The sequence below is a fragment of the Vicia villosa genome, linkage group LG7 (genome assembly GCF_029867415.1).
Source record: "Vicia villosa cultivar HV-30 ecotype Madison, WI linkage group LG7, Vvil1.0, whole genome shotgun sequence".
In the NCBI taxonomy this organism is placed as follows: domain Eukaryota; kingdom Viridiplantae; phylum Streptophyta; class Magnoliopsida; order Fabales; family Fabaceae; genus Vicia; species Vicia villosa.
The window spans coordinates 81555892-81627980 of NC_081186.1; the positions used below are offsets into that span (position 1 = coordinate 81555892).

The 72089-nt window shown below is 35.0% G+C and overlaps 2 protein-coding genes and 1 long non-coding RNA gene across 3 annotated transcripts; all 3 read right to left on the minus strand.

Annotated features, from left to right (window-relative positions):
* Positions 1–3030: 3030 nt before the first annotated feature.
* On the minus strand, positions 3031–17960 carry LOC131620966 (uncharacterized). Its single transcript, XM_058892173.1, has 2 exons — positions 17414–17960; positions 3031–3907 (listed from the first exon to the last, which is right to left on the minus strand). Exons 1-2 carry the CDS (start codon positions 17840–17842, stop codon positions 3881–3883), a joined length of 456 nt encoding a protein of 151 aa, XP_058748156.1. The 5' UTR covers positions 17843–17960; the 3' UTR covers positions 3031–3880.
* Positions 11222–12003, minus strand: LOC131620967 (uncharacterized). Its single transcript, XR_009289386.1, has 3 exons — positions 11781–12003; positions 11483–11580; positions 11222–11387 (listed from the first exon to the last, which is right to left on the minus strand). It is a non-coding gene; the product is annotated as an uncharacterized LOC131620967 (long non-coding RNA).
* An 18581-nt stretch (positions 17961–36541) lies between the features above and the next one.
* Positions 36542–38017, minus strand: LOC131619475 (uncharacterized). The gene is made up of 2 exons (XM_058890564.1): positions 37195–38017; positions 36542–37077 (listed from the first exon to the last, which is right to left on the minus strand). Exons 1-2 carry the CDS (start codon positions 38015–38017, stop codon positions 36542–36544), a joined length of 1359 nt encoding a protein of 452 aa, XP_058746547.1.
* Positions 38018–72089: the final 34072 nt, after the last annotated feature.

A 72089-nucleotide genomic window follows, 5' to 3' on the forward strand; every position in this document is an offset into this window, starting at 1 on the left:
AACCTAAACATTCAGTTAACAAATTCTCCTCCCATCCTAACTAATTCTTTACCATTTCTAACTGATTTTTGTAACCTCATCCAAACTGCTAACTGACTTCCTGATTAACCATATAACTAACTCAACCACCAATTGAGTTCATAACTAACTGAATCCTAACTAAACTTCTCAACCCATAACCAACCACAACTGAATCATAACTGACAAATAACTGAATCAGAAAAGAGAAGGGAGGAGAAGAATCAAAAATTGAAAATATAACAGAGAAGAGAGGATTAACCAACCTATATATAAAAGCTTCTTCACCATTGCTCACGAACTCAGAACCTTTATCACTTCACTCTCGATTCATTCTTCTTCACTTCTTCGCAGCTTCAATCTTCACCACCATTCTCTCTTCATCTTAACCACACCATTCACCATAGCCTTCATCTTCCTCTAACCCTCATCCATAACCATCATCTTCATCTTTTCAATTCCCTCATCTGCATCCTGAGTCAAATCTTCAATCATCACTCCAAAGAAACAGAAATTCGCAAAGAAAAAGGACTATAACAGAATCAACACTCACCTAACAGAAAACTGACTTCGCTGAATTGAATTCCCTTTCTCTCGGTTCATCACTCTTCAATCTTCAAATTCTCAAAAAACCTTCAACTCAAGGATACGCAACAGAAAACAAGAGGAAAAAGCTCAGAGAAGAGGATTGATAAGAAGTTCGGAACAGAATCGGAAAACTCACCATGGAACAAACTCTCTTCAATCTTCAACAAAACTCCTCCATACCTTCATCAATCACCACCACGATTCGCAATCCATGACGCATCACGCAAGATCCTTCAATCTTCTTCATTGAATCCGCTCCGAGCCTCACATTCACCGTCCCAGCATCTTCAACGCGCATCAATATCTTTCATCATACCTGCGTCGTCCGCAACGATAACATCATCATCACCACGATCAAGAGGAGAAGAAGAAGGAGCTTCGGAGCAGAAAAGGATTCGAAGAATCGTACCATAAGCAAAGCTCTGGATTTCTTGCCCCATCGTTGATATTGAAGGTGCGCCGGACGACTCTCCGGTTGGTAAGCTCCCGTAAATCCTTTCATCTAATTGCGTTTGCTTTACGTTGTAATTGATTCGACTTCGTCGGAGAGGTGCGAGATAATAGGCGTCGGTTTTCCGTCGTTTGGCTCACGGTGCCACGCCGTTGAGGCCGTCGGAGATCGTCGCCGTTTTGTGAGAGGAAGGAAGTTGGATCGTCACATAACAAATAACCCTAATTCCCCTTCCATGAGTTCAATTATATTATTAATTTAATCTGTCTTAATCAGCAATAATTTGTGTAATTAAATGTGGTTAACTCAAAAATATTGATAAAAATCTGATAATTGAATGGTAAAAATCTGAGTTAGTTTGAATCTGGATCACCAATAAAACTCCTGGGCCATCACCGAAACCAACTCCCCATAGGCCCATGGCTTCCTTTAGGCAAAAACGAAATCTGAACAAAAAACTCTGCTGGGCCATTGCTATCTAGTACGCCTCTTAGCCCATGCACCTCCCTTTGCTTGACTGTAACAACAACAACCTTGGGCCAATCCGAGTGGGCCTGTACGCCCCTGCTACTCACAACCTCCATTTCATTTTTCACCCCCCTGACTCCATTAAAATGTGTAGATCTTAGTTCACTTTACAATAGTTTTTTACTTTTAGTTGATAAAAACATGATAAAACCTTTATTATTTTGTTAGATTTTTAGGTGATCATTGACATTAGAAAACTCATAAAAATACTAGTTTTTTAGTTTCATTTTGGTACTAATGCTTGAATCGTTTTGTAATATTTCCATGTTCATTTTTGTATGATGCGTGTGTGATGTTATTACTCGTATTCTTGGCCTTATTTTAGGCCTATTTTTGTTTGTACCATTTTAATGCTTCTTTTAGAATTTAGTCACCATGTTAACATTAGGATTTAGACTTGTATAGACTACTTAGATTAGAATTTAGGATTAGTTCCCTATTGCATTCTTTTTCCTTTCAACTCTTTAAAACATTAATAAACAGAAGATGCGAATCACATTAAGAAAGTGATAGAGAAATGAATGGGATTCATTCCCTAATCTGTTTCTCAATCACTTAGTGGCATAGAAACGAGTGGGATTCATTCCCTAATCTGTTTCTCAGTCACTACTTAATGGGAGAGAAACGAGTGGGATTCATTCCCTAATTTGTTTCTCAAACATTAATTAATGGGAGAGAAATGAGTGAGATTCATTCTCTAATCTGTTTCTCAAACATTACATAATGGGATGGAAGTGAGTGGGATTCATTCCCTAATCTGCTTCTCGATCATTATACATTTTATGTGATTCGAATCGCAAGTAAACTCCCTTAAAAAACACACAACCAAAAACGCTTAAAACATCTAAGAATGGTTCAGACTAAAGCAAAGTAGAGAAAGTGGTGAGTGGCCCGGTATTGGGAACTGTTCATCACTCATCTATCCTAAAAGACACAAACCAAGCATTTCTTTTTCTTTTGCCTCGTTGGCACCTAAGGGCAATGTCATTTCCGTTCGTACGCATCGTAGGTCGTCCCTTATGCAAGAACGTGAACGTTGACTCCGCCCAATTAAAAAACACAAAAACAAACAGAAAATCTTTAGCCGAGCTACGGTAACTCTGATTCCTGAAAAGGATACGTAGGCAGCGGGGTAGGGCCCGTGCGAGTACAATTCTTTATTTTCCCTACATTCTGCATTCATTTCGCATTTAGACATAGACATAGTACACACCCTTTAGATAGAAACAAACATAGGTGGATACCATCGAGTACGATGGGCGTGAGGGGTGCTAGCACCTTCCCCTCGCGTAACCGACTCCCGCACCTAGATTCTCTGGTCGCAAGACCCTGTTCCTTCCTTTGTTAGGTTTTCTGATATTCCTTTCCCTTATGGGATAAATATATTGGTGGCGACTCTGTTCATTTTTCGCGAGCGTGCGATACACTATATATTCTAAGACTGATAGGCTCACTGGGAAAACTAGCTGGCATCAACAGAATGCTGAGAGTATCCTGACTATGATGGCCCTAGGAATATCAGACCATACCCTTTTATGTCTGCAGAACTGTGTGCATGTGTAGAGGAAAAACATAAGTTTCGAATTTCCCAATAACTTGACAAAGACTGAAGGATTCCTTAAAGCTGTGGACGACAATTGGATTCAAGATATAAATGGAAGACCTATGTTCAGAGTGTGGAGGAAATTTCAGAAGTTGCAAAGAGTTATCAAGGAAGGATTCAAGCCTTTCCATATGATTAAAAAACAATTGGAAAGTGCTATGGATAATCTTTGTAAAGTCCAAGAGGAGCTGCTTAGTGACAGGATGTCTAACACCCTTCTAGCCACAAACATAAATTAGCAAGTAAATTTAGACAATTTATTTAAAAATACTGGCCCCATTAAGACTGTCACACATTCATAAGACATCATATAACAATTAATCCTACTCCGTAACACGGATTACAACAAATATAAGAAAACGAAATATAATTTGACCTTTTGGCATTTTGCCCTTTTTGGCATTTCAAAATCAACAAAGTTTCAACATCGTAGCGGAATAACATAATTATCAAAACTTCTTTATAACATAAATCAAATACCAAGAGATAATTCAACTTCAACAAAATCATCATAAAATATGTTAAGGCTTCCTAATTCAAATCCAAAAGGAAACAATGAAAACAAACAGGAAAGTCTCATAAAATTTCAAGGAGCACAAGGTTCTCAAAATCAAACGACCCCAACCCCGATGTTACATATCAAAGCAAGACTCTCTTTATTCTACCGAAAGCAAATACAACAAACACTGGAGCTATCTTCTAAGCTTCCTACAGTAATCCTGATCACATGCGTGTTACCCACATGGAAGCAACATTCAAATAGAAAGGGTGAGTAATTACAATCATTATAAAAAGTATACGGAATAGATACAGTAATTAGCAACAACAATATCAACATCAGATTATTCATTCACAACATCACAAAAAACATTCTTGACAGTTCATACATCATAAAAACATCATTTACGTCATTCAAAATGCAACAACGATCATGAAATGCAACATCACTGACTCATGCATGTGATACCAATTCATCATCACTGATGATAGTCATCTTCATCCAAAGATCACTAACATAGGATCGATTTCCACTTGAAGCTAGAACACAACACAAAACCCACTCAATCCGCACAATGGGATTGAGGCCAACACTGAACATCAATCCTAGCATCATTGGGCATCTACCCATACATCACTTGATACATGTCCTTCTTATGCCATGAATGCATTGTCATCCATAAAATCAAAACATAATAATTTCACATAACATATAGAAAATATCACACACACACACACTTCATCAACTTCATCCATCATAACATCATTTAAGACATCACAAAATCACGATAAATCATTACTATCAGTAGTAATAACCAGTACCAACAGAGCATTCAAAATTATTATTCATACGAGGCACAGGGTCGGCCCAACATATTTGGAGGCCTAAGGCGAAATTTAAATGTTTTATTTATTAAAAAAAAGCATAATATAGTCTATTTGAAAGTATAATATTTATGATTAATGTTAGTTTTTGTTGTATATAAACAATAATAAAGTTTTAATAATTTAAAAAAAAAATAAATGTATTAAAATTATATATAGTTTTTGATCTTACCGAGCGGATCAGATGACCAATAACAATGAAGGCTTGAAATTCGGAATGGTTGTGGAGAAAAAGGTGTTGTACCTGCAAGGCACTGCGATGCCAAAGTAAGTATGTATTCAACAAGGTACAACAAAGTAATAGAGTTTTGGGGGTGGAAAAGGTTACCCTGCCCTCTATGATGAGAGGGCTATTTATAGGATATCCTTGTGCGAAAAAGGCTCCTTCTTCTGAGGCGGAGATTTAAGTGACGCGCGAACTGGTTTTTGGCCGGGCACGAGGGTGTCTCATGGTCGGTTGTCTCGGGTGTTTCCCCGGAGTGGTCTGGGATAGGCAGCCACACGTGGTCTAAAGCGCCTTAGGCCGTAGGTTGGATTGGCCCAATTAGATTGATTGAGTCGGCCCAGAACAGTTTTAATAATTTATCATTTACATAATTATAATGATTATAGAAGCATTGATGCATATGTTTAGTCTTAGGTTGAATTAAAATCATACTATTTTTACTTTTGAAAATGTTCAATTGTTAATAAAAAACATACTTTTTTCTTAAAATTTAAAATAAAATAAATTTGAATTTTATTATAAATTAAATATATAATTTTCAAAATACTGTATATATTAAATTAAACAAAATAGGATATTAGTGTGAGGTATTACATAATTATAATGATTATAAAAGCATTGATGCATATGTTTAGTCTTAGGTTGAATTAGAATCATACTATTTTTACTTTTGAAAATGTTCAATTGTAAATAAAAAACATATTTTTTTTAATTAAAATTTAAAATAAAATAAATTTAAATTTTTTTAGAAATTAAATATATAATTTTCAAAACACTGTATATATTAAATTAACAAAATATGATTATTAGTGTGAGGTAGGGCAAGTATACACTTTGTAATGTGTAAAAATATATAGGATCTGTATCGAACCATAGAAATATTTAGGATCTGAAAAGTATTTCCTCATAGTATCAAACCATAGAAATATTTAGGATCTGAAAAGTATTTCCTCATAGTATCAAACCATAGAAATATCGCCCCATGAAAAATTACAATACCACTTCGCCAACTTGTATCTTAATACTTCTACAAGGATCATTTACAAATTATTTAAAAAATAGGCCTATTTTTTTTAGCATGTGAGGCCTAAATAAAAGTCCAAAATTATGAGGCCTAAGGCCATTGCCTTACTCGCCTAGGCCTTAAGCCGGGCTTGACGTGGCATCATCAAGTATTTACGAAAAAGAGACATAACCCGAATACGTCAAAACACCGTCACTGCGTTGAATAATTGGAATTTTGAAACTGAAATTTATTTTAAAATAAATTATGTTTAACTTTTCTTTCCAACGGTTCAAACGGCGCGTCAAACGGACACCCAAGTAACTGGTTTCCTCAAACTGAAAAACTAGTTTCTGCAATCCCAATAGTGCAAAAACCCCAATTTTCACTCAGGAAACCGGTTTCTCCTATGTAGAAGGAGCTTTCTGTAGAATTTTCAAAAGTGCAATTTTCATTCTTTTCGACCCGAAAACTCCAATTGGTATGGTTCAAAACACACAATTTGAATTCCCAAAACATCATATTTCACCATACATAAACCAACAATAAATCATACATCAAATTAATCGATTACACATCAAACAATTCACAATTTCACCATATTCATCATGTTCATCATAATCAATCCCGGCCCTAACAAAATCCCACTATATTCAAACCCTAGACCAATCATAATGAAAGGAATTACACCCCTTACCTTAGGTTTGTCTTAGCTTTGAATCCTTTCTTCGAGTTCCTAGTGAATCCCTTTGTTCCTTAATGCCTTCTTAGCTCTCCTCTCTTTCCTGTTCGTCTAAATTTTTACCATAGAATGAAAAACCTTCTTCCCTTTTTTCTCTTTTGTTTCTCTTAACTTCTTGAATAGACTATCTCGCTCTTATTATCTCTACACTACTATTTAGTCTAGTTTACTAATTAAAATAATTCCAACTAATTATTCTAATTACTATAAATTAAATAATTAAAACAATCCTAATAATATTATTAAATCTAAATAATTCCCTCTAAATTATTTAAATTATTACTACCCCTAACACATCATCTCAACGCATCATATTCAACAATACATCACTTTTTTTAAAATAAGCAATTGGATTACGAAATCGCACTAGAGGTACAACCCATACAACAAATTACACATTCGAAAAGCAACCAAGCGGTAATTTGTACCACTCATAAAAGCTTGAGAAAGAAGAGTTCAAAACTATTCTAGCTAACCAACTCCATGAAAAATACATAACATTATAGACCACTATGTCAAAACAAAAATGAACTTGGTCGAAAATAATGGAATTACGCAGGCTCCAAATCAAAGCCATCCCAATCGATACATCACTTAATTACCCATAAATCACAAATAATCACAAATACTCTTATATTCACAAACGCCTAACAAATAATCATCATAGAGAAATCGAATAATACTCTAATAATTTTGGGGTGTTACATGATGGATAGTAATAAAATCATGAAGGTGAAAGTGTGCTGACAAGAGTTTTTGACAACAACAATTCCTTCTTTTATGCTACCCTAAAGAATAAACTAAGACAAACCATCATTATCATGTTAAAGGATCAGGGAGGGAATATCCTTATCAGGAATGACCAAATTGGCAAAGAAGTGGTAAGATTCTATAAGTGGTTGGTTGGAACAACTGCAAAACATCTCTTAAGAAAATTGATATAGTGGCAATGAGAGAGGGAAGTCAACTGAGAACCGAGAAATTCAACTTGCTTATAGAAAATGTGATAGAAAAGGAGGTCCACCAGGAACTGATGAAGATTAGTGATATCACTGCATTAGGTGAGGATGTCTATGGGGCTAAGGATTTCAAGGCTACTTAGCATATCATAAAACATGATATAATGGAAATTGTTTAAGAATTCTTCAAGAAAGTTGTCAATAATACTTTGGTCACATTGATCCGTAAACATGATGCAGTTAATATGGTGAAAGATGTCAAGCCCATATAATGTTTCCCAACCCTACTAAATATCATTTCAAAGGTGATGGCTAATAGACTATGAAAGGTTCTAAGAAAAGTTGTGGAAATGAGTCAAGCTACATTTGCACCACGTCAACATCTACATGAAAATGTCCTGATTGGAATTGAACTTATAAGGGGATATAGTGCCAAAGGAGACCCTACTAGGTGTATGTTCCAAATGGACTTACAAAAATCTTATAATAGTATGGAGTGGCAAGCCCTAAAGGATATCATGGCTGAATTTAGCTTCCCAAACACAGTCATCAAATGGAAAATGAAGCTGGTGAGTACAGCCTCATACGGATACAAGATCAATAAGGTTATGATTGAACACATGCAAGCAATAAGAGGCCTTCGACAAGAGGATCCCATGTCACCTCTCTTGTTTATGTTGATTATGGAGTACTTGCATAGTCTCCTGCATAAAATGGGCAGAAATCCAAACTTCAACTATCATTCATGTGAGAGACTAAAGATTGTGGAGTTGTATTTTGTAAATGATCTGCATAAAATGGGCAGAAATCCAAACTTCAACTATCATTCATGTGAGAGACTAAAGATTGTGGAGTTGTATTTTGTAAATGATCTGCTTACCTTCATTAGAGGAGATGCAGGATCAATGAACCTAGCTATGCAATCCAGGAAGGACTTTTCTAATACAACAGGGCTAGTTGTTAATCCCTTCAAATGCAAAACTTTTTTAGGCAATGAGGAGGATAACACTAATACTCAGTTTGAAGAGGGCATGATGCCTTTCAAATACTTAGGCATTCCCCTCTCAATCAAGAAACAATTAGCAATTGCTTGGAGTTCCAGCCTCATTAGCTTTGTTGGCAGGACACAATTGATTCAAAGTGTTTTATTTGCAATGAGTAATTTATGGCTCTAGTGTATATCCTTGCCAAAAATAGATTCTGAAAATAATTGAATCTATGTTTAAAACATTCCAATGGTCTGGGTTTGAGATAATTTTACGCAAATCTGATGTTGCTTGGAGTAATGCTTGCACTCCCAAGAGTAAGGGTGGTCTGAACATCATAGCTCTAGAAGTTTGGAGTAAAGTTGTTTGGCCAAATATTGGTGGAACCTAAATGATAAAGCTGATAGCTTATGGATCCGTTGGATGCATAGATACTACTTAAAAGGGACTGATGTGATGCAGGTGGCAATTAGTGGATTTACCTTTTGGAGTATCAAAGGAATGTTGAGACTGAGAGAAGAAATCTCCAACCTTCATGAGTGAAATAGAATTTTTCAACAGGATAAGTATAACACTAGGAGAATGTATCAGGCGGTCATAAGGCAACTTCAAGATGTTCATTGGAAACATATGTTGTATGGTAATGTAGCAAGGAAAAGAGCCATACACACGTTATGGATGACATGCCACAGAAAACTACCTATAAAAGAGAGACTTAATAGGTTTGAATTATTGAATGATAATGTTTGTGGGTTTTGCAGGGAAATTGAAATAACTGACCACTTATTTTGTATTGAAAATAATGCCAAAAACATAGTATAATAGGAAACACAATAGGAAGCAAGAAGAACAACAAGAAATTTGTTATAACTGATATTCCTTACTTTCTCTTTGAATCAAGATTACAAGTGTTACAAGAATAAAAAATAATCCTGTCACCCTAAATTAAGATTTGTCGTGTGCAATGATGAGAGACTATGTATGCTATTTATGATAAACCTAACATACTAAACTGATGGATTTTTCGCAAATACTCATTACAAGCTAACTTAGGGTACAAGCTACCTTAAACAGTTGGACATAATAAACAGGCCCAATTCAAAATACTAACAACCCTAACATTTCGAAACCTACATACTAAAACACATCTATCGAAGTAAGAAGCTAATTTTTGACCCAATAGAGTTCGATCCAATTCTCACGTGTTTTATGAGTGCCCAACCACCACTAATATTTGGAGGAAAATTCTGAGCTAGTTAGAGCAGAACCATGTGCCAAGAGGTTGGGGTGAGGAATTGTTGTGGATTATGGAAATGAGAAGGAAGAAAGGCTAGAAAGCTCGCCTTCTACAGTGTGCAGCCACTGAGACCTTGTATGCGTGTTGGGGTTCAGGAACCAAAACTGTTTTGGGGACAAACTTTGCCAAACCACCATAGTGAATAACATTATTCATGCAGTAGTATGTATATGTTGGGACAAACTTAATTTGAGAGAACATGTGAGTAGGTTCATAATGCCTTAGCTTAGTTTATGTCTTCCCTTGGTCTATTTGGTCTGTTGGTTGTACTTGTAGTTAGACCCATAGTGGTCACTGGTCACTTGGATTCATTTCATTGTTTTTTTGGATTATCAATAAAGTTTTCTTTGATTAAAAAAAAAACAATAATAGCAACGGTTGCTTGATAGCATAGAACTGTTAAGAAACAATAAAGTAAAAATAACAGGTGAAATATATATTTGCCTTGCGATCATTGGAACATGTTTGATGAATTTGAAAGGAGATGAGAAGAAAAAGAAAGAATGGCATTAGAGAGACCACATTTTCCATTGAATATCAAAAAGAGAAATAAAATGATAAGATAAGAAAAGCTTTACTTGATGAGTTTCACTTGTACCCCAATGATTACTATTAATGATAGAAGAATGTAAACCAGCAGGACTTAGGGATAATGAGAGAAGTACATTTATTCTTCATTTTTTAGCATAAACATAACTTTACTTTTGAAAAAGAAAAAGGAAAAAAAAATGTTTATAAGTATATGCTTTTAGGATATTTTATTTAAAATTTTAAAAGTAGAATGAATTTGATACGAAAAACATATGGATTTTTCCAAACGTGTCTGTTTTACTGCCCCCACTACGTGTTTGCAATTGAATTTGTCCAAGGGGCTATTTTGACTAGTATACTTCCTTTTTGTTACTACATTTCAGTACTTTGTAGTTGTACACAATAACATACAAAGAGCTTGGCTCTGAAAATGCAAGATCGATTTGAATAGCTACTTGATGAAATCTTTGGATGGGAGGAAATAAAATTCTTTATAGAGGAGATGTTTTCAACTTAGAGGAGACTCTACTTTCCATTAAACTTTTTACTTGTAGGCACTAGAAGTAGCTTTGCTTGTAATTTTTATGATTTATTTGTTTCTCCTTTGATATGAGATTTTGCTTAACAAATAAAAAAAACAAATCAAATTTTCTCCAACTTTCCAAAAGTTCGATGAGTCATTATAAAAAATTAACTATTGCATACACTAGCTGTGAAGAAGCTTCATGCAATCAACCTATGAAAAATCTGATTTTAACATAACAGAAAACCACATTCATGCGGAGGCAGTACCATAACACTTCTGGATGTTCACTAATATTTCAATCACTAGTTTAAAATTACTAAATTTTAACATTCTGATGGGGAAGTCGAATAACATGTACAATTACTACGATATATCTACTGTTACTAAAATGCATGATTTATTCAATCATAATATAAAGTAGGATGTTTAGAATTACAGTTAATAAGTAACTTAAATTTTTTACTTTCCAGGCCAGTGAAATGGTACCATTCGGGGGATCGAGTTGGTAAGATTGACTTGGATCAACAGAGACAACCCCTTTAAGACCTACATCACAATAATTCATGGTTAACAAACTTCTAAATATTTAAGGAAAAAAAGGAGTAGTTTTTCAATATAAAAATGATTGGTTCAAAGCATACCGGCCATTCTATCGGCTTCCTTTTGTGTTAGCAGCACCGCAAAACCACAAAAACTCCTCCAAAAGTAGTGGCTCGATATAGATTTGGGTGCCGAGTTTCTAAAATCATGAGGTAAAAAACGGTAAGTTGAAGAAGCAAGTTTTTATTTTTTTTTAAAAGACATCACAAGTTTATACAGATCTATTAATATTGTTTGTGAGTAATCGATTGTCAAATTTTATTTAGGAGTATTTTCCATTTTATTTTACATGTTGTCAAATTATTTTGGAACCAAGAAAAATTGACAAAAATATGTTACCTGTCTGCAGCTTGATGTACGAAATCTTTGTAACGGAGCAGGGAAGATGTTTTTTTTTTTTTTTTAATAAGCAATTTGTATATAAGATATCGCACTAGGGTGCAACCCTTACAACAAGAACACACTAAGATGTTTGATTTCCTACTGTATCAAGGGTGGTGTAGACAATATAAAGCTGCATTTTTCGTTCAACATATGTTTACTATTCCAACAAAAAACATAAGCATTGAAATTCGATAAGCGTTGATAAAGACTTGCCTTAACTTCTTTATCTTGAGATGATGACTCACATTTCATCAGAAGTGAAGACAGGCTAAGGAGAAGTAGAAGAGCAGTGAAAGATGTTCTCTCCATTGTGAAGTTGGGAAATATGGGTAATGTTTCACAAAAGAAAGCTCTTCAATGTTTTTTTTTTTTTTTTAATAAGCAATGATATTAAACAAGGGGAGTATAATAGATACTCCGCCCAAGAAGACATGTAAGCCCCCAAGATATTTATATATAGACTCTTCGTTTCTTTATTTATTTATTTATTTTTAATATTTTTTTATATTTATGGTTCTTGTTTCTAAATTTCAAAATAATAATAATTATAATTTTATCAAAATCATTTTTAAATCTTTAATGTGGAAAAAATGGAAAATAAGATGAGAAAATGAATAAATAAAGAAAATATGCATACAATATAGTAACTACAGATAATAGAGAGAATGTTCTTTCTGAGACAAGAGTTGGTGGTAACTATAAATTTTTAACAACCGATTATGCGTTACATGTGCTTTACATGCCATACTCCATCTTTCTTTCTTTCTTTTATTTATTTATTTTGTAATCCAGTAAAACTTCAAATCAAACTAAACCATATAGATTTTCTCTAGTCAAAAACCGATTTAAAATAAAATCATAAATAGATTAAAAAAATTAAAATCCCAACAAAAATAAATGAGATTAAATGTTTGTTGATATGTTTTTCAAAAATTCATTTAATGATAAAAATTTAATTTTATAATCTAAAAAAGATTATTCTAAAAACAATAATTTAATTTTTAAATATGCCACACTCCATCTAAAGTTAAAGGGTAGCCCAAATCTCACACAAATCCTTTTATACTAAAAATAGTCAGTAATAAAGCAAATAAACAAAGGGAAAATCATACATTTTTAGAACGATTCCCTTTCAATTAAAATCATGCTTATAGTGCGAATGATAGTGTAATGCTGGATACCACTACTTCTATCTCTTATCATCATTGCCTTTATAAAATGTTCATAGTTATATTATATGCTCATTTTATTAGTAAAACTGAGATTTATTTTTGAGAATTATATTTTAAAATAGCCACCTGGATTGAATAAAATAGTTGATATTTATTAAAAAATATGAACCATTACTCGGCTTTTATAAGGGAAAATTACTCGGCTCAATTATAATTTTTATGAATTTAACCAAAATTCATTGTTTTATTTAGGTTAGTTTGAATTTATTTTAGTGTCAATTTTATTGATGCAGACGCAAAAAACTTTATATTTTTGAATTTAAAATTATTATCAAATTATACATTGCTTTGTCATTTTGAATAATTCTTAAAGCAATTGAAAAATATATCATCGTTGCAATTTGTTATTTATATATTAGAATATTTTATTTGTTATAATGGTTTGCTATTGACTTATGAACAATAATTTTGTGATACCCTAAAGTCATCAAAGTTTAGTGGCTCAGGAACAAGGATGCGTGTTACATTATTGTAGGAGGTTAGTATAACTTAAGTACTTTTAAAATCTTCTGACTTATATTATATAATTGAATAAACGGAGATTTTTGTTAAAATATTATATGCTCCTTTATGAAAAAGTGAAATGTTTAAGCAGAACTCTTTAAACTTTTATAGATTTTTTTGTTAATAAACACCATTTTAAAATAAAATTAATTTTGGGAGTATTTCAAATAAAATCATTTTGAGAGTTCTATTATGTTTAATTATTTATTCAATCTTATATTGTACGATTATAATCCAGCCTAATGTGGGTACAATTGTACAAATTTTGTTTAGTAAAATAATTAAATTAATTTTAAATGCGTTTAATACTATATTGATCATAGTCGTATACTACCGGTTTGTTATTATTAATATAATTTATTTTGTTAAATGTACTTGTGATTTATGATTATGTAAATTATTGTTTGAATATCTTATCGATATTATGAAAGTCAATAATTTATTTTAAATATTTTTTTGTTAAAATATAGTTCAATTTTCTTTGTATTATGTAAGTGATTGACATACCCTATTGGTGTGACATTACTTGACATGATCAGTTGTGATAGAGAAAATAGTTGAGTATTTGTATAAATATGTTAAAACTCTTACATTAATATTTCAACTATTTTTCTCTATCAAGGGGGAGAATTTAACATGTGAATTATTTAATATTATTTTATGAAGACTTATATTGAGGATAATGTAGTCTTGTGTTATTGATGGAAATTTATGATTACTTGTGTTATATCCTCAATATTAATTAAATTAAAGTCTCATATCTTTCCGCTGCGTATAACATAATATGTTTCTCAAATATGTGTAGTTATATTTGTAGCATTTGAGTTTTGAGTGAACTATTAAGATTTTGCTAAACGTTGGGCTCATGCATGGTTAGCACTTCAATGTCCATGTAAGTTTAGGATTTAAGATAATCATAGTGAAAGTGGAGATTGGAGATTGTGTACTTGAAAACTCGTTGTGCGTGTATTTATACCTTGGGCTCATGAAGCATACATGATAAATGAGCCTTATCTTGGTCGGAATAGAACAAATTCCCCCAAAAGTCGTCGGGAATCTTTTTTGCAGTAGTGATCAACCTTCAAGAATAGTTGTCTATGCTTTGGAAGACATATAGCAATTTGGTATTTCCAAAGAGTAATGGGGAATGAGAGCATTTAATGTAGTTCCATCATTGAAACATTTCACCAAGGGGGATAATGGAACCTAAATCGTATTCCCTTCATTTTGCTAGTAGGGATTTTGAATCGGAGATCATTTCTCTAATTGAGAATTTAGAAACAGAATGAGTGTTCGAGGACCCCTTTTTTGAGAGAGCTTTGTTTGGCGACTCCTCGAGAACTCTCATTTTAGGAAAAATAGGTGGAGGTGAGGATCCTATTGAAAAACTAATGACTCCTACTGTCCTGAAAGAGGCGGAAATGGAAGCTGCCTAGTAAAGGAGGGAACATGTCAGTAGCCTCGTTAGGGTAGATTGAGAAATGAATGGTCCTGAGCCCAGGGATGTTAAAATCACACATCATTTGGAATGTCGAGATAGTCTAATGTTGTGTCATATATCAGTCCACATGATCACTTTAAAGATTAAGAACTTACTCGAAGGACTTCAGTTAATTGATTCGGATAACGCCGATAGATACCATTGGGCCATGTCAAAGTGGTAGGTGAGGTTGCATATTCCTAGGAGGAGAATGAAGTTGCATATCCCTAATACATTCAGAGGGAGAACCCCAATACGATGGATTTGTTTCTTGTCTTACTGCTTTCGTTTTCATTTACTTTTATTTATTGAGTTTCCTTCATGATTGCACCTCTATGAATAAATATATTTTTATATTTGATCATGATCATGATTATTTTAGCCAATTGCACGAGTCACTAAAGCAAGAACCATATGTGTGTTATTGGTTCAAGTTAGGTGGAAAGAAAATTTTAAAAGTATTTTGAAATTTATGATAAATTTTGATTTTGTATGCATGATTCGAATCATGTACACATGCTGACTCGAATCAAACTGAACAGAGGAAAAACAAACTTTTCAACTTCTCTGACTCAAATCAACATTTTAGCTTGGTCCAAATCAAGAAGCTTTGTGATTCGACTCAAAAGTTGTACTTGATTCAAATCAGAAAAAACTGAGTCACCTATGCTTCTTTTGATTCAAATTAGACTTTACACCTGATTTGAATGATTCGGTTTTTTCTTCACATTTCTCTATCTGGATCTCTTCAGATTGATTCGATTTAGAGTTTTCCCTTGATCTTTATCAAGGGCCTTTTGATTCGAATGGAATCAAATGAACATGTACTTGAACCCCAGGGTACATGGTTCGATTCCCACGAAAGGCAAAAACTTTACTAGAGAGAGGGGTAAAGAAGATCGTGAGGTGACACTGCCGGGATCTCCGAAGGCTCGGGCTGTTACACATGGTCTGAAATTCTGGAAGGGAGAAATTCAACCTTGGCATCATTGAAAGTTTGGAACCAGTCACTATTCCCATACATCCTATCTATTCTAGAATAGATTGGATAACATGTAATTTTATTGGTCCATGTATAGTAGCTACCTTTAGTAGTAGCCTTAAATAAACCCATTCTTTGCATCATTTATACAAGATCTTTGTACTCAATCTCTCGAACAGGGTTACCTCCTACTCTATCGTTGCTCTTGATCACATTATTGTAATCACCCATGACTATCCAACGCTCTTGAACTCCGTAACCTATGGTATCAAAATCTTTCCACATGGTTCTTCTTCTATCAATTTGATTAAAAGCATACACAACAGTGATTAACAACTAACTACTACCAGTCAAATCCCAAACCTCCATATGCATATATTGTGATGATGTGTGGGTCACCTGCAACCTAATCTCCTTAGCATTCCAAAGGAGCCAAATTATGACATTAGGATGCTCTTTATAATTGTCTTCTATATTCCATTTTCCTAAATTATTATTAATTCTCATAGCATTTTGCTCTTTTATTATGGTCTCTAAAAGAGCAATAATGGGGACTTTAAAATCAACAAGAGCAGACCAAATCTCTCTATGTCTAGCTCCTTTATTCATGCCCCTCACATTCCATGTAACAATCATGGAATATGTGATGGTTCCCCTATCAGAGTATCTCCAGTCTGTAGGGAATGGAAGCTATTATTACACTACACTTCTAGACCTTTCTTTGGGCTCATATTGTCCATAGGTTTTTTTCCTCTATCACCCTTTCCAGATGTTACCTCAGACCATTTCACTTATGTTTCTGGTATTTCCTCTACTTGTGGTGTGTCCTCCTTGTCATGTTTTTTACCTTTAATTGTCACCTCATTCTTAGGCTGCCACACCCTCTCCTTATTCTTCTTCTGCAGTACAGGTTTGATAGAACAATCATGTCCTATTTTGAGGCATTGATGGCACTACTTAGGTTTTCCCTCATACTCTATTGTTTGTTCAAACCTCCTTCCTGTATGGTCTTTAATCCAGATAGATTCCTTATTCTTCTGAGTAATATCCACTTCTATCAATACTCGATCATAATAGATTCTAAGTTTCTTTGCAGTGCATTCATCATTGGTTATGGGTTTACCTATTGCACTATTGAAATTTGAAATGCTTTTCTCCCCCCAGAGGTGCAAGGGAAGTTTTGGTAAAGTAACCCATATAGGAACCACTCTCAACATATCTTCCCTAATATAAAAAAACACAACCCGTGCCTAATGAATAAAGGAACTCCATATATGAAATATGGACCCTGGAGCATGACTCTATCTCTATCCTCATTAATCTCAAACCTAGCTATGAAATATCCAACATCATTGTAATAAAGCTCAAGTAGAGTAACAAAATTCCATACCTTCTCCATGAAGCGTTTGACTGCATTCATTGATAGTGTTTCTCTGAGAGCAAATAGGATCAAGGCATTCTCCCAGTAGTGTAGTTCATCTTCAACATCCGCATCTTCAATTGAAACTTCATCTTCACCATTGACCACCGTCGAAGCTATGAATTCCACTTCCATTCCTCGTTTGAGATCTCTATTCCCTTGAATTACATCACTCCACAATCTTCCTTTAGGTTTTTCATCCCCTCCAATTTGTGGTGTTGGAACCCTAATCGGAGAAGCATCTCTGATAACCCTAGGGCTGTTGCGCGGTGTCATAGTTCTGTCATCCCTATCCTTCAATTGTGTGTTCGTCGGCGTAGCCACTTCCTCTTCCACAACTGCACTTCCCTCATGTGATGTTTCCACCACCGCTTGTATAACAATAGTTCTTTCCATCATCTTTTGGTGTGGCACCGCCTATCTCATTGGCGGTCGTCCGACACCTCTCTTGCCCATAGAAAGGGCTCACCAGAAATCGTTATCGGAATCGTCAAAATCAGACTGAGTTGATTTTTAAAACCTTACTTTATAAAACTTTAAAAATAAAAATTGAATATATCGTAAAATTTAAATATAAAATATGATAAATGGACTAAAATGTTTAATTTAAAATAGCGAACTAATTCGTGAAATAAAATAGAGTGACCAATACTATAATTAAGTCTTACTTATGCTATAGTTATTCTTATTTTTATTAAGATAAAAAAATAAATATAACTAATTGAAAATAAAGTTAAAAATTATATTCAACCTATTATAATTATTTTTTAATGCATTAGTAGTTGAAAATTTAGCGTAGTTTTTTTTTTTGTGTAAGCGAGATATATTGATAAAACGGAGAACTAAGGGTTCTCCAACCCAATTACACGAAGAGAACGGGAATAACCAGACAAAAAGAGAATTAACAAATCAATTACAACTACGACAAAAAATGCAAAGGATCTTTGCAAAACTCGTAGAGAGAATAATTGGGATGACTAATTTTCCCGCAAAAAGACCACCTCCAAACCAAATGCTTAATATTCCACACGGTATTATTCACATTCCATTCTTCCTTCCGAAAACAAGCTCCATTCCTCACCAACCAAATAATCCAAGTGGTGGCAAGCCAAACCACACCTAACTTCCTAACTTTAACTTTCTTACTTCTAAAGAACAAGTGCCAATCCATAAAATTCGACAAACACTCGACATCTACTCTATTCCCTTTACCAACCCATTTAGCTATCTCACTCTAAATATTTTTCACCACCAAACAACTAAAAAATAAATGGGAACTAGATTCCAACAAATTATCACAAAATGAGCACTTTAAATCATCCAAAGGAATAGGAATACCTCAGTTCTTCAACAATTCTTTCACCGGAAGCCTATCGCGGAAAAGTCTCCACCCGAAAGCCTTGATTTTGAACGGAACTTCCAATTTCCACAACAATTCAAAAGCCTCGTCATTCCTATTAGCGGGGCCATAATGAAGACGAAGATTGTTATAGAAATTGTAACAAGAGGCAACCGTAAAAACCTTCTCGGAATAATTTCACTCAACGGAATCCCTTCCCTCCTTCCAATCTACAAAACCCTCCACCCGCCCGATAAACTCCTCAAAAACCGCCTCCAAACATAATACTTCCATCTCCCTCGCCGACAAACCAAAATCTCCCCACACCCACATTCCTTCCTTCCAACCACCCATAGCCGCCACCGAAACATACTTTAAACGCGAAATATCGTATAATTCCGGGAACACTTCTTTCAAAGGGAGATCATTCAACCAAGTGGCTTCCCAAAAGAGGGTAGAAAAGCCATTGTGAACGGAAAACCTACAAGAATCAACAATAGGATCACGGAAAGAAGAAGAAAAAATATTTAATAAATCTTTCCACCAACAAGAAACTTTTGAAGATTTTTCAATGCTTCCTCCTCCTCCAAAGACTTTGGTAGAAATATCTCCATACCGCGAGTGCAAAACATTAAACCACAAAGCATTATGACCTTGAATTATCCGCCATCTCCACTTGTTGAGAAGAGCCATATTAAACAAATTAATATTTTTAACTCCAAGCCCCCCTTTATGCATTGGAAGAGTGATGTCGTCCCACTTAACCCAATGAATTCTTTTTCTTTCCTCCACCCCTCCCCATAAAAATTTGCTTTGAATACTAGTGATCTTCGAAACCACCTTTCTCGGCATTTTGTAAAAGGACATGATGAAAATGGCAAGAGAACTTAACAAAGACTTTAAAAGCGTAATCCTACCGCCCAAGTTAAGAAACCGATTCGACCACCGTTCCAAACGATTCTTTAACTTAGCCAAAAGAGGATTCCATGTCACTTCCTTTCTTGGATTGAAACCAATGGGAACCCCAAGGAAATAAAAGTTGCTATCTTCCAATTTGCAAGAGAAAAAAAGAGAAACCGCCTCCAAAAAATGCGGGTTGGAATTAATACCAATCAACTTGCTTTTACGGTAATTAATTCCAAGACCCGACACAAGTTCGAAAGCCCGAAGCACCGCTCTTATAGCCCACACATGATTCCAATTGCTCTCACCAACAATTAAAGTGTCATCCGCAAATTGAAGCATATCCACCGAACAAGAACCATTAAAATTAAAGCTTTGAAAATTCCCCACTTCGATAGATTTTCTAACAAGTCCCACCAATCCCTCCGCCACAATAACAAAAAGAAAAGGAGATAGAGGATCTCCTTGTCTTAACCCTCTATTCACCACAAACTCCTTTGTCGGACAACCATTCACCAACACCGACATGTTACTATTGAAAACAAGCAATTCCATCCATTTCAACCATTTATCACCGAAACCCATCTTAATTAGCATGAATCTCAAAAAACTCCAACTAACCTTGTGATAAGCTTTTTCGAAGTCCACTTTGAATAGGATGCACTCCTTTCCTTCCTTTCTCGCATAATCCACCACCTCGTTAGCAACCACCACCCCATCCAACAAGAACCTACCGGGAACAAAAGCACTTTGACAAGGAGATATGATTGAATTCAACACACCTTTTAATCTCCCCGCCAATAACTTCGCCGCCACTTTGTAGATGCAACCAACAAGGCAAATAGTACGGTAGTCGTCTAAACCGATGGGATTATTAGACTTCGGAATTAAGGATAAAAAAGAAGAAGTGATTGCCTTAGAAATAGGTTTCCCTTAAAAGAAATAATTAAAGAAATTGATAAACTCTTCTTTAATAAAGCTCCAACATCTCTTAATAAAGAGAAAAGAGTATCCATCCGGCCCCGGACTCTTAGCATCACCACACTCCTACACCGCATTCTTAATTTCACTTTCGCAAAAAGATTTCTCTAGTTCCCCCGCCTCCTCGCTACTAATGGAATTAAAGAAAATGCCATCTAAAACCGGTCGGACCTCCTCCGTTTCAATGAATTTGTTCCCAAAGTGACTGAAAACCTCCTCCCTAACCTCCTCCACCGAGTCCACCAAAGTACCCGATGCATAAATCGGACCGATATGGTTATGTCTTCTTTTACTCTTCATCACCTTATGGAAAAAGGCACTATTATCATCTCCTTCTTTAAGCCATTTCAAATTAGATTTTTGGAGAAGCATGTTCTCTTTAATCCTCAAGTTCCTCCAAAAACAACTACTCGCCTCTTTTCTAGCCTCCACATTCTCTTCCAAGGTAAAAGAAGAACTATCATTAGATAAAGTCACTAACCTTTCATCCCCTTTATTGATATCGGAGACACCTTTGTCTATTTCCAAATCAATCTTTCTGAATACCTCTTTATTCCACTTTTTGAGCTTGTCTTTTAAAAGCCTAAGCTTTTCTTTCAAGATAAAATCAGCTCTTCCTTCCACCTTCAAAGACTTCCACTCCCCTTCCACAAACGGAATGAAAGCATCAAAAGAAAACCATTCATTATTGAACTTGAACGGTTTCGGTCCCCAATTATATTTATCCGTCATAACCCAAATAGGAAAATGATCCGAGATATCTCTATCGCCAATCATTTGTCCAATAACATCCCACCGATTCACCACAACGTTGGATAACAAGAAGCGGTCGATCCTACTCATAGACTTACCATCTCCACTATACCACGAAAATTTCTTCCCTTTGCACGGAGTGTCAACCAAATCACTCTTGAGAATGAATTCCGCAAAAAGGTTCGTCTCCTTCTTATAACTCACTCCCGCTGTCCCTTTTCTTTCTCTATTATTCTTGATAGCATTAAAATCACCACCAATGATCCATTCCCCATCGGAGTAAATTTTCATCAAATCTAATAATTTATCCCACAACGCCTTCTTCTTAGACAAATCACAAGAAGAGTAAACATTCACAACGTAATAAAGGTCCTCCTTCCAACAAACTTTTAACCCCAAAAAACCTTCCCCCTTGAAACTAAAAAGAACTTCCATATTGCTTTTCTTCCAAAAAGTAATCAAACCGCCCGACCGTCCCTCCGAGTTAGAGAAAGAAAAACCAATCTCCGGGTGTCTCCAAAAACTATTAGCGTAGGCCTCATTCATATTTGTAATCTTAGTTTCTTGCAAAAGAAAAATATCCGCATTTCCTTTGTTGATCAAAGAACTAATTCTCCTCCTTTTGAGCGCGTTTGCTCCCCCTCTAATGTTCAAGGAACCGATAATCATTGATCCGCTTTATTATGCTCCTTCCTTCTAATCGTTGATACCTCGCTTCCCTTTCCCAATTCCTCAATCCGTCTAGCAAGATTGCTCCTCCCTTTTGCATCAAACACCCCCAAAGCCACAATAGCCTCCAAAAGTTTATCCCCGACATCCTTTTTAAGAAAATATTAATGCCTATCGTTGTTCCTACAAATATCTGACTCCTCCTGTTGATTGCCGTAACACAAAGAAGAAGCACCACGGCTCTCGCCTTCAAGAACCGAAGCCTGCGGGACAGTAACAATGCCCTTTGCATTACCGCAGAACTGGGCGCTACTGGAATCCAAAAACTTTCTGCCTTCTACCTTACCTAACCTTGAGAAACTTCCCACTTCATTTAAACATTTGTATTTAACTTTCTTCCTTACTGGATTAGCACCCCCACGGTCCAAAGAACAAGAGACCCTAGAATGGGTCGACTCGGAAATCTCCGACGTTCTCGCCACCAAAACTGGCTGCAACACCGAACCGGCCTCGCTGCCTGTTACAATCTGCCTTTCAAACAACGACTTCCCTGTGCCCGAACGAACCTGCCCCACACTCTGCTCAACCAACCGAGACTTAGGCTCCACTTCCCTCAAACTGGTGCTGATCGGCAACCTGCACAAAGGGATAGAATTGTAAGGTTCAAGGACTTTTTAAGTGATTTATTTTTAAAGAGATCAATTTGAAAAAGAAAAAAAAAACTGAAGTGTAAAATAAATTATTTTTAATCAATTATAATGTTTCTCATATTTATTTTTATTATGTTAAAAATCCAAACTTTTAATAACTTTTATGTTATAAATATTTGCAATATATATGAATTTTATACTAATTAAATTTAAATTAGTATATTATATAGTTACTTTCTTATTTTTTATTTTATGAACATAAAATAAAATATAAATTTATTTACTGATTTGTGACAGTCAAATATTTATCTTGTATTTGAATTGTTGGAGAAAATTATTTTTTTATTATTTCACTTATAAATAGTAATTTGAATGGTAAATTGGCGAACAAAATGAAGTTAACAAATAATAACTTATTATTTTTTTAAAATAAGAACAATTTTTACTAAAAAAGAAAAGTAATAGAAGATTAATAATGTGTAAGTTGTATGGATATATTGAAAATCAGCACTATAGATATTTTAATATTAAAATATTTTTGTTTTAGGTACAAATACAAATTTACTTCAAAAGAAGAATATGTATCTTTAAGATAAGAATGGTTTATAAGGATTCTTTAGTGATTTTAATAGTCTTTAGTTTTCTCAAGTTCATATAGTGATTCCAACGTTAACTTTATTGGCAGCATGATAAAATAAGACTGCATGAAAAACTGTGATAAATACAAATATCGACAATTTCTTAATATTCTTGTACACCTTAAAATTTAAAAGAAAATTTCTTTACCCACCTCTCTATGGGGTCACCCCAGCGAAATCCCAAAATTACCCTTGCTTCGGAGATGCATCTCTGAAGTTATTTTTTTTTTGAAATTTTTTTGACTTCGGAAATGCATCTCCGAAAACACCAAAAAAGTGGTGTTTTCGGAGATACATTTCCGAAGTAAAAAAAATTCAAAACCGTGAATATTTTCGGAAGTTCATTTCCGAAAATATTGCTGCATATACAAATTTCCCTCCTTCACTATTTCATCATTTTTCTCCAAAACTTCTCCAAAACCCAATCAATCTCCATCCATTTTTTATCCTAAAATCAAGTTTCAAACCATTGATCCCGTTAAAGGGAGCATAGAAAGCTACAATTTCAGGTAAACATGACTCATTTAATCCCCTATTTCACTACATTGATTGATGAATTTTATGCTGAAACTGATATGGTTCGGAAATTCATTTCCGAAATATATTACCTAACAAATTTCGGAAATGAACTTCCGAAATATGCCCTTGCAGTAAAAAAAACTGTTTTGGCCAACTTTTGCTAATTTTTTCATTTGTTAGGTATGGTGCATCCGGACAATATTGTGCAAGACGATGACGCAGTAGTTCCGGTAGTTGTCAACGTTAATAACGATCCGGTTATCGATGTTAATCCTATGATCAATGCGGTTGATGTTCGGCAAGAATTTACAAATGATCGGAGCTTCGGTAGTCGCGAACAATTGATTGATTGGGTTCGAAACGAAGCTAGTAAACATGGATTTGGAATTGTTATTTTAAGGTCGGACAACGGAAATAGTAGGCGGAAAGCTTTTGTTGTCTTGAATTGCGAACGGGGTGGGAGTTATGTACAATCAAACCCGGTGCTAAAACACGACGACACGGGATCGAGAAAGTGCGGGTGTCCGTTTAAGTTGCGTGCTACTCGGAGGGTTGATGATTTGTGGCGGTTAACCGTAATTTGTGGAATTCATAATCATGCCTTGGATGTCAAGTTACACGGACATCCAATGGCGTGTCGTTTGTCCCGCGAAGAGAGGAAAGTGATATCGGACTTAACGATAGTCAAAGTGGCGCCTCACAACATACTTGCCGATTTGAAGGGTAAGAAACCGGATAGCGTTTCAAATATCAAGCAAGTTTACAATGAACGACACAATCTCAAAGTTTTGAATATGGGCCCTCGGTCGAAAATGCAACAACTTTTGAAACTACTAGGCGATAACAAATATGTTTCAAGCTTCCGAACCTCCGAGGACAAAGTTACGGTGCGTGATATTTTTTTGACTCATCCCGAAAGTATCAAATTATTCAACACATTTCCAACTGTTCTAGTCATGGATTCGACGTACAAGACAAACAATTATAGGCTTCCTCTTCTAGAGATAGTCGGTGTGACCTCGACGGACAAGACTTATTCGGTCGGGTTTGCTTTTTTGGAGTGTGAAAAAGAAGACAACTTTACACGGGCCTTGGGAATTTGCAAGTCTTTGTTAGTTGATCAAGAGTTTATGCCAAACGTCATTGTCACCGACCGGGACAATGCTTTGATGAATGCGGTCGATACCGTCTTCCCGACATCTACCGCGTTACTTTGTCGGTATCACATAACTTGCAACGTGAGAAGCAAGTTGAAACCCGCGGTTGGGAGAAAAGATAGGCCGGATGAAAATGGTAAAGTTATCAAAGTCGGTGTTGTGGTTGATAGGATAATGGCGGCATGGAGGGAAATTTTGGATGCATACTCCGAAGAGGTGTATACCGAGAAATTGGTACACTTTAGGTCTTTGTGTGCATCCATTAAGACTTTTTGTCATTACGTCGAATCCACCATTCTTGACAAAGTTAGAGAAAAAGTCGTGTGCGCTTGGACAAATCAAGTTAGACATCTTGGTTGCACCACGACTAACCGAGTTGAATCCGCACATGCAGTCTTCAAAAGGTGGTTGGGTGATTTGTGTCGGGGTTGGGACACCGTCAACCAAATGCTCCAAAATCAACACAATGAAATTCAAACATCGTTCGGTCGGAGTAAAACGGTTATGGAACACCGGTATAAGGGCCAAATTCTATTCTCCCAATTGATTTACAACATATCCCGAATGGGTTTGAATTTTTTGTTTCATGAAGCTAAGCGGTCGGAGACCACGGGGCCAGATAGTTCATTATGTGGGTGCATCATTAGAAAGACATACGGACTTCCATCTGCTTGTATACTTGCAAAAAAAGAAGAAGTTGAATTCACCAATACGCATGGATGAGGTAGCCGACCATTGGAAGAAGCTTCGTATTGATGATTTTGACCCGCCGAAAGAAAATGACTCCAAAATCACCATCTCCGACGAGTTGGAAGTGATAATGGAGAAGTTTGCTAAAGCGGATGACACAACGAAAATGCATATAAAAGAACAAGGGTTAATAGTCATTTGCCCCCCTGCAATAGTAGCGATATTCGGTTTACCCCCCTTTTAAAAAAAAAATTTGTTTTACCCCCCTGTAATATTTGGGTACCCCCCTAAACATGTAAAAACCAGGGAGTAAAATCAAAAAAATATATTTTACAGGGGGGTAATTTTCCCTCTTAGGGGGCAAAAGACTTACAATTTTAATATTATAGGGGGGGAAAACAAAAATTTTTTTTAAAAGGGGGGTAAACCGAATATCGCTACTATTGCAGGGGGGCAAATGACTATTAACCCAAAGAACAATTGTGAAAAATCACATTTCCGGAGACCACCGATTTGAAACCGCCGTCTCAACCGGTTAAAACGAAAGGTGCACCGAAAAAGTCCAAAATTACACAAGATGACACGTCAACAAAACGATCTCCTTCCTACTTTGAACATCTTGATGCATCGTTCCCGAATTCACCGACACCGAAGTCCAAGTGTAGTGGGAACAAATGAGCCCGTATTTCGAAGCCACCTCGCACACAGCCGATAAAAAAATCACCCATTGTCTACATTGATGAGATGCCACTTTTTATGCACAAATATATCGTTAACATCGTTAATGTTGGAGGCGACGACAATTGTGGATATAGGGTCGTTGCGGGTTTGCTCGGTAAAGGGGAAAATAATCACACTTTAGTCCGACGGGAACTTATTGCGGAGTTGACTTCGTACCGGGACATCTACGGCGAACTATATGAAAATCAAGAAAAGTTTGCGAATATTCATGATTCACTTGTTCCATCACTTACCGGTATCGCTCCGGTTTCGAAGTGGATGTCATTCCCCGATATGGGTCATCTAATAGCAAGTGCATATGATATTGTATGCGTTGATTTGACGAGGTTTGGACTAAGTGAGACTTTCTTTCCACTTCATAGTCGACCGGCATTGGACGCGTCGGGCCGGATCATATGCATCGGGTATCTATGATCGCGGCACTTCGTCCAAGTGTTTTTGAAACCGGGGTGTCCTATACCGGCTACTTCTTGTCAAAGGCGCATCATTCAAATGAGGCGGAGACTTGATTGGATCCTTTCATTTCAAGAATGGAGGAGTTTGAAGAAATGATGCGCCAAGAGCGCGAGCAAAATAGAGAGCGGTCGAAGAACATACCTATTTTGGACTTAGGATCCCCCGATTGGTTCGGTGAATTTTAGTTTGTTCCAGATCGTTTTTTATTTGTAATGACCATTTTTGTATGTATTGTTGTTTATCATGTAAAATCGGACCGATTCAATACATATATAATATAAGTATGTTTTATGTCATCTTTGTCTAATTTATGTTTATTGTGAATTCCTTTTGTTCAAGTTACACAACACACTAAGAAATCAACAAAATGCAAAATTTAGTTCTGTTTCTGCATAATTCGGAAATGAACTTCCGAAATATACATCTCTGCCTCCCATTTTCGGAAGTTCATTTCTGAAACATCCCTTGAATGAAGGATAAGGTTTGTTGGGCCATCATTGCTCCAATAAGTCTATAAATACAAAACATAAATGACACAAACCTACCCCCACCTTGCATTCGTCTACTTTGAAACACGCTACCTGATGTCGTTCCAATTTCGCTTCTCGCGCAACACGCCGTTTTTGGAGTTGATAAGGTCGCTCAACACGCTTTTTCACTATCCCGAGTATCGAAAGGTTGTCAAGCTCGAGTACCGCTCGCCATCGCTTAACGACGAGGGAGACATTAAGTTCACACCTTTTGAGATCAAGAACGACGAAGATTTAGAGATTTTGTGGACAATCTTTGACCGATTTTCTTCGAAGGGCCCGATCGAGTTGGACGCGAAACTTCAAAGATCGACGGTCGACGTTATCAAAATGTTGACTCATCCCCACCTACCCGTGTTTAACAATATGTAACTTTAATCTTATGTAATGTGATCGATGTAATCTTCATCCGATTAAATAAAGCGAATCGTTCTTGTTTTTCATTTTTCTTCTATCCAGACATTATTTCGGAAGTACATTTTCGAATTCCTCCAAAGGGGGTGAATTCGGAGATGAACTTCCGAAAACACCAATTTTCTGAAAAATAACTTTATTTCAGAGATGCATCTCCGAAATCAATATTTTATATTCAAAAAAAACACATTTCCGGAGATACATTTGCGAAAACACCTTTTTTTTCAAAAAAGTACGCTTTCGGAAATAAACTTCTGAAACTAGGGGTATTTTGGTAAATTCACCGGAGATAGGCAAGAAGATTAGGAGGTGGGTGAAGAAACTCTCAATTTAAAAACTATAGGAAATTATGCATGTACCTTTGGTGGTAACTTCTTTTCTAAAGTCTATTGGATACTTTTGGTGTTGGCGATAAGTTCTTTTCTAAAGGTGTTAAAGAGATTTTTGGTGTTGTGGTAACTTCTTTTCTAAAGTCTATAGAAGAAGATGTGTTGAGCAATATGTTAGAACTTTAAAATATCAGTAAACATAACTATTCAATTTTAAATTTAGTATTATAGATAACCTTAAAACAATTAAATAGTTGAATTATTAAATCAGAATTAAAATTAGTAACATAAAATTTATATAGACTGAATTTAAGAGAAAATTTTAAATAAATTAAAAATAAAATTTTATGAACTAAAATTTAAATAAAGTTTGCAAATAAATTAAAAATAAAAGTTAAGTCCATATAAATACATCAGCCTTTAATTTATAGAAAATATATAGAGAATAATATTCGTACACTTCAATGTAAAATTATTTTACACGTTCAATCAATACAAAATTAATAAAATGCCATGTCATTAAAAACAATTAAAATAAAAGTGAAAAGTAATTGAATGCGTGGTTGTAAATGGTTGACAGTGTAAAACCTTTTCACACTGTCAGACTTCTTTTCTCAAATATATAGCATTATATAATAGTCGGATGCATTTGAATAAACTTTTATATATATATATATATATATATATATATATATATATATATATATATATATATATATATATATATATATATATATATATATATATATATATATATATATATATATATATATATATATATATATATATATAAAGAAAAGAAGCAAATGTTTTCGCTTTTTTCCTCCCGCCTAGCCTATCTCTTTCTCATTTAATAATAATGATATACTAGTTCTTACTTATAAAATAACTTTTTTTTAAGTTTTGTATTATTTTAGATAAATTCTTTGATAAAGTTGGGTCTTGGTATATTAGTAAAATTTGTTTTAAAATTATAATTTATTTTCAAAATAAAATAAATTTAAAAAATGACATGATAAAGGATTGTACTATTTGATTAGTTAAGGATGTCGATTTCTATGACTATTGAATAAATAAATAATTTAATCCGAAGCCTCGAACAAAATCCAAATGTAGTTAAAATAATTAAATTATTATGTTCGGTAAGTCAACCAACCCATATGGCACAAATAGTTTTAGAATTGTATAAAAATTAAAATCGAACCAAATCAAAATTGAAATCGGACAAACGTGAAATTGAAAATTAAAAAATACTAAAAATAAGTTCTAAAACTTTCAAAAAAGAATTTCATGGTTCGGCTCTTTAATTAAAGGTTTGGTTTGAGAAAGAATATTTCTAACAGTTCGAGATGGATTAAAATTTTCAAAAGATATAATAAACCAATAATTTAAGTTCGGTTCAGTTTTAATAAAAAATTGTTAATTTCAGTTTAAATGAATTTTTACAATGATTTGGTTCGAACCGAATCACTATTGATACCAAACTAAATTCAAATTACCTGAATTTCATCATTATTTTACATGGATTTTTCGGGCTCGGGCCTGCACTTCGCCCTACAACATCGGGGCTAAGATTTTAGGGGCCCAATCTTTTTCTATAGTTAGACAAAAAAAAATTAAAAAAGAAATATTAAAAATTAAAAATTTATATAAAATAATTTATAATTTAAATACTACTTTGATTTTTTTAGTGTTTCATTTTGTTAATATACAATTGTATTTTTATGTGTTATTTGTAATTATTAAATATTTATTTATTTTTTAAAATTTAGGTCCATTGGTTATAATTCATAGCTACTAAAGCATCCTACTTCAACGTATATGATCATTAAGTGTAAGCAATTGAGATTATTATCAAATCAATTAGAGCTTAGTTTTCTTATTTTAATGGAAGGGGGTGTTATTTTTTATTATTAAATTTTTTTTTTTTAAACTTTAGGTCCATTTTTAATATTATACATAGTCTTTAAATTGAATGCACCGGCCCTAAAATCTTTATTTTATAATATATATATATATATATATATATATATATATATATATATATATATATATATATATATATATATATATATATATATATATATATATATATATAACCAAAGATATTTAATATAATTTATTATCGAAAAAAAGAAGTAATTTATTGGTTAAAAAAGCTAAAATAATAGAAACATGGAAGGGGGTATGGTTATAATTCAATTGGAGCTTAGTTTTCTTAATTTAAATGAAATGTTCATTGATGGAATAAGTAGTTAATTGAGTAAAAGAAAAAGAAAAAATTCAATGACCTCAATTACTTCTCTTTACACACAGTACAATATTGTTACATTTTTTTATTGAATAACATAATAAATAGTATATATGGAGATCATATATTAAGTAAACTTAACTATTTATGCTTGCGTTTATTAGTTGTGCATGAATATTATAGTTTGTCTGTTTATAGAAAATGTGTATGGCTTTTCAGCAAACAAAGAAATGGTAGCGATAAAATAGCAATTGTTTAGCTTTTTCCTCCCCGATAGCCTCTTTCTCATTCATTATAGTTTGGTGGAATCATTCATTCGGGCCACTTCATATCTTTTAGATTTTTTATATCGAAATATTTCTTATTGTACTTTAAAATTTAGAGGTCCTTCTTTCACTGTGTTATACCCAAATAGAAATGAAATAGTCATATCACTACTAATGTAAATGAATAAAGTTTTTTATTATCATTTTAAAATAACTATTTTAATTCATCAAGTTACACTTCACAGACAACTCATATATCATGGTTGATTTGTTTTTTCTTTCTCTTTAAATTTATCTCTATATGAATCATACTTATTGAATTTGACTGATAGCTATGTCAATTATGGATTAACACTAAACAAATTTAACTTTTATTTTTTTTTTTAGGAAAAAGACAAGCGACTGTTTGTCTAAAACAAAGATGTGTGAATAAACTAATCCACTTTTATTTTTTATTTCTCGTGTTTTCTTTTATGTGTGGAATCACACATAATTCAATTTTGTTTTCTTCTTTTGTCGAATCCCTGCAAAAAAAGACTATGTTAAAATAAACTCGACCCTATCTCTAACTTTCCATAAACTCAACCCTAAGAAAATTTTATCACCTATCCTCAACTTTAATCATCATCGTCAACCTAAGATCCAAATTTTAAGATGAAATCAACAACAGACAATAGTGACATCAGGTGCTGGAAAGATGGAAAGAGTTCTTCAAACAACTCTAAATTTTAGGATAATACTAAAGAAGGTTGTGATGGGAAACAAATGACTACACCAACAACCTACTTCTTCATGTCTTAAAGCTCGGAGAAAAATATTTATATGAAGTTTTTAAAGATAATACATTGACGAGGTAAACATTCCTTCAACACAAGACCTTCTTCGCAACACTGTCAGTCGTGCCACTACGACGTTCAACAACCTCCGCGCCTCCCTCCTTTTCTCATTGTGCTACGTCTCTCTCTCTCTCTCTCTCTCTCTCTCTCTCTCTCTCTCTCTCTCTCTCTCTCTATATATATATATATATATATATATATATATATATATATATATATATATATATATATATATATATATATATCAGTCACCATATTTTTTTCAGTGATGAATCCAAGCATACTTATACAAGGGTCGACAACCCCACCAAGTTGCACTTCTCTTCCAATAGACAGAAGTTTCACCAAACCCACGTCGTCACTAATATTAAAAGCGAAATTCCCTTTGTGCTAGAGATGGAGAAGATTACTAAACCATTTGGGATGAACTGTTTTAAGTTCAAGCTTGTGCTAACAAAGTAGTCCATCACATTTTTTCAAAACTAAGAAAAGAAAATTTACCTCTACTGATAATGATTTTGGAATATGAAAAACCCTTGATTCCACAGTTCTCATGTATTTATTCCACCATCTCTACTGACTCCTTACCCCTATATTAAAAAGGAATCCGCCATCATGGCTGTGTTGTAGTGTTTAGCTGATATTTTTTAGGATAACCAAAAATCATGGTTCTTTAATCTTGAGCGGGACTTCTCATCCACCCGCATGAATGATTTTCCAAATTTCGATGCCTATTGTCAACGTCTCTAGCAGCTTTCTGGTCATTTGAAGAACATTGGAACACTTAGTGATATCATTCTTTAGTCCTTCAATTGATGTTTGGTGTTTCCTAGTTGTTCCTCGAGGTTTCTACCCTAAATCCTAATTTCCCAAAGTAATGCACTGTCATCATTTTTTCAGGCTAGCTCCATGATCACCTTGGAGGAATTCCATATGACAAAAATGCACAACACTAGTTATCAAATTGTCTTGTATATTGATGCTCAACTCAACTCTAATGACTTATCTTAAAGAAGCTTCACTCGTCATCATAATAATCGCTCTAGATATATTCATTTGCATCTGCAACAATCCAAATAGCAGAAGAGTGCATGGACAACGTGGAAGTTCATGTAACACCCCAAAATCTAGATTAATTATTTATTTAAATATTTAATTGATTTAGTATAAATATATGGATTTTTGCGAGTATTATGACGTGATTGTGATATTATGTGATGTTTGGATAAATGCCTAAGTTTGATGTATGTGGGGTAGCATGGCTTTAGGTGTTAATTAGAATAATATAATTATATAGATAATTAGAATAATTGTTTTGGAATTACTAATTAGCATTATTATTTAATTAAATAAAATAGAGGTGATAGTGGTACGCGGAGTAAGTGAGGGCATAATATGAATATCATATTAGGGTTTTGAGGAGTAAGTTTGACTAAAGGGAAAGAATACGAGTGTTTTGTTCATTATTTGCAATTGTGAAAATTGGGAGAAGCATTAAAGAGAGAGGTAGGGCACGAATAGGAGAGAAGAGAACCAACCTTAGAACTTAGAACACAAATAAATTGCTAGGAATCCAAGGTAAGGGGAGTTACTGTAATTCTTATAATTGATACAAAAGTTATAAAATTATAGGTTGGGTTTGTGTTTTGGGTTTTGGTTGATTGATGATGATACAAGGAAAGAGAACGAGTGTTTTGTGCATTCTTTGCAAACGCGAAAATTGGGAGAAGCGTGAAAAAGAAAGCTAGGGCACGAATATGAGAGAAGAGAAACAACCTTAGAACTTGGAACACAAATCAATTGCTAGGAATCTAATATCCAGGGAGTTATAGTAATTCGTATAATTGATACAAGAGTTATATAGTTATAGGTTGGGTTTGTGTTTTGGGTTTTGGTTGATTGATGATGATATGATGAAGTTGTGATGAATATGATCGATGCTTGGTGATTTGTGATTTGTATTGGTAATCTTTGAAGCTTAAAGGATAGCTTCGTGGAGTCTTTTAGCTCTTTATTTTGAATAAAGAGGGTCTTGCACTGAGACGTAATGTCGGGGTTGGGGTCGTTTAATTTGAATAATATATTTCTTTTATTTCTTTTGAAATTGGACTACATGTTATGATATTTGAGATGTTTTGAATTATGAATTCCGCTGCGAGAACTTGAATTAGATTTATTATTATTGAAGAAGTATGTTGTTTGAATAATCTAAAAACCTGTGTTAAGGAGGAGGCCGTTTTATTATGATTTTTTTACGAATGTGACACTCTCAATGGTGATTAGTGTTTATTTAACTATTATAATATATGCAAATTCTACATATGGGTTTAGATGGGTGTTATATATAATTCATGCTTTGATGGTCCTCTAGCAGGTTATCCATCTCGGGGCTCTCATCCATGGAAGCAGTATCCACCCTCGTCTCCCTAGGGATGAAACCCACCTCCTTGGGTGTGCCTCATTTTCTCTACCCTGTAACTTAATTGACTCGCCTCACCAGACCCTCGTCTTATTCTAATTTGATTTATTTATATTAGAAACTTATTGTTGGATGTTGACATGGTATTTCAATTCAAATGTCAAGTTACAAAACTTTACCTACATCCACAAACACAAACTCTCAAACCTTAACCATAATTTACACTCACCACAAATTATTAAAATTTTGATTTCCACCATACCAACAAAGACCTTAGGCATCACTTTTTTTTTTACCTTAGGCAACACTTTTAAGCGTTGTCTATTCTAGCGCTGTTATAGGTATAGACAACACTTTTTTTACACTGTTGATGTATTTTAATTAAAATCTTGATCTTAAATGAAATGTTATAGATAATTTTAAATCAATAAAATAGTTAAATTTTTAAATTATCATATCAGAATTAAAATTAGTAACATAAAATTTAGGGTTAATACTACTTTACCCCCCTGCCATATAAGCGAGATTCGGTTTACCCCCCTCTAAAAAAAAAACTTATTGGACAAACCTTGCAAAATAAAGATTCCATCAATATTGACCCTGATCAGTTTTTTTGGCCAAGATTCTTAGAATCTTGCCTACGTGGCAATTTTGGTAGTGCTGACTGTACAACACATAAGCAATGTGACACAGTCAGCACTGCCACGTGGAATTTATTTATTTTTTTAATTTTTTTTTTGAAATTTTTTTTAAAATTAATATTTTTTTTAAAAAAAATTAATTTTTTTTTAAAAAAATTAATTTTTTTTTTAAATTAATATTTTTTTAAAAAAAATTAATATTTTTTTACGTTTTTAAAAAATATTTGACAGTACCTGCGGATTTACGTACGGATTTAAAAATACCTGCGGATTTACCTACGAATTTGACAATACCTGCGAATTTACCTACGAATTTGACAATACCTGCGAATTTGACAATACCTGCGAATTTACCTACGAATTTGACAATACCTGCGGATTTACCTACAGATTTTAAAATACCTGCGGATTTACCTATGGATTTGACAATACCTGCGGATTTAATTACGAATTTAAAATTACCTCCGGATTTACCTTTAAAAATACATGCGGATTTACCTGCGAATTTGACAATACCTGTGGATTTACCTACGGATTTGAAAATACCTGCGAATTTATATATAATAAAAATAAATTTTAAAAATAATAAAAAAAAACAGTAAAACAATTTTGGAAAAAAAATTTAAAAAAAAATTAATAAAAACGTAAAATTTTTTTAATTCTTTTTCAATTTTTTTATAATTTATATATAATAAAAACGTAAAAGAAATGTTAATTTTTTTTTTAAAAAAAAAAAATTTAAAAAATCAACAAAATTAATAAAAAAAATTAATAAAAAAAAATTAATAAAAAAATTTTTCAAAAAAAAATTTAAAAAAAAATAAATTCCACGTGGCAGTGCTGACTGTGCCACATAAGCAATGTGTTGTACAGTCAGCACTACCAAAAATGCCACGTAGGCAAGATTCTAAGAATCTTGGCCAAAAAAACTGATCAGGGTCAAATTTGATGGAATCTTTATTTTGCAAGGTTTGTCCAATAAGTTTTTTTTTAAGAGGGGGGTAAACCGAATCTCGCTTATATGGCAGGGGGGTAAAGTAGTATTAACCCTAAAATTTATATGGACTTAAGTTTAAGTGAAAATTTTAAATAAATTAAAAATAAATTTTATGGACTAAAATTTAAATAAAATTTGTAAATAAATTAAAAATAAAAGTTAAGTCAACATAAATGCTTCAGCCTTTAATTTATGGAAAATTTGTATAGTTTTTTAATTTTTAAGTAAATTGTGGCAATCTGAATGGGCAGGTTCTGCTCTGATAAACACAGCTAAGGATAAAGGAGAATCTCTTCTGTTCAAGGAGCATGTTAATCAATGTGTGAGACTGAAAAACACCATATCAAGAAGGATTTCGAATTGTCTTAAGCAGACCATGATCTGATTCAAACATGGTAAGGTTTTGCTCAACAAAATTCAAGGAGTTCCAGAACCGTTGTTGCTTGTTTGATCAGTCTTGCCACTAGCACCTTCCTCTTGTTCAGTCTCCTCTTCGATTTCTTTGACCTTTCTGAGAGGGCCTCGGAATCTTCTTCCCATATTGAGAACACCCACAGGCTTCTTGACCTTCTTCTCCTTCTTAGTAAGGAGTGTCTTTAGCTCTTCTTGCCCCATTGCCAAATTCAGGATCAGAGCTTGGAATTCAGCGTTCTGTGCTTGCAAATCCTTGACTGATTGCTCAAGATGATTCATTTTCTTAGCTGAAATAAACAGCGAGAAGATGAGTAACCCTTCGTAGAAACCTGTTATGCAATGATATGAATGATATGTATGTTTATGCAATGTTTTCAAGGAGTCAAATGATTTTAACGCATAGGAAAAGAAAACTTGACATAAAAAGATCAACTTGCGACACCACTACGGTCACAATTCATTAGTTACATCAAAGCATAGGAAAGAAAATATGTAAAAGAAAGATCTAAATTCTAGGGTCTTTGTCTTCTTGGCGCCGTTTCCTCTTCAGAACTCTGACTTCTTCCTTGTGGGCCTTGATCATTTCTTCTTGTTGCTGCACGAGTCTGGAAATCTCTTGCTCCCATGAGTTAATCTGATCTGGGGAGACAAAATCTTCGATCTTCCACTTGCGGGAAAAGTAGTCAAGCAAATCCTCTTTCTCTTTAGCATCTGCTATCAGTACTTCTTTTTCAGCCTCAACCTTTTGCAAGCGTCTCTTGTAGTCATCCCTTTCTCTCTTCAATTGGTTGACGGTTACGTTAAGGTCTTCATTCGGAGAAGGAACATACGGTTCAAACACAATTGGAACAACAGGGAGAGTAATCCTTGGGACCACAGGTGTATTAGATGGGTATGGTATCCCAAATTCAACAACTCGGTCGTAAATCCATCTGAAATAGAGATCTGAAGGGATGTAATTCTTGTTTCCCAACTCTCTTATGCCGACTTTCTTTATTTTAGACCAAGCTCTAATGAAAAGCATTTTCTTCCCAACTGTATCTGAACCATAGTCGAAATTTTCTGTGCTAAAATATATGGAGCGTGGCTAATCTTTTAAAGCGAAACCAAACTGATGTCGAGCAAGGATAGGGTTGTAAGAGATCCCCCCTCGGGTACCAAGAAGAGGTACATTAGGGAATTCTCCGCAACGATCAAACAATTGGACTCCCTCAAACTCCTTTTGATTCCAGCTGATGTCGTCGTAAGAAAGCTTAATAATTCTCTGAACCCTAGTCAAACCCTCTTCGTTCTTTATTGTGGAACGGGATAAGTGCGAAATAAACCACTTATGGAATAGAGGTGCGCATCCAAGAATACAACCTTTTCCTTTAGATGATCGACAATGGATGGAATGCAATAAGTTACCCAATAAGGTAGGAACGGGGTTATTACCGATGAAGATCTTAATAGCAATCACATCAATGATTTTGTCATAACGAGGGAATAGGACTTGCCCGTAGATCAGAAGAGCGAGGACCTTTTCAAGAGCATCCATACTTGTAGCCTTAATCATAATTTCAGCTTTACTATACAAGAAGCCAATAGGTAATCCAGAATACTCTCCTTTGCTTAACCAAACCTTTTTTATTTCTGACAGAGGTAAATGCAATGCAGCAGCAACATCTTCTAACTTAGGAATCTCTTTTTCGCCAGTGTAGGGAATCTGATCAAGTACTAGTAATCCTAGTATGGATTCAAATTCCTCTAATGTGGGAACCAGCTTAAAGTCTTTATAAGTAAAGCAATGAAGGAAAGGATCATAGAACCTGATCATAGTGTTGAGGAGGACTTCATCCACTTTAGTTCGTACCAGGCTAATTGGTTTTTTGAGAGGCCCAAAAAGCTCAAGAGTACCAGAAACATTATCACAAAGAATCTTCAAGGATGTAGGCACTTCCCTGAAACTTAGGCAAAATTGTTTATGAACTTTGATTTCCATGACCTGCAAAACAAATTATGGTTAAAAATCCTTTAACTCCTTGAAACAGGTTAGCCATGATATGTATGAATGATGCATGTATGCATGATGCACAAACACAAACAAGTCCACACAAATCACACAATTTCCTTAGGCTTGGCTTGCATGGAGTTTGACTAGGTAACTACCCTTCCCCAAAGGTACTTCTAAGGGTAAAGATGATATCAGCAAAGAGTTCTACCAGTGACCCAGAATTGTCATCCCCTTCTAAAGCACCCTCGAACATGGTACATGCATACCACGCAATGATACTTTAGGAAGAAACCTATCTGAGCTGTAGTATCGGGTCGCGACCATAACTTGGCATGCACCAAGAATAGCCCTCCCACTACGTTCCTAAATGTTAAGATGGGTTAAAGGTGACTAAAGGTCCTTGAGCTCCGACGCACCCAAAGATACATGCGTAAATATGATTGTCCGAATGAAAGAGGAGGAAAATCGGAAAGAGACTTAAGTGCAAAGCATAGTTGGAGAGGTATCTGAAACGGGAGCTTCAGGATTAATGTGGTAACAAAACTCGTCGCGTCATGTGAATGCCGAACCAACTGTTTCTTGATCAATACAGACAGATATCTCACGTATGAACACCGTGCGCTTTGAAGGTCATTAACTTTTGTAGTTGTCGCTTGAGGTCAAGCAACGATTTAAGTTTGGGGGAGTTTGATCAGTGGTTTTCACACATAGTTTTATCGTTGTTTTTAAGTATGTTTAAGTTTTGTTATTGAGTGTTTTATTTCTTTATTCGTCATTTTATGCTTTGGTTGCATGTTTTAATGTTTTCAGGTTCATATGGAGAAATCGGAGTAAATCAGTGCGAAACTCGGAAGTTTTAAGGAAGTTCAGAAAACATGCTACAGGAGGCCTGACACGGGTGGCCGTGTTGCCCAACACGGGCCGTGTCAGGAAGAGAGTTCAAGAAGTTGGAAAAAACAGTGGTGCAACACGGGTGCCCGTGTTGCTCAACACGGCCCGTGTTGCTAAGTCTGGGACCAAAGTTGAAAAATAAATATTACAGGGGGCCAACACGGGTGCCCGTGTTGCACAACACGGCCCGTGTTGGATGATGACGCTGATTTCAGTGATTTTTATTATTTAGTTCAGTGGTTGGCCTGCAGGGGTGTTTTTGGAATTTCCAACCAACTTAAGTGAGTCTGCACTATTTAGGAGGGTTTTCAAGATGAATTAGGGATCTTTTTTGGCCACACGAAGAATTGGAGGATTGAGAGAAGAAGCCTATGCAATTGGAGAAGAACAGAGAACTCTCATGAGCGGAAGCCATTGAAGATCAAAGTTCATCATCTCTATTGTAATGTCTTTATTTGATATCTTTGTAATTTCTTTGGATGATATGAGTAGCTAAACCCCCCAATGCTAGGGGGGTGTCCCTGATTAACATTTGTGATGATTTTGAATTCCGAATTTCAATAACATATTTCTCTTTTACATTCAATTTAATGGTATAAGGTTTTTAATGCTTTCCTCGTCGGACCAACTGGATTGATTTATGACTGACAATTAGGATTGACCTCCATTGTTAGGGTTTTTATACCATTATATTATAGTAGATATCACCTAGGACTAGGGATACCCTATACTAACCGGATTGTTCTTGATTATAATAATATTTGATTTGATCACTAATTTCGAAGGACTTTGGGATTAGGATTTCAATGTTCAAAGGTTTGCCCACTAAGGACTTAGGAGCAAATACCCTTAAGAACCGACAATTGATAAGTTGAACTTTGTTAATGAAATAAGGGTTCAGAATTGTTACATGTTAATGCACACACCTACCCTGGCATGTTACTCATATTTGGCCAATCAACCTTTTTAAGTTTATTTGCAATTTAATTTGTAATCACAAAAACCAAAACCCCAAGGCTTTTTGTTTAATTGAAGTGCTACTAACTCTATAATATCACGCAGTCCTTGAGATCGATATTCGGGGAATTTTCCCTTTATTACTACAGAGGCAAAATAGTACACTTGCTATTTTACCGATCAAGTTTTTGGCGCCGTTGCTGGGGACTGCCGAAAATTTTAGAGTTTTTAGATTTATTTCAATTAGAATTTTGTTGCTCTGCGACTAAAATTTTATTTTCAAAAAAAAAAAAAAATTTATATATATTTTATTTTATTTTTGTTCCTCATTCTAATAATTGTCTAATCTGTTTATGCGAGGCAAAGCCTCAGCAGAATTTCTTTTTGACGCAGAAATTGAAAGGACTTTTCACGCCAGACGCAGACAAGCTCATCAAGCTAAACTGGAATCCGAAGAAGAAGTTGTGACAGTTCATTCAGGTTCTGAAAGTGAAAAAGAAGTTATGGGAGAGAATCCACCCCCACCTGAGAGACTCCTCGGAGACTATGGAGTTGCAAATACACCGGGGGGAAGACAAACAATTATAAACCAACCGGTGAATGTTCCTAATTTCCAATTGCACCCAAGCACCATCACTCAGCTCAAAAGAAAGCCTTTCACCAGAAAGGTTAATGAAGATGCAAACAAGCACTTACAGAGGTTTCTGACCATGAGTACAACTTTAAAAATCGAAGGTCATACGGAAGAGGCCAAGAAGCTGAGAATGTTTCCATTCACCTTGGCAGAAGAAGCAGAAGAGTGGTTTTATTCCCTTCCAGCGGGCAGCATTACATCATGGGGAGAGATGGAAAAAGCTTTCTTAAATGAGTATTTTCCCGCCTCGGTATTTATAAGGAAGAGGTATGACATTCTGAATTTCAAGCAGAAGGAGGGTGAGCCCTTAGGAGATGCCTACAAAAGATTCAAAAGAATTTTAGTGGCATGTCCCACTCACAATATGGACAAGACTGAACTGATGCAAGTATTTGTCAATGGGCTCAGAATGAAAACAAAGCAGTTAATTGATACAGCAGCTGGAGGCTCGACAAATTTCACAACAGCCTCAGGCATCATCAAAATCATTGAAGCAATAGCTGCAAATGAGCATTTGGAATTGTATGACAGGTGTGCTAGCAAACCGGAAGGAATCATTGATCTCAAGCTGGAGACTTCTAAAACTCGGGTTGAAGATGCGATAGCCGCAGAAGTTGAAAAGAAATTGAAGGATATGAATATAGGTAAACAACAGGTGGCTCAAGTTCAACAAGCTCAACCTGTCAGCTGTGAAATCTGTAATGGCCCACACCAAACGGTGTACTGTTTTGCTACTCCCAAGCAAATTGAAGAAATCAAATTCCTAAGGCAAAACAACCCGTATTCTAACACCTATAATCCAGGGTGGAAGAATCATCCAAATTTTGCTTGGAAAGATCAACAACAACAAGGTACCCAGAAGGCAGAGTGGGAAGTGGCAATTGAAAGATTAGCTGGGCAGTGTTCTCAGTTCCAAGAAGAAACAAGAAACAACCACAGAAACACTTCAGCCTCAATTAAAAATCTGGAAGTTCAAGTGGGGCAGATAGCACAGCATCTCACTCTACAGGCACAAGGTACCCTTCCGAGCTCAACTGTGAAAAATCCGAAAGACCAAGAGAAGATTAATGCTGTTACTACAAGAAGTAGGAGAGTAGCAGAATCTGAAAAAGAAAAAGAGAAAGAGGAAATAGATGACCCCATGGTAATAGAGGTGGATCTGGAAATAAGAGAGAATCCAAAAGAGCCAGAAGTTGTGGTACCACCGGTTAAACCAATTGAAGAAAAAAATAAGAAAGACGCTGAACCGGTGACAAAACTACCTTTCCCCTCTAGAGTGACAAAGAAGGTTTCAAGAGAGAAAGACTTTGAAAAGTTTACAAAATTGTTCAAAAAGTTAGAGGTAAATCTACCATTCTTTGAAGCACTTGAACACATGCCCTTGTATAAAAAATTTATGAAGGAGGTGTTGGCGAAAAAGAGATCACTAGGAGGAGAGCCAAAAATTGCAACGGAGAAGTGTGGTATAGTGTCGACAGCAAGAAAGATCCCAATAAAGAGGAAAGACCCTGGGGCGGTGGCGATACCATGCACTATCAAGAATATAGCATTTAAAAAGGTACTCCTCGATTCTGGGTCTACTGTGAGTTTAATGCCTTTGTCCATTTTCAAAAAGCTTGAATTAGAAAAGGTTAGTGAAAGTAAGACACAGTTAAGGTTCGCTGATCACACCGTTAAGAAATCATATGGGGTAGCTGAAGATGTACTAGTGGAAGTTGATAAATTTGTATTCCCTGTTGACTTCCACATCATGGACATTCCGGAAGACGAAGAAACTCCTATCCTTCTTGGGAGGCCATTTTTGTCGACAGGCCGCTGCAACCTCGAAATTGAAAAAGGAACGCTGACGCTGAAATCTTTTGATGAAGAAGTAACGTTGAAGATGTTAGGAGTCAAAAGACAGAGGGCGGTTGTGAATGATCAAACTTCTGATGGTATGACAGAAAGTGAGGAAAAGAACAAGAAGTCTAAACAGCTCCAAGAAAAAGTGTCAAGCATAGCCTCCCGGGTAGAACCAACTTATGTAGTTGTCAAAAATCTTAAGAAAGCTAAGGAAGGCAAGAAGAAGGTGGAGGAGAAAGAGCAAGGAAAGAAGAAGAATGTGGGAAGTAAATTAAAGAGAAAAGCGGTGAATGCTTTTCGTCTTCATGAGTTAGTGGTTGCGAAAGTGACAAGCAACAAGGTTTGGAAAAGGAAATACCCTCCATAATAGAGGGTAATGGACCGTCGAGCCATGCGACGTTAAACGAAGCGCTTCGTGGGAGGCAACCCACGATTTTAATAGCTAATTTCTATGTTTGGTTATTTTATTTTCAAGAAATAAAAGAGGACGTCTCTGGTGAAAGCTTGGAAGTGATCATTAGAGTACATTACCCTCTGTGAGTCATCTCTCTCAGGCTCGTTCTGAAACATTGAGGCCAATGTTTAGTTCAAGTTTGGGGGAGGCTCTTCTCTTTGCATTTTATTTTTATGTTATTTTTATGTTATTGGTATGATGTGAAACCATGAAGTGAATTCTGCCCAAATTTTGACCGAAATTTTAATTTTTGTTGAAGAGTTTTGATCTTAAAAAGCGATTGGGAATAGTATATAGAGAAGAAGGGAGGATTGTTTAAGGACAGGAAGTGCGGAATAATGTGACAAGAGGTTTGTTTAAGCACCCTTGGTTCCTTGAAAGAGATACGAGTCTAACGTGAAGATTTGCACCATAGTACTTGTCTCCTGAGAAGTACTTCTCGAGTAGTTTATTGATACAGTCTGGCATAATTCGGATTCACTTGCATGATGGCTGGTTGAGAAAAAAAAAGAGATATAAAGTTGGCACCAAATGATGAAAAGGCGGTAAAAGGCAATCGGCTCGCTAAGTTGGGTAACCCTCACCCGGTTATTCAACCCAAAGGAGATTGATCCCCAAACGTCGTCCAAAAGGACAATATATAACTGCAAGGTTTGAAAATTTCATCGGTAATAAAAAGTAGCCAATGCTGCTAGTTTGGTGCCAGGAAAAAAATAATAAGAAGCCTTGATCTGTCTCATGCAGGTGATGATTATTATAAGAAATGCAGTGCCTTAATATGATTGTCCGAATGAAAGAGGAGGAAAATCGGAAAGAGACTTAAGTGCAAAGCATAGTTGGAGAGGTATCCGAAACGGGAGCTTCAGGATTAATGTGGTAACAAAACTCGTCGCGTCATGTGAATGCCGAACCAACTGTTTCTTGATCAATACAGACAGATATCTCACGTATGAACACCGTGCGCTTTGAAGGTCATTAACTTTTGTAGTTGTCGCTTGAGGTCAAGCAACGATTTAAGTTTGGGGGAGTTTGATCAGTGGTTTTCACACATAGTTTTATCGTTGTTTTTAAGTATGTTTAAGTTTTGTTATTGAGTGTTTTATTTCTTTATTCGTCATTTTATGCTTTGGTTGCATGTTTTAATGTTTTCAGGTTCATATGGAGAAATCGGAGTAAATCAGTGCAAAACTCAGAAGTTTTAAGGAAGTTCAGAAAACATGCTACAGGAGGCCTGACACGGGTGGCCGTGTTGCCCAACACGGGCCGTGTCAGGAAGAGAGTTCAAGAAGTTGGAAAAAACAGTGGTGCAACACGGGTGCCCGTGTTGCTCAACACGGCCCGTGTTGCTAAGTCTGGGACCAAAGTTGAAAAATAAATATTACAGGGGGCCAACACGGGTGCCCGTGTTGCACAACACGGCCCGTGTTGGATGATGATGCTGATTTCAGTGATTTTTATTATTTAGTTCAGTGGTTGGCCTGCAGGGGTGTTTTTGGAATTTCCAACCAACTTAAGTGAGTCTGCACTATTTAGGAGGGTTTTCAAGATGAATTAGGGATCTTTTTTGGCCACACGAAGAATTGGAGGATTGAGAGAAGAAGCCTATGCAATTGGAGAAGAACAGAGAACTCTCATGAGCGGAAGCCATTGAAGATCAAAGTTCATCATCTCTATTGTAATGTCTTTATTTGATATCTTTGTAATTTCTTTGGATGATATGAGTAGCTAAACCCCCCAATGCTAGGGGGTGTCCCTGATTAACATTTGTGATGATTTTGAATTCCGAATTTCAATAACATATTTCTCTTTTACATTCAATTTAATGGTATAAGGTTTTTAATGCTTTCCTCGTCGGACCAACTGGATTGATTTATGACTGACAATTAGGATTGACCTCCATTGTTAGGGTTTTTATACCATTATATTATAGTAGATATCACCTAGGACTAGGGATACCCTATAGTAACCGGATTGTTCTTGATTATAATAATATTTGATTTGATCACTAATTTCGAAGGACTTTGGGATTAGGATTTCAATGTTCAAAGGTTTGCCCACTAAGGACTTAGGAGCAAATACCCTTAAGAACCGACAATTGATAAGTTGAACTTTGTTAATGAAATAAGGGTTCAGAATTATTACATGTTAATGCACACACCTACCCTGGCATGTTACTCATATTTGGCCAATCAACCTTTTTAAGTTTATTTGCAATTTAATTTGTAATCACAAAAACCAAAACCCCAAGGCTTTTTGTTTAATTGAAGTGCTACTAACTCTATAATATCACGCAGTCCTTGAGATCGATATTCGGGGAATTTTCCCTTTATTACTACAGAGGCAAAATAGTACACTTGCTATTTTACCGATCATAAGCCCTAAGGTAAACCCCTCTTAAAGACTCCCCAGCAGAATCGCCAGTTCTGTAACTCGGTGAACTAACTTTTATTTTTATAAGCAACAATGTTGCGGTAAGCATGAGTCTCCACCGACTTTTATTTTGTCCAATGTTAGGAAAGGTAAAAAGTACAGAAAAAGACCCTTTTTTAAAAGAAAATGGGCTCGGGGGGTAAGTTATGAAAAGGGAAGGTGCGATCACGCTTTTCATCCGTAGTTATCTACGGGCTCTTAATTTGCTTAGCTCATGTTTGTTTGTTTTGAGTTGAAAAGAGACATAAGGACTTTAGCGTAAATGCGTAGCCTTAGTTTTTCGAAAGAGTGTTGAAAAGATATTTTTGTTGCGCTAGGCAGATTAAGAGCACTACCCTAACTAATTGGTCTTTTTCTATACTTTTTACGGTTCCTAGGATTATCCATACTATGTAGAAGTAGGAAGTACTTGTTTATATTGGACGTACGGGTCATCGAAGGGTCATCGAGGTCGTTTTAAGGCAACAAGCAGAGGTACCTTTAGCAATATTCGGAGGGACGATCATCGTTTCGTAGGCAACCATTCGAGGGACTAGATCATATTATCGTAGGCAACATCGTGGGTCATCGAGGGACTTATGATCTTTGCGATGATTTTTAATCGAGGGACTTTTGCTAATAGGTTCCTCTACATTCGAGGGACACGACCTTCTAATCAAAGGCAACCAAGAGGGGCGTACCCTAGGGGTGAGTAAGTGCAAGTGTGTTAGATTCGGTTATAATTTATCTTATATATTTTTAGCGAGCTAATCGTTTAATTCGAGCTTGCCATACACACCCCCATTTAAGCATACACCTAGGCAGTATAATAATTAAAATACAGAAATTTAAAGGTGCGGGAAAGTAAAGATATTCACTATGATATTTACATTCTTTCACCTATGTACATTCTAATATCTTAAGTAAAATAAACCAATCATGCGCCATACACGGGATTTTGAGATGGGAGAAGAAATCAGGAACGATTAAAATGATGGTTAATTAGCAAATTAAGATTAACTTAAGACTACTTGATTAAATCTTAAATTTAAACTAATTACTAAATTATTTAATAAAATTAACTAAACTAAATTTATTAAATTAATTAAAATCTAAATAAAAGGTTATATTTAAAACTATTAAGTCCTAATTTACTAATTGATTTAAATCCTAAAGGTTAATTAAAATTTTTTGCAATTTTTTGGTTATTTTTATGAGTTAATTAACATAATAAAACAACAAACAATAATAATGAGAAAATGAAGAAAAAAAGGACGTTGATCCCCTGCATCTCTCTCATGTACGCCTATAATGAGCCTTCATTTCTATTCCTTAGATCTGGGTCTGTTGAAATCCAAAGGTTGGATCTGAGGGTGTATCGAGGACGCATATGACAGGGGAGCACGCGATCTGAGAGTCACCATTTATTAAGAAAATAAAAGAAAAGAAATGGACCAGCATGAGGATCGAACCCACGCCTTCATTGTTAATATCGTTGCCCTGTTACCAACTCTGCTGCAATGTTAATTTGTCAAACAAACAAACACAAAAACATAAATAATAAACACATTAATCAATTAGATTCCCCGCGCTGACTTTTTGACCGTCCTATTGCCTGATGACACGTCTTTATCTTCTTCATCCTCTTCCCTTCAAAATCTGCAGATTAATTTGCTACGAAAAAGCTTCGAATTTGCTACGGTTTTTTAGGGCTTTTTCGTGGCTAATTCTGGAAGAATTAAACCTGCATAAAAATGCGATCAACCAAAACAAATAGGACCCAATCCTACATAAAATCATGCCCTAAGTTCATTGGAGCGATTATTTTGGCCTGAAAAGGCACGTAGGTACGGTTACGAACTAAAAGCTCTCACGAACTCATCCTTGGTGGTTTGGATTTCATGCGTTCCTGGCCCTATGTAATGGTTCAGATCTGTTCTAAATCATTATAGAAAAATCAGAAGTATGAATTATGTTTGATGAATATGACATGAACAATTACGTAGCATGAGACTTATCCTTTAGTTCATACTTACTCTTTGAAGTCTTGTGAGTGTGTTAGGATGATTTGTTTGGCTTGGTGGCTGCTGCAAATAGAAGCACGAAAAATTTATTCTCTTGAGATTTTGGAAACTTGGATGGCAATTTGGAGGCTGGGGTTTCGTGGGATTGGAGACTGCACAGTTTATGTATATATATGGGACCAATTAGGGTTAAAAGGTTCAAAGAAAGATCTAGAAACTTGATTGAAAAATATCTTATTTTGAATATGCATGAAAAGTTTCCTTTTTTCAATTGAATTCTATTTTGATGCTTTTTTCTTCACGTTTTAAATGGCCTTTTGATTGAGAATTGGGTCTAGGTTCAAGAATGTTAGAGTTTGTACCATTTGATTTGATTTGATTTTGATTTTATATCTCCTATATTGAATTTAAATGAATAAATCCAAAAATAAATGTAATAAAATCATAAAATAAATATCCAATGATAAATGGGCCCTTAATAAGCTTGAAATTTCCTGGGTGATTCAAAAGTTATGGCCCATTACTCAAAAATATGGAATTTGTCAATTAAGGCCTTGTGCATTTCTCAAATTTCACCCAACTTGCACCAATCATAACTCATTCAATTTTTATCCTATGAAGGTGTTCTAGGACTTTTTGGAAAGCTCAGGTTGTCCTCTACAAGCTACTTTGAAAGCTTTTTTGCATTTGGAGATTTTATCTTGATGATATGGCTCGTGCGAGAAAATTGCTTTTTGCGAGCTTCTAGAAGGACCTGTAATGTTTTAGCTTGTATCTTTCAACTGGTGCATTTCTTGACCTTGGGCCCAACATCAAAGTTGTAGAGAATTGAATTTCCTTGAGAATGAGCTTTGGTCGGGGAATTTCGGATGAACCATGTGGGAGATATGATCAGTCAAAGTTCAGTTGACTTTCTCCTTAAAACCCCTAATTTAGTAGCTTGGACCTTTCTTGATTTTTGAGCTTTCCTTGATGAGTCCTGATCAACTCTTGATCAAATGATGAATGTGACTTCAAAATATTGATGTTGACCAAAAATCATAAGTTTTGACTGTGATTTGATCATAGTTGACTTTTAACCTAGCATAGTCGACTATTGACTTTTTGAGCCATTGATTGAGAAACCTTGTGAATCAAGGCTTGAAATTTGGCATGAGGGTCCTTTGAGGCATATGAGAGGCCATGGAGCCCATTTGAGATCTTAGAATTTGATTTAACCTTGAGAGAATCCAAACCCTAGTTTTGGTCCTTATTGCATAGGTGGAGAATGATCATGCTTTCAGTCAGAGATTACATGAGCCCGTGGAAACTATCTGAGTCCAACTATCTTGAAATATAATGGGCAAATTTTGGGGTATGACAGAAATATATTAGGTATGTATATTTAAAATAAAATACACTAGAGTAGAATTATATTTTATATTTCTTAAAATGAATAATAAGTTTGTTAAGAACAAAATAGTGTGAAGTAGTATTTTTTAAACAACATTTAAAAAGAAGGTTATTACATAGTTATTAAAAAACAATATATTATTTTGTTTTAAAAATGTTTATTATAGTGTGAAGTATATTATTTTGTTTTAAAAAATAATATAATAATATTTTGTTTATAGTTGATATAAGTAAATGTTTAATTATTTACTTATAGTTGATATAAGTAAATGTTTAATTATTGTTACTAAAAAGAGAATGATTGGATATATGTGCAGCATGGGATATTATTTGTATTATCGTAGTTGGATGTACGATTGAGTGGAACCAGGAAGACGTGCACTTAAACTCAATTTTATAGAAGGAGTTAACAGGTTTATCACATGGGCGTTAGCTCAAGAATGTTGTCGAAGCGAAGGAAGAGTTAGGTGTCCTTGTCTTAAATGTGAATGTTGACCTATAATTAGTGACCCAGAGGAAGTGGTCAGGCATTTGTATAGAAGGGGTTTCACGGAAAATTATTGGGTTTGGACATTTAATGGTGAAAAATTGTCGAGTAACGTATCAGAGACTAGCAGTACGCATGCTTCAAGTAGTCGTCCGCCAATGGAATATTAGGAAAGACCGCCTATTGAATATGAGGAAAACTTTAATCAGATTGGTGACATGGTTGAGGATGCTTTTAGTATGAACGTGACCTATTATCAGTTGTTGAATGAGATGAATACGTCGTTGTTTGACGGTTCGTCTGACTTAAAGTTATCAATGTGTGAGATTATTGGCCGCAAAGTCAAATTGGAATGTTCCTGATCTGTGTTTGGAATTCTTTGTAAAAATGATTTTGGACTCAACTGCAACGAAAGACAACTTACCTACAACATTTTATGAAGCAAAGAAGTTGGTGTCGAAGTTGGGCTTAAGAGTAAGAAGGATTGATTGTTGCATTAATGGTTGTATGTTGTTTTATGACAATGAGTTTGGTACTCAAGATGGATTGTTGGAGGAATGCAAATTTTGTATGAGTCCAAGATATAAAGTTCGCAGTAGAGCCATTAACACTAATCAAGATCGTGTAGCAGTAAAGTCCATGTTTTATCTTCCAATAATTCCAAGGTTAAAAAGAATGTTTCCTTCAATGCACAGTGCAAGTCAAATGACATGGTATCATACAAACAAAACAAGTCCAGGCACTATGCGGCATCCGTCTGATGGCGAGGCATGGTAACACTTTGATCGAATACATCCTGATTTTCCCGCAGAACCTAGAAATGTCAGGCTTGGATTATGCTCAGATGCTTTTGCTCCTTGTGTTCAAGCGTCAGGAAGTGCGTATTCTTGTTGGCCAGTTATTGTAACCCCTTACAACCTCCCTCCCGAGATGTGAATGACAAAACCATACATGTTTTTGACGTGCATCATTCCAAGACCTTCGAGTCCAAAAGCCGGAATTGATGTGTATTTACAACCTTTAATTGATGATTTGAAGAGGTTGTGGATTGGTGGAGAATGGACTTATGATATATCACGTAAAAAAAACTTTACTATGCGAGATGCCTTGTTGTGGACTATCAACGACTTTCCAGCATATGGCATGTTATCTGGATAGGGTACACATGGCAAAATGGGTTGTCCGCATTGTTTGAGATACACCAAGGCGTTTACGTTGGATAAAGGGGGGAAAAGCTTGTGGTTTGATTGTCACCGCAGATTTCTACCAAAAAATCATCCGTATAGAAAGAACAAGACAAATTTCATAAAAGACAAATAGGTAACAGATATGCCTCCGCCCCGATTGTCACCATGTACTGTATGGGACCAAGTTTGTGGGCTACCAAAAATTACAGATACTGGAAAGGCATGTAGAATTGAAGGATATGGGTTCGATCACATTGGACAAAAAGAAGTATATTTTGGGACCTTCCATATTGGAAAGATAATTTGTTGCGCCATAATCTAGATGTTATGCATATTGAGAAGAATTTTTTTATAATGTATTTAACACCGTGATGGATGTTAAAGACAAGACGAAAGATAATGAGAAGGCTAGACATGACATGGAAAAATGGTGCAATCGAAAAGAGTTGGAGTTGAAGCCTCAACCAAATCGAAAGTTATTGAAACCGAAGGCTTGTTTCAGTCTGACCTCCCAAGAAGGTAAAGCAGTTTGTCTGTGGTTAAAAGAATTGAGAATGCTCGACAACTATTCTTCAAATTTAGCAAGGTGTGCTGACACTAACACTGGAAAGTTGCATGGTATGAAAAGTCATGATTGCCATGTTTTTATGGAACAATTGCTACCAATTGCGTTTGGTTCTCTACCTAAACATATGCTTAATCCACTGACTGAAATTAGTCAATTTTTCAGAGATATTTGTGCTTCAGCTTTAAAAGTAGATGACATCATTAAGTTGGATCGAAATATTCCAGTCATTCTATGCAAGTTGGAACAAGTATTTTCGCCTGGCTTTTTTTACTCCATGGAACATCTACCTGTGCATCTTGCCTATGAAGCTTATCTTGGAGGACCTGTTCAATATAGGTGGATGTATCTGTTTGAAAGGTTCATGGGTTGTTCAAAACGATCAGTGAAAAATAAGGCTAGAGTTGAAGGATCGATACGTGCACATTACTTGCATCGAGAAACATCACATTTTTGCAGTCACTATGTCAAGCATTTGATGTTAACTCCAAGAATCATTCGAAATCCTGTCAATGTTAGTGAAAGGAGTCAATTCACTTTATCGGTCTTCGGGCTTCCTGGCCGTCCATCTGGAAAAAAGGGTGTGCATTGGTTGACCCAACAAGAAATGCAATCTGCTCATGTTCATGTCTTGATCAACTGCGTTGAAGTTAAACCATTTCTTGAGTAAGTATACATACCGCTAACTTTTAATTTTCTTTACAATCATAAAACTCATTACTCTGAAACTTATAATGTGTTTCTTTTTAGGGAATTCAACAACACCTATTTTCATACTACCGGTGTACAATCAACATCTCGTGTCCTCCATGCTCAATTTCCAGCATGGTTTAAGGAGAGATTGTATAGCATTGTTGCACCGACTCCCGAAATACTTCATTTGAGAAACTTGTCCCAAGGCCCTATTCAAAGCGCAAATGAATGGCACACATACCTCGTGAATGGATATAAATTTCACACTCATACGTGGACTGAAGGGAAAAAGACCATAAACAGTGGTGTTTTTGTGAAAGGAGTTACAGATGGTGGTGAAGATGACTTCTATGGTTTTGTCAAATATATCTACGAGTTGGTGTACACTTACTTGGACTCGAAAAATAAAGTTGTCTTGTTTTATTGTGAATGGTATGATCCAACTAGAGGCACAAAAATAGATAGGACATATGGTACTGTTGAGATTCAAATGGACCGGAGGTACAAAGAGTATGATCCTTTCATAATGTCACATATTGTTAGGAAAGTTTATTATGTTCCTTATCCTTTATTCGTGCCACGTAAACGAGGGTGGTGTGTTTTCATAAAAACAAAACCAATGGGTTATATTGAATCTGACGATCTAGTGGAAGAAGATCTTGCTTCCCAAGTTGATGAAGTGGAACAAATTAATGATGTGATTGCAGATGAACAAACTACAAGTTTATCTGATACAATGGTTGAGGGGCATCTAGTTGATTCGTCTATATTCGATGAAGAGCATGAAGATATTGCATCTGAGGACAATATCACATCAAATGATGAGAATGATGTGGATGACGAGCATGAAGATTAAGAATAATGAATATGTGTTGTTGAAAATGTATTTTTATAATTTCACTTAATAAACTATGTATTGAATGTGTTAATGAATATGTGTTGTTGAGATTATATTTTTATAATTTTACTTAGTGAATCATTTGTTGAATATATTTATATTAATTGTGTAATCTCTATAAATAGGTAAAATGCCACCCCAACCTGATAAAGGTAAGGGTGTAGCTGATGATAGTGGTAAGAAGAAGTCCCAATGCCCACGAGTAGTAGTATGTCAGTCACCTCAGTCGGCCACGTGTCTTCCCCCGCAGAGTCAGGTTAATCATATATCCATGACCAGTACCCAGGCTTTTCTGCCACTACTCTCCTCTTTGTATCCATATGACAGTCCGTCTTTTATTACCCCACCACCACCTGGTTACCCATCCTTCCAGTAGACACAGTTGATATATATGAATTAAATTGGTGATAAAAGTGCCGATTCTGAACTGATGTAAATGCTTATGTATGGCATAAACGATAATGTATCCTCTGCCGTGTGCAAGTATATATATATATATATATATATATATGCTTATGTGATGATTGATGATAAGATCGGTATATCCGAATGAATATTAACTTGATGATGCAAAAAATATTGCAAAGTGAAAACCATGAATATGTGATTCCTTAATTTGTTGATGAAGTCTTATTATTCTGATTTATTAATTAATTTTTACAGGTAGAATTTGGGTGTTATAATTTTCATGTGGCATGTGAGATGTTGTGGCGTGAAAATCATGTGGCAATTAAATTTGTGGCGTGAAATTCATGTGGCAACTAAATTATATTTAACTTTTTTTTTGGTATGTGTAGGATGATTATCAGGCATTGCTTGTACAATTTCTGACTATTAATCCTCAGTATACTCCAAGACCGGGAGAGCCGCTTCATCCGGATGTGGCTTTTTATCTTTGGACTAAAGTCATGGCGGCAAGGGGCCTAACGGGTGTTTTTTTGGTGATGGAAATTTGGCAGGCACCTTGAGACCTAATGATAGAACTCTATATTAAAGAGTTCTCGACGGGGAAGGAGGTTCACGTCTTGTAACTTTAACTGATGAACAGAGAGAAACCGTAAGACAATTGGCGGTAAATGAGGTGAGGCGTGAGGCGGCGGAACGTGAAGCGTCACTGAAAGCCCAAATGGAGGCCCAAATGATGGCAATACAGAATGATCATCAGCGGCAAATGGAGGTCATGGCTAAAAGACAATCGGATATGGAGGTGCAAATGCGACAATTTATGCAATCCTTTGGTGGAAACCAAAATATGGGGTGTTCTGCACCGACTGATCGGGAAAATCTAAATGATGATGAGTTTCCCGACCCGGACTGATTGTTGATTTAATTTAGTTTTTATTTTGTTGTTACTTTTGATTTTGAATTTGTGTAAACTAGTAATTAAACTATAATTACATTTAGTAATATTAGATTTATAATTTTAGTTTCTTAATTTTTATATTGTAGTATATATAGTTTACCGAATTAATTTATTAATTTTATTAATTATATTTATTAATCTTAATATATTTAGTTTATTAATTTTATTATATATATATATATATATATATATATATATTTATTTGGTTTTTGCAAAAAAAAATATTAGTGACGTGATTTCCATGTCACTAAGTAGTGACATGAAAATCACGTCGCAACTTAACACATATCAACACGCTTTTCATTTACTCCTAGGCAAATTTAGTGACGTGATTTTCATATCACTAGGTAGTGACATGTAAATCACGTCACTAATGAAGATGCTTAGTGAATTGAAAATCACGTCACTAAAAGTTGTCACCTTGCCTCCTGCGACGTAATTGATCACGTCGCAAATATTGGTTTGTGAAGTGTTTTTTCTGTTTGTGGCGTGATATTCACGTCACTACTGAGCATTTTTTTTGTAGTGTAGGATTAAGTTTTTGTAATAAATATTTATCCAATATTTTTTATATTAATTAGTGAAAAATTTTCAAAAAACTAATTTTAACTGATTTTTAGTCCGAAACATTCAGACTCCTTTTTGACAAGATATTTTTTGAGTTTATAGCTTATAAACTCATATAATAATAAAAATTTATTTGGTAACTGTTTTTTCATCAAAAAATTATAGATTGTTTTACTAATGTATTTCTTATTTTTCATACACTATTTAAATTATCGTTTTAGCTTATAGTTTATAGTTTGTCATATTTTCTTCCACTTTTATTCTTATCATTTTATTAAAATTCACTACTATCTTTTATAATTTATTTTAATTTCAAATATTTATATATTAAATATATTTTATTTCATTTTAATTTATCAACTGATTGAACCCTTAATTTTAACAAACACTTCATTTAATTTATCAACTATAAGTCATATTCATCGGTCATTAAATATAAACTATAGATCATCAGCCATAAATTATTAGTTATAAGCTATTAGCTTATTTATCACCAAACCACTATTTTTTTTCCACAAAAAACTCCAATCACGTGTCTTGTTTTTAAAATTATATATATATATATATATATATATATATATATATATATATATATATAGATATATAGATATACTAATTACTCTTGTTTTTGTTTTAATTTGAAAAATACATAAAATATTAAGTTTTATGAATGGTTTAGAGAAAAATAAATATTTCATGAGTATAAATTATATGTTTTTATACAAAATATTAAGTATAACTAATTGTTTACATATTATAAAAATTTAAATTATAGTTTAACACATCTTAGTCCTAGGTAGCTGATCCGCCAATGGTTGCCTTCATAACAGTGGTTATGAAGTACTATTATTTACTCCTTTAGTAATGAATTCAAAATATAACCATTACAACCACTCAAAGTACTAGAGTCAGGCAATCTGCTGAAAGTTAAAATACTAAAATGACCCTTAGTATAAATATATATGATATTCGTTCAAATATTTAATTATATTTTACTTTCTTTTATGTGCAGGGTTTATGTTCTTTTTCTTCTAATTTTTAATGAATATTTAGCTTGTAAAAAATATTCATTTTAATAATTCTTTAGTAAAATACATTTATTATATGTATGAATGTTTTTAAAGGTATAACTAATTATAGGTTTAAATAGAGTTTGGTTCTCTATTTTAGATGGTTCATAAAAAAAAAATTATTTTAAATTTGAATATCTTTGGTTCCTTTTTCACATTTTTATTTTAAAATTTGATAATGTTTCGATTTTTAATTATCGTGTCATTTGGGAGTTGTGACAAATTATCATACATGAACTTTATAAAACTTTAAAAATAAATATTGAACATATTGTAGATTTAAATGTAAAATGTTATAAATGGACTAAAACTATTTAAATTTAAAATAGCGAGACTAATTTGTGAGATAAAATAGAGTGACAAATACTATAACTAAGTCTTACTAATATTAAAGTTATTCTTATTTTTATTTAGAAGATAACAAAATAAATTTAACTAATTGAAAATATAGTTAAAAAAACTATATTCAACATATTATAATTATTTTTTAATGCATTAGTAGTTGAAAATTTAGTATAATGTTTCATGTAAATTGTAAGCTTCAAGGACTTTTAAAGTGATTTATTTTTAAAGAGAACAATTTGAAGAAAAAAAACTCAAGTGTAAAAGAAATTATTTTTAGTCCATTGTAATTTTTCTCATATTAATTTTTATTATGTTAAATATCCAAACTTTATTAACATTTATGTTATAAATATTTGTAACATGTATGAATTTTATACTAATTATATTCAAATTAGTATATTATATAATTATTTTCTTATTTTTATTTTAAAAATATAAAATAAAATATTAATTAATTTACTGATTTGTGACTGTCAAATATTTATCTTGTATTTGAATTGTTCGAGCAAATGATTTTTTTAGTATTTCATTTATAAAAAGTAATTTGAATGGTTAATTGGCGAACAAAGAAATAAAATTAACAAATAATAACTTATATTTTTGGCTTAAATGTACCTTTGGTCCCTGTAAGTTAGCGAGTCTTTGATTTTCGTCCTTGTAAGTTTTTTTTGTTGGTATGAGTCCCTATATCTTACTTTTTCCTTGCGGTTTAGTCCCTAAAGTCAAAATCCGCAGGAAAATCTGCAGGTTTTCCTGCGAATTTTCTTGCGAATTTTGATTTTAGGGACTAAAACAAACGCGAAAATGAAATATAAGGACTCAAACCAAGAAAAAAAACTTACAGGGACGAAAATCAAAAATTCGCTAACTTACATGGACCAATGGTGCATTTAAGCCTCTATTTTTTTAAAATAAGAACAATTTTTACTCAAAATATAAAAAAATGTAATAAAATATTATTAATATGTAAGTTGTATGGATATATTGAAAAGCAGCTCTATAGATATTTTAATATAAAGATATTTGTGTTTTATGTACAAAATACAAATTTACCACACAAAAGAAGAATATGTGTCTTAAAGATAAGAATGGTTTATAAAGATTTTTAGTAATTTTAATAGTCTTTAGTTTTCTCAAGTTTATATAGTGATTCCAACGTTAACTTTATTTTTTTTTAAATAAGCAATGATATTAACTAGGGAGTATAATGGATACTCCACCCGAACAAGAACACAAACGGAAAGCCCTCGCTACTCGAAACAATAGAGCAGCAAGATATTCCGAGTATGAAAATTACATAACTCTCTTAGCTTATAGAATGCTAAGCAACAATTCCAAGAATGCATATAAATATAAGACAAGCATTCCGAAAAACTAAAGGTCTCCATCTTGAAAATAATTGCATTCCTCTTCAACCAAATACTCCAAATAGTAATTAGCCAAACCACCCCTACTATTGCTCTCTTATACGGACCCTTCACGATGTCAAAGTACCGAAAAAAGAGACAAAATGCTCAAACGACAATCCAAGAGAAGAACCTAACCAACCATACACCTTCCTCCAAATACTTTGGACTATCTCACACTCACCAAATAAATGATCTAAAGATTCATTCTCCTTCATGCAAATGCCACATAATAAGTCTATGTCTTCCACCAAAATCCCCCTCTTAAACAATTCATCTTTTGTGGCAATTCTATTGTGCAAAAATTTCCAACCAAAAAAAAGGATTTTTGACGGAATTCTAACCTTCCACAGAAAATTCACGACTTTAACCAAAGAAGCTTGAAGCGGAGGACCCGATAACGAAGGCTTGAATTTATCGTAACAAGACTTCACACTAAAGGTACTCGTCGGCATCTCCATCCAGGAGAAAGTGTCTCGCACATCCGCCACAATGCACCGCTACCGCAGCAGCTCTTGGAGTTCCTGCAAAAGAGAAAAAAAGTTAGTACTGTTAGCTGGCAGCATGCCGCTAACAGCCCCGGGCAGCAGCTGCTGCAAGTTCCAAATGCCATTGTTCTCCGATAAACGCCTCGCCTCCGCCACAGAGATTAAATGGTCCTTCACCTCTTTGAACAATTCCGGAAAAGCCTCCATAATAGGTTGATTATCAATCCAACAAGCATACCAAAAAGGTATATCTTCTCCGTTTCCCACATTACAATTAACCGCTCGAGAAAAGTGATTGTCAAGAAGTCTCTCGTAATTATCCGACACCATTAAATCTCTCCACCAAATTGAGTCTTTCGGTCCCACCACCAAAACATCACCTACAAGAACCTTAAGCTTTACATTACCGTACCTAGCTTTAAGAATGCCACTCCACACCGCTTCATTCTCATTTAAGATCCTCCACTTCCACTTATTTAAGAGAGCCACATTCATAATTTCAACATTTTTTATTCCTAGACCACCTTCCTCTTTAGCTTTACACACGGTATCCCAAGACACCCAATGAATCGATTTTCTCATGGCACCACCACTCCAAAGGAAATTACTTTGGATCGCACGAATCTCCTTGATCACTTTAGACGGTGCTTTGAAGAAAGATAAATAATAGGTAGGAACTGCATTAATCACGGCATTGATTAAAACCACACGCCTCGCTAGAGAAAGATTCTTACCTCTCCAAACGGTTAATCTTTTCCTAATGACACCGATTAGATCAATCCACAACGAAGTACTTCTAGGGTTGCCGCCCACTTTGACACCTAAGTATTTAAACGGAAGACTTCCCACCTTACACGAGAGAAAACTAGAAGCCGCCTCAAGGAACCAATCACCCACATTAATTCCATAAATGTTACTCTTAAGGAAATTAATTCTCAAACCCGACATTAACTCAAAACCTCTAAGAATGGATTTCATACTCCATAAATTTGCCGTATCCCCCTCCGAGATCATAATAGTGTCATCCGCAAATTGAAGTAAGTCAACCTCCTCATTCACACCTACCTTAAAACTCCGGTAATCTCCAATGTCTTTCGCCTTTCGCACAAGCACCGCAAGCACCTCCATGGCCAAAACGAATAGAAAGGGAGACAAAGGGTCCCCTTGACGAAACCCTTTCTCAACCTTGAAATCTTTCGTCGTGCTCCCATTAACAAGAACGGACATACTACTAGAGAAAATACAACATTCCATCCATCTCATCCATCTTTCTCCAAACCCCATCCGCACCAAGACAAATCTCATGAAATTCCAACTAACATGGTCATAGGCCTTTTCGAAGTCTACCTTTAGAACCACGCAACTTCTTTTCTCTCTTTTAGCAAAATCCATCACCTCATTCACAACAAGAACACCGTCCAAGATACTCCTATTAGGGACAAAAGCCGATTGATTGCTCGAAACAAGTTTCCCAATAACACATTTCAATCTAGCCGCCAAGAGTTTTGAGATAATCTTGTAAATGCTTCCAACTAAACAAATTGGTCTAAACTCGGAAAGAGATTGAGGATTTATTACTTTAGGAATTAAGGTAATAAAAGAAGAAGTACACCCTTTCGTGAGCCTTGCCTTGTCATAAAAATCCAAAACAACTCTACCTACATCTCCTTTTACCACTTCCCAATTACCTTTGAAGAACTCAAGAGAGAAACCATCCGGCCCGGGACTCTTATTGCCATCACAAGCCCACACGGCATCCTTGATCTCATCCTCCGAAAAAGGTCTCTCAAGCCACGACGCATCACCCTCATTCAAACAACCAAAAGATAAATCCTCCGGAATCGGCCTCTTGACATTTTCTTCTTTGAAGAAAGCTTCGAAATAGCTAAAAATCTCCTTCTTAATATTTTCAACACCCTCAACCGTTCCATTCGTCCCCTCCAACACCGAAATCACTTTCCTACTTTGTCTTTCCTAGATAGAATTATGAAAGAAGCTTGAATTTCTATCTCCCTCATGCATCCATAATTGCCTAGACTTTAATCTAAGCATACTCTCCTTCAATTGTAAATTATTCAAAACCTCCTTTGTTGCCTCTCTCCTTCTAACTACCAAGTCTTCCACATTCTCACCCAAACACTCCACCAGCAGTAGATCCAAATCGTTAACATTATCCACCTCCTCTTTAATTTTCAAGTCTATCCAACCGAACACTTCCCTATTCCACTCCCGAAGACGAAATTTCAGTTGTTTAAGCTTTTCAAATAAAATGAAATCTCCCCTTCCGGTAACACATAACTTCCCCCATTCCTCCTTAACAAAAGTCTTGAAATCGTTGTGTTTGAACCAAGCATTATTGAACATAAAAGGTTTAGGCCCCCAATCCATCACACCAACACACAACCGGATTGGAGCATGATCCGAAATATCTCTCCTTTCAATCCTTTGATCCAACACACCCCACAAATCTATCATCTTTCTCGAGACTAGGAACCTATCCAATCTACTCATAGCCTTCCCGTTATCTTTGAACCACGTAAACTTCCCTCCAACACAATGAATGTCCTCCTACTCCATATTCTCAATGAACTCACGAAACTCCGTCATCCCTCTTGCATTATAACAAAAACCTTCCGCTTTTCTTTCTTCCCTTCTCACAATTTCATTAAAATCTCCCACTACACACCATTCCTCATTACCACTCTTTCTTTTTCTCTCCATTAAAGACCTCCACAAAACCCTTCTTTCCGCCACACTACACGGTGCGTACACGTTTACAAGGTTATGAACAACTCCTTTCCACAAAAAATTTATGCCCACATATCCTTTACCAATAAAATTGACATTGAGAGACAAATAATCCTTCCTCCAAAGAATCACCATACCTCCCGCTGCTCCTAACGAATTAGAAGCAGTCCACTCTACACCACTGCTGCCCCAAAAATTATTCGCAAAAGTCTCATTAAAACAAGGTAATTTGGTTTCTTGAATGAAGCAAATATCAATGCTGAAGGACTGTACAAGAAAACTCACTCTCTTCCTCTTCGAAAGAGTGCCCCCACCTCTAATATTGTAGGAGAGAAGATTCATGGATAAGGGTTTGGAACCTTCTTCACTCCCTCAGTGCACAACCTATCTTTGTTTTCTAAAACGTTTATCAATTTAATACTCATACTGTCCTCCATCACACCAGAAACACCTAATCTAGAAATAGAACTCCATAATTTCTTGCCCACATCAAAATACGGATTATTAAACAACCTATGATTGCATCGAATAATATCCGAGTCCGAAATAGAAGAAGAAGAGAGCGACTCACCAGTAGAGATGGAATCACATTTCTCCTTCGTAGTGGCTTCCGGCGCTTTAATGAACTCCGACGAGCCTCCCGTCCTCGGCGCAATGCAGGCATAGTATGAGGGCGCTATCTCCACCCACTACAAGAAAACAACAATTTAGCGTCGGCCAAAAGCCGTCGCTAATTGACCAAAAACCGAAGCTACAAACGCTTAGCGTCGGCCTAGCGTCGGTGTCGGGGCTGTCATTCTAAACCCCGAAGCAAAGGTAGTGACGGGCCGACGCTACCACTAGTGTCGGCTCTAAGCCACGCTAAGTGAGACACTAAACATGCTCCAGAGGTCTACGGTTACACCATTAGCGTCGGTTTTATGCAACGCTACGGTGTGCCACGTGGTCGTTCATGATTAGCTCCCCTTTTTGATACTGTATTTCATCGTTAGCGTCGGTTATGGGCGCCGCTACATTAAGCAACGTGTCAATTTTCTATCGGCTGTCTCCCAGATGGGAAAAATTTGTTTTATTATTAGCGTCGGTTTTAGCCGACGCTATTTTTTTTTTTTGGTTCCCAGCTATTTATTTTTTGATTACGCTATTTTTTTCTCTTTTGGGTCTGACCAATTTTTGGTGACACCTATATTTTATAAATTTTGATTACACCTATAAATTATTAAATATGATACAATACTATTAATAAATATAATTTAACCGTTTTGAAATAAAAACAATAAATTGCAATATACGATACAATGCTAATAAATCTTCATAGTGATACATTACTTATAATCTAACACATAAGGTTACCGAAATAACACAATCCTATCAGTTGCCACAAAATAACATAATCCTAATACATAAGGTTACCAAAATAATACAGTCCTAACACATGTCAATGTGTACCAAAATAACTATACTTATAAGTCAAACTAGACCTAAGGTTAATCATAACACATCCTCCCGCAACATCTTCCTCATCCTACTCGTTTTGATCATGATCATCAGCAACATCATCTTCCTCATCCTCCTCATCCTCCTGCAACATTTAATTAGTAAAAATTAGGTTTTCTCAAATCCAGAATCCAGAATCGGTTTACGTTTTCTCAGTTTTTGCAGAGTTTTTGCTTTCTTAATTTTAATGTTTCTGTAGGCTGTATCAAAAGAAATTGGTCCAACATGCTCCTCCTTATTCACCTCTGGCCCACTTGAATTAATTGGGCTTCCAATTAAAAAATCTGGCCCAATTACGTTGACAGAATCATTAAAAGTTGCATTGGTCCCACTTTGGCCCAAAACGTCCTCATTCCACCCTTCAGCAAAAGACTCTCTCACCTTGGTCCCACCCTCATAAATGCTGCAGTTTGCACCTGTACCCGATCCTAAAGAAATTGGAGACCTTGCTTTAAAACCTTCCTCGATAATAGGATCATTTAATGAAGCGGATTCTGGATTAACTTTTTCATGCAAAACGTTTTCACAAGGCTCAACCGCAGGCACCTTACCATCCTTATCGTACCAAACTTCCTTAAAAAGAGAAGGAGCAGTGCTAGCCGCAGCATCAGCCTGAAAAGCAACACTTAGCCTTTGCCCTACTTTCACGGTTTTCAACGTATGATCGGAAACCTCTACCTCTTCAACTTCCTTCGGACATAAAGAAACATCCTCCATGATCTCCCTATCGGAAAAGTCTTCCGATGAGGAAACACTAGACACCGATCCATCTTCATCACCACTTTTGCTCACCATTGCATCTGACTTTAGAGAAGGGTCTTCTCTCATACATAACAAGAATGGTACTCCATCAATGACCACTTTGACTTTGGCATTTATCAGCTCCATGTATTCTGTCCTAATGAGAATTCTAGCCTCTTCCATGCAAAGACGAGACTGAGTAATCTCATCACTCCTAATAAAACCTCCATAATCTTTAACTAAAACTTTGAACAGGTTTTCACCCCATGCATGACATGGGATACCGGAAATACGCAGCCAAACGAATCTCTCGGAGTCCACATCTCTTGGATTCCAAGGTTTAATGGAACTAAACCAGAATTCCCACCAATCCCTTCGTTCCTCTAAGAACTCCTCCACACCTCCACTCACCAGATCCTCCAAGTGGCACAGGTTAGGTCCTAAGACAGTCAACCTAATAGAGAAGAGTCCTTCTTCAAAGAATACCTTTTTCAAGTTCACCAAACTCCCAACCTCCTTGATGGCGCAAACAAAAGCCTTGTTATAACGATCTAGCTCTTCCTTATCTGACAAGAAAAACACCTCTTTAACACCCACACAAGCATCCTCCTTGAGTGCACTACCCTTACGGTTCTGTAAGACATCCACAAAGGATCTCTTATCTACCCAAGTCATATGTCTATGCTCATATCTCCCTCCATCTCTTGCACCAGCCCCATGCACAGTATTCTCCTTATCCATCTTCCGTCCCTGAGCATCCAATTCCCTCCTCGATCTCTGGAATCTAGGCAGGTTTGCAAACAGCTTCCGACCATCTAAGACTAAGCTATCCAGCTTAATGGCTAGCAGTTTCTCATCTGCGACGTTAAAAAACCGAACAAAGTCGTATCTTCTTCCACGTTTATCCCTTTTAGGAGGTATAACAACCTCATCAATATCCCCCAGATCTTTAAATTCAATCAACAGGTCTCTAGCCTTCCACTTCATTCCAAATTCAGTGAAGAAGAACGTGGTTACCTTTGCATCAACATCCTTCCTATCACCACCTCCTGCGACATCCCATCTAACCGCCGAAACCCTCCTCCTCCCAGTGCTGAGACCCACCTTGATCCATCCTTCCTCCTGATCGGACGAATTCCTCATGCCAAGGTCAAAGTCAGGCCAAAAGCATGAAGGCAGCAAGACGAAAAAGTTTAGAGAGATAATATATTATCAACGTTAACTTTATTGACAGCATGAAAAAATAAGAATGCATCCAAAATATATGATAAATACAAATACCGACCATTTCTTAATATTCTTGTACGTGTTAAAATTTAAAAACTATAGGAAATAATGCATGTACTTTTGGTGGTAACTTCTTTTCTAAAGTCTATTGGAGACTTTTGGTGTTGGCGATAAGTTCTTTTTTAAAGGCGTTAAGAGATTTTTGGTGTTGTGGTAACTTCTTTTCTAAAGTCTATAGAAGATGTGTTAAGCAATATGTTAAAACTTTAAAATATCAGTAACATAACTATTTAATCTTAAATTTAATGTTATAGATAAATTTAAAACAATTAAATAGTTAAATTATTAAATTATTAAATCAGAATTAAAATTAGTAAAATAAAATTTATATGGACTAAAGTTTAAGAGAAAATTTTAAATAAATTAAAAATAAAATTTTATGGACTAAAATTTAAGTAAAATCTGCAAATAAATTAATAAAAGTTAAGTCCATATCAATACATCAGCCTTTAATTTATGGGAAATGTGTATAGCATTATATAATAGTCGAACGCGTTTGAATATACCTTTCTATATATAGAAACAAAAAGAGCAAATGCTTGGTATATATAGCAATCTCTTTCTCTTTTAATAATAATTATAATGATATACTATTTCTTACTTATGAAATAACTTTTTTTTTAAAGTTTTGTATTATTTTAGATAAATTCTTTGATAAAGTTGGGTATTAATATATTAGTATAAATTGTTTTAAAATTTTTGATTTATTTTAAAAATAAAATAAATTTAAAATATGACATAATAAAGATATATACTATTTGATTAGGTAAGGGTGTCGATTTCTAGGACTATTAAAAAAAATTAATCAAAATTAAAACCGAACGAAATTAAAATTGGAACAAAACAAAATCGAAACTAAACATAAAAAAAATACTAAAAATAAGTTCTAAAACTTTCAGAAAAGAATTAAATACTTCGGCTCTTTATTTAAAGATTTGGTTTGAGAAAAAAATATTATTAACGGTTCGGTACAGCTTAAACTTTTAAAAGGTATAATAAACCAATAATTTTAGTTCGGTTCAATTCTAATAAAAATTGGTTCATTTTAGTTTAAATGAATTTTTATCATGATTTTGTTCGAACCGAATCTCTATCGATACCAAACTAATTTCAAATTACTTGAATTTCATCATTATTTTACAAGGATATATATATATATATATATATATATATATATATATATATATATATATATATATATATATATATATATTAACGAAAAAAGAAAATGATTGGTTAAAAAAGCTAAAATAATAGAAACATGGGAGGGAGGTATGGTTATAATTCATTGCTACTAAAGCATCATACTTCAACGTATGATCTTCAAGTGTAAGTAATTGAGATTATTATCAAAAACTTAGTTTTTCTAATTTAAATGTTCATAATAACTCAATATATAACCTGTACTGTATAAAGAACATCGATGGAATACGTAGCTAATTGAGTAAAAGAAAAAGAAACAACTCAGTGACCTCAATTACTTCTTTTTACACACACAGTACAATATTGTTACATTTTTTAAAGAATAACATAATAAATAGTTTATATATTGGAGATCATGTTGTTTGTACATGTGAAACGTTCCCATAAAAATAGATACGAAAAGCAAAAGTAACAAACTATTGTGTTAAGCAATATGTTATCTTTTCCGAGCTATCAGCAATTACTATTCTTCTTCTTTTTAATTTTATGTTTTTCTTCTAAATTATTTATGCATGTTGATAAACTTAACTATTTATGCATGCGTTTACTATTTGTGCATGAATAGCAAATGCTTAGCTTTTTCCTCCCCAAAGCCTTTTTCTCATTCATTAATGCAGTGCATCTATACAAATGAAAAGTGAATATTGGTGGAATCATTCATTCGGCCACTTCATCTCTTTTAGATTTTTTATATTTAAATTTTTTCTTATTGTACTTTGAAATTTAGAGGTCCTTCTTTCACTATGTTATACCCAAATAGAAATTTTTTTTCCATAAGCAATTTCTTGTATTAAGAAAATGGAGTACTAGGGGTACTCCAACCCTTACAAGAAAAATCCTACAACCTTACACAACCAGAATGCTATGTCACAGACACAACAATGGATTTTTATACCATTCATAAAAACTACATACTAATCTATCCTTGGCTTCCATTGATAGCCACCACCAAGAAGCTCTCAATATCATGAAGAATAGCTCATCAATATCCAACTCCGCATTGTTAAAGACAATATCGTTTCGCTTCCTCCAAACGCACCAACATGTTGTCATCCATATGTCGCAAACCCTTCTCCTTTCTATCTTTCCCAATTGAGCCTCCACACATTTTAGTAAATGGCTTCTGCACTCATCCTCAGAATTGTTCAGTATATTCAGCCAGTTCAGTATTTTACACCATAGCAGCTTCATTCTTGGGCATAGCAGAAATACATGATTAACATCTTCCTCATTCGTATGACAAAAGACACATAGCACATCCTCCATTTGTTGTAGTATGCCTCTCCTAAGTAATAGGTTCTTTGTTGGTAATCTGTCCTGGATTAATTTCCATCCAAACACCTTTAATTTCGACGGTACTTTTGCTCCCCACTGTCGCGGGCGAAAAACCGTTTTGTTCCTCTTTTTTGTGGGATGAGACACCTGATGCCTTCTTTGGGCTCGAGTGCTCATAAAAAATGATTTTTCTTTGTTTCGACCAAACTTTTTATTATTTCCAAAGGAGGAAAAGGAAAAAAGCTGCAATAACCTAGAAGTGGGGGGAGAGATCTTGGGTAAGAGGGTTGGTTATACGAAGGGAAGGTATTAGCACCCAACGTATCTGTAGTACTCTACAGGGTTCTTTGCTTTGTTTTTCATTCCATGCTATTGAGAGGTTTTTGTGAAATAGGTGGGACCTAAGGTGTTTGTTTGATTATGCTCGCAAAGATCATCGCGATCCTCTGCATACATATCCCTTAGAGGGAATCAGAGCATCTGTAGCTCGGGGTCTACGGGTGCTAAGGTTTGAATGGTTTTTTTTGTTTTGTTTTGCTCGCCAAGGATCGACCTTGTGCCTACGTATTCTCAAAGGGATGTTGAGAAAGTCAGAGCAATCGTAGTTCCCACTTATGCTAGTGGAAGCAAAGGAAAATAGACAAATGTCGTCTAAATGCTAGATGTATCTAATCTATATCATCACATACATCTGTTTGATTTTTGTTTGTTTAACCAGCCTTGTGGCAAAAACTTTCAATGAAGTCAGCCTTGTGACAAAAAGTTTTGATTAATCAGCCAGCCTCGTGGCAAAAGTTTCAATGAAGTCAGCCTTGTGACAAAAACTTTGATTAATCATCCAGTACGGTGGTAAAACAGTTTGATTGATTAGCCAGCCTTGTGGCAAAAAAGTTTGATTGATTAGCCAGCCTTGTGGCAAGAAAAAGTTTGATTGATTGATTGTTTGTGATGATATATAAGAGATACTCCTAGCATAGAGATGAAAAATGTCTAATCTCCTAGGGTATTTGGTTTGGATATTAGGGATGCTTATAAGAAGCCTGTGGGTCCTTGTACGAAGCCCAAGAGGAGGCTATCCGAGGGTCCTTGCATTGTAAGCCCAAGAGGAGGCTATGGGAGGGACAATCCAGGGTCCTTGCATTGTAAGCCCAAGAGGAGGCTATGGGAGGGTCACTCGTTTGTACAAAGCCCAAGGGGAGGCATGGTATAGTTGGTTTGAGCTCTTAGAGCGATTTCACCGGGAAACCATACTCTATGTCCTAACCTAAACTAGGGAGATTCTTTGCACGAAGCCCAATAGGAGGCTATGGGGAACCTAGTGTTGTACTAAGTTGAATAAGCATATATAACACAATCACACATATGAACAAGTACAAACAAATATGAACAAGTACATGAACAAATATGAACAATTATACATATATGACAAAGTGTGTGTATATAATGGAGTTTATGAAGGAAATATACCTGTAAGCATGATCCATTTGTATACACAGGGCTCGGGACTCATACTCGGGGAGAAGTCCACTTGAGTTTATTCAAAGCTATGTAAACAGGTATTTACAAAGGGCTTGGGACTTATACCTACATGGAGGCCCATGGTATATTTTTGGGAAGATTTAAAGAAACCTTCATTTTTGGTTTGTTATTCAAAGTTTTAAAAAACACATTGATTGAGATATGTACAAAAGGCGTACAATGAAATACCTAATTTCATGTACTGGAGTGGGTATGTACAAAAGGGGCTTGGGGCTTATACCTACATGGAGGCCCATGGTATATTTACAAAAACATGGTTGATTGTTTTATTTACAGACGCGTTGTTTGAAAAACTGTTTGAAAGTTTTTGTTTTTTTGAAAGAGTTTTCTGTATAAAGAAAAACTTGTATAAAAGGAAAAGAAATGGGACTTACACTCTCTAATATTCGAGAGGCCCCTGTTTTATTTTCATAAAACAGGGTGGATGGTTTTGAAAATGATTTGAATGTTTTTGAAAATGAATTGATTACTGTTTTGAAAAGATTTTGTTAAGAAGTTTTATTGTTTCGAAAACTGTACAAAAAGAAAAGAAATGGGACTTACACTCTCTAATATTCGAGAGGCCCCACATCGTTTTGAAAACCAATTGATCAATTAAAAGATTTAATCAAAAGTTTCAAAAAGGAATGGTTCATTGTTTTTGAAAAGAACCGTGATCGTTCGTTTTAAAACGATTTGAATTTGACAAAAGTTAATTTAATTAAGTTAAAACAAATTTTAATGCTTAATTAAGACCTAAATGATTAGGGTTTGATCACAAAAAATATATTTACAAGTGATTAGGTTAAAAATTAAATGAAAAACAATATTTAAAGTAATTAAAAACACTTAAAAATGTATCATTTTAAACCTAATTAAAAACATATTAAATAAATCTTTTTTTGTGATTTTTTGTGATATTCATAAAATATATGTGTTAAATAAAGAGTGTACAAAAAATGAATGAAAAATGAATTAATTTGGTTAGTTAAATGATTAATTAAAGTTGTGAAGAAAAAAGAAAGAAAATAGGTGCTAAAAAATTGGTTTTGTCTCCACAAGGGTTTGAACCCACGCACCCACGCTTGCTAACCAAAACATGGACCAACTGAGCCACGCTTGTGGCTTGTTTATGATACGCTTCCAACACATTATATTTTAAAACAAATATTTGAATTCTTTGAACGAAAAAACGCGCCAAGAACACAACCCTAACTGAATTTTGAAATTCTTCAAATCTGTGTTGTTTTGATTGATCAAAGGGTCTATCTCACTCGGTTTTGGACGAGGAACATGATGATGACCTTTAATTTCATTTATTTTCACTCTAAGGCTATCAATTTTCTGATGAACACGAAGAACCCTAGAACTGGAATTCAATGTGAAATCGTGTATGATCATGTTATGATGCAATTGATTGAGGGTTAATGATCCTCATAGGTGCAGAAACAAGATGGTATGTTCATTTTTCATTTATGATGCATGTATGATGGAGTTTGAAGTTCATGAGCACTTACCTCAAAAACGGCCAAACTGGAGATTGAAATCGTGCCTGGAGGTGTTACAGATGCTTTGTGATGATCTGGATAGCTTCAATGGACCTTATGTGATGTGTTTGAATGCCTGGAATGGACTGGAAACCTCTTGATCACCTTGTGGTACCCGAACTGCAGTTTAGCTCAAGTGAGGATCAAGTTAGTTGATTTTGATGTTTCAGATCGTGTATGATGGTTGGAACAGTTCATATAAAGTATATGGAGTGTGTTTAGATAATTAACTTGGACAGATATGGCCTGGTATGAGAATTGATATGTTAAGGCTCATTTTATGCAAATATGGTGGTTGAAGAGTGATTCTGAGATTTAGGGTGATTTGGGGTGTATGGATGGATCAAACACATCCCATATGATGTTTGTGGTTTGTGGGAAGCATCACTTTGGTCAGAACTTGCAAGAGATGGAGGTTGAGTTTTCTACCTCACTTTGAAACACATGACTTGTAATTCAAGAAAGAAGAGAGAAAACCTATAATTGTGAGGTTTTGGTGTGAATTTGGAAGTGATTTGAACCTCTATTTATAGGCCATGAGTTCTGAACTCAGAACTTTGCAAGTTGCCCAAAGAATGGTGATTTGGCATTTTGAGATAGAAAGGAATCTTGCCATTAAATGCATATGGTTAAAAGTGACTTAACCATGGTTATTTTTCTAAGCTTCTTATCTCTTTCCTATCTGATCCTAAACCAGAAAATATCTTCTAATTATTGCATTGGTGTGTCATCACTTGCATTATTGGCCATATAGTATAGAAACTTAGTGAAAATGGCTTGAAATTTCATGCTTAATGACCTCTAATGTCAAAATTCAAAACCATAGCTATGCTCCATATTTTTTCATGCTCTTGGACATTTTGGAAAGCTCATATTACATACTTCAAAAGCCTAGTTGAAAGTTTCCTCAAGTCTCTTAAGGAAATGGGTGAAAAAGTTCCATGAACTTTGAAGAAAATGAAGTTTTAAGTGAAGTTTTCAAAAAGTACCAACTTTGAAGCACCATATCTCTTAAATGGTTGATCTTATGGAAAAAAATTATATGTGTCAAAGTTGTTTATTGGATCAAAATCTACAACTTTCATGTTGGAAGTTTTTTTCAGTTTGTAGGTGAAATTTTGAGAAATTCCCTTTCAAAGTTTGGAAAAAACCATTGAAAAACACTTAGAAATTTTTCTAAGTATGAAAGTCAAACTTTTGACTTTTTGATTCTTGATTGATTTTCTTGATTTTTCTTGATCAAATGACTTCATATATCATATATTGATGATTTAAAACTTCAAAAGTCATGGTTGACCAAAATTCCCCAAAAGTCAATGGTGATCTTGTACAGTTGACTTTTTCAGACGAATCGCGTTTCTGGAGTTTTCAATGAAACAGGCTATCCTCATCAAATGAATGGTATGAATGGATCATATTGAAGCATTAGAGGATATTGAGCCATGGTTTGAGTTGTGGCACCATGTCCTGATTAAAAAGTCAGTTATTCAGTGAATCAGGTCAAAACCCTAATTGTCGACCAGATGAAATTGATGACTGTGGATCTTGAATTGAGATGTAATTTCCATTGGATGTTGTCATAGGGATTATTTGAAGATGATTGAAACCTTTGATTGACTCCCTGGGGGTTTTTAGGGTTTCCCAAATGTGATCCCTGATTTCAGTCCCTGATAGTTCAAAACCCTTAATCTGATGATTTGTCTGATCAATCTTTGTGTAGGAGATGTTATGAGCCAATGGATTAGGTCAAAATGATGCACTTGAGGTCTTGATATCATGTCCCAAGCCATTAGGTCAAATTCTGAGCAAAAGTCAGGAGTGTGCTGTCTTCAGTCAAAACCCTAATTCAGTCGATTTAAAGCTGTTGAGCTTGTTGAAATGAATCTCTGAGGACCAAATGTTGATTATTGATGAAGATGATTCATTTGAGATGAAGGGAGAACAAAACCCTAGTTGATTGTTGCTTGTACTGATGAGGGATTTCTTGTTTAAATCCTGCTGAGCACAAGTAACAAACACAGGCTATGCAATTTGTTAGAGATGCAAATGATGCATATGCAATGATATGAGGTGGTATCTTAGGTCAAAAATTGGGGTATGACAGATGCCCCTATTTAAGTTTCTTCAACCTGAGACATGAAGATTGAAAATCTTCGTTTTGATAGGGTGGAAGAGACTTAAATATCAGAAGACGCAAATTTTGGACCTAAGATACCAAAATTGCGAATGATGCAAGGATATCTTTACCGAGGGAATATCAAGAACTGACTCCGCTGGGGAAAAGAGATCGAGAAGGATGTCTCAATCCGTTTTAGGAAGAGAATCCGTCTTGTCTTTTCGGGAAAGCAAGTGTATGCTTCACCGGGGAATGATAGCTTTGTAAGAAAAGCTTACCTATCGACATTATCGACTATCAGCATGGGGATAGACTTGTTTAATAATGCGAAGGTGAAAGATATGAAACTGTATTTCCGACTATCAGCATTGTGATAGACTTGACAAGGTAAAAAGAGTTTCAAAGGTTTGGTTAATATTATCGACTATCAGCATGGTGATAGACATGTTTAATAAT

Coding starts and splice junctions, on each gene's coding strand:
- LOC131619475 (XM_058890564.1), bottom strand. CDS start 38,017: ATGGAAATCAAAGTTCATAAACAATTTTGCCTAAGTTTCAGGGAAGTG. Junction 37,078..37,194: donor CCCTAATGTACCTCTTCTTG/GTACCCGAGGGG, acceptor ACTATGGTTCAG/ATACAGTTGGGAAGAAAATG.
- LOC131620966 (XM_058892173.1), bottom strand. CDS start 17,842: ATGATGGAAAGAACTATTGTTATACAAGCGGTGGTGGAAACATCACAT. Junction 3,908..17,413: donor TCAAACGCTTCATGGAGAAG/GTATGGAATTTT, acceptor GCATGTGATCAG/GATTACTGTAGGAAGCTTAG.